The sequence below is a fragment of the Rana temporaria genome, chromosome 6 (assembly GCF_905171775.1).
Source record: "Rana temporaria chromosome 6, aRanTem1.1, whole genome shotgun sequence".
Taxonomy (NCBI): domain Eukaryota; kingdom Metazoa; phylum Chordata; class Amphibia; order Anura; family Ranidae; genus Rana; species Rana temporaria.
In genome coordinates this window covers 169,666,541-169,719,308 of record NC_053494.1, presented here as the reverse complement: position 1 = coordinate 169,719,308, position 52,768 = coordinate 169,666,541, and the positions used below count along the sequence as shown (strand labels likewise).

Genomic DNA, 52,768 nt, shown 5'->3' with positions numbered 1-52,768 from the left:
TGCGCCGACGTAACGACGGGAAAAACCTTCGTGGATCGCCGTAACTGCTAATTTGCATACCCGACGCTGGAATACGATGCAATCTCCACTCAGTGGCGGCCGAGGTACTGCATCCTAGGATCCGACTGTGTAAGTCAATTACACCTGTCGGATCCTAGGGCTATCTATGCGGAACTGATTTTATAAATCAGCCGCATAGATAGAACAACAGATACGACGGTGTATCAGGAGATACGCCGTCGTATCTGTTCTGTGAATCTGGCCCACAGTGGGTAACACTACCTGTGATTATAGTTGCCATAAAAAGTCCCCACTACAGTTCTCAGATCAGCAGATGACCTTGATCAAAAGCAGCTAAATTGGCTGATCAGAACTCCCCCCAGCACTGACACTCATCTCCACCCCACGCCAGCACTGCTACTGATCCCATTCCCCCCACCAAGGAGTAAGAGAAGGAATAAAGAGATGTACATGGAAGGGAGAGGAAAAGAGGGGGAAGAACAAAGAAAAAGATGGGGAAATAATAAGAGAAAGAACAAGAAAACCAGCTAGAGAGAGGGATGGGGGGGGGGGGGCAAGAAATTAGGATAGCGAGAGATAAAAAGGGAGAGAAAGGAGAACAAATAATCTTAAAACGTACCATAAGGGGATTTAATACTGTACGAGTGGAAGGGACTCAGGGAGCACTAAATGTCTGTGGATTAGGGGCGCCAATTACTTGTCTTGCTTTGGGTGCCGACAACCCACACTACGAAAATAATTTTACTGTTAGGGGTCCCCACAACTTGGGAAATTTTATTAAGGGGTCACGGCACTAGAAGGTTGAGAACCACTGCTCTAGCTGGATCCCGACAATGTTGTAGGGATCCATTCAGCTGCCTGAATGATAGTTGGCTCCACCTTTCAGCAGCAGAAAGCTGGAGCCAGTTCTCAGTCTTAGAGCTGGTGTGAGACAGCTGCATTTCAACACTGATGCTGCAGCATGAAGGTAAGCATGAAGATTTGTTTTTTTTCTTGTACATCACAGGACAGGCCGGTTATAATCATAGCTATTTGGGTTATATGCCACCTATAGGTGAATGGACACTGGCAGATAGATCAAACAGGAAGTCCTCCCCTATCAGTTTTTTGCCAGTGTCTGTAAGGTGGTGGTCACTGATGCGCTACATGTGCTCTTGGAGGTATGGAACGGTTCTACTGAGAATCATGGACTTCAAATCGGATCCATTCGAATAAGCTATCAACCAAAATGGATGGTAACCAAGCCTCATTGGAGAGGAGAGACGATTCCCCAAGGTTTGCCTGTAATGCAGCCCTATAGCGCTGGACCCTGCATAATGGAACCCTGTGCAGTGTTTGTTCTGACCAAGGTGTTTTCCTGCAGGGTGCTATACAGTTTCAGGGGAGTGGGCCCTAGCCTAAGGGGGACCCAGTCCCTGAAGGTCTTTTATGGCAGAGCCTGCCATGATGGGTGAAGGTTGCATACCTCCCAACTTTTTGAGATGGGAATGAGGGACACCTATCGGCAAAAGTATCCAGGCATAGGACACGCCCCCTTAAAGGAGCATTGTCCAAAAAAACAGGATTTGTTAAACCCACAAGTGCTTTTTTTTTTACCACTACTATTCCTTTATATTGACTTTTGGAATTTACAAATGCAGCAATTTAGAAAATCAGATGGAAGATTTAATGCTGGAAAAACACTTTTTGATAGAGAAAAAGTGCATTTTATATACAACAATATAGATCAGACCAAAATGAGGTACAAATGAGGAGGAATAAGGGACAGAGGAACATTTCTCTAACGTTCCTAACATGCTGTTGATTGACATGATGACCAAAAACGAGCTCCCCCCGTTGCATAAGCTGCGTCACGATTGCCGAAAGGAGCCGAACGGCGGTGCGCAGGCGCAGTATAGCGCCGACTCGCCGTTCGGCTCCTTTCGCCAATCGTGATGCAGCTTACGCGCCGGGGGGAGCTCGTTTTTGGTCATCACGTCAATCAACAGCATGTTAGGAACGCCCACTCCCGCGGGACTCGCAACCCGGGAAGCCACGGGTGAATTAGCTGTACCAAGGTATGTACAGCATAAAAAAAAACATAATAGGCATAATTGTATCGTAATGTGGGGGGCCAATGTAATAATAGAAAGTCGTTTTTAGGGTGAATCTCCCCTTTAAGTCTGCATTTTGACATTTCTCTTGGACATTCTTCCGGTGGCCACTGGGGGCAGTGTGCTGTTTGGGCCAGATCATGCTCTTCTCAGGAGTATTAGGCTGCGGGTTCTCCTCCAGCCACTAGAGGGCGCATGTCTGCTCAGTATTGCCTATTCTTTTATAGGCTAGGATGTTGAAGGGCAACCATTTTTGAAGAAATACCATGTGGGCTGAAGGTTCAGCAAAGCCACAGCATCCCATGGCAACTAAAGAAGTGTAAGTACTTAATATGGGAGAGCTGCATGACCAGACAAGTCATGATTTTATACTGCATAAAGGTATACTTATATACTGCCTAATCCTGGGGGGGGGCTTGTACCTTTGTACGGGTATCGGTGCACTTTAAAGGGGTTGTAAAGGAATTGTTGTTTATCCCCTAAATAGCTTCCTTTACCTTAGTGTAGTCCTCCTTCACTTACCTCATCCTTCCATTTTGCCTTTAAATTTCCTTATTTCTTCTGAGAAATCCTCACTTCCTGTTCTTCTGTCTGTAACTCCTCTTGAGGGGGAAGGGGGCGAGTAGGCAAGTCAGGACACTCTACTTTGCAGATAAAGAAAGGATCTGTGTGTTAGTGGGCGTTCTGACACTCCTGCTCGCCCCCTCAAGAGGCTTTCTCCACACCAGGAAGAAAGCCTTGCATTACGGTGTGTAGTTACAGACAGAAGAACAGGAAGTGAGGATTTAATCACATGAAGTGTATAGTTGTCTGAAGAAATCACCAAAGGCATCAACTTGGAAAAGTAAACGAAATGGGTACTCTTATCGAAAGGTGTGGACTCAACTGTTACTACTAACAGCAAGTCTGAAAGGCATAATGGTCTCAGCAGACCTGGATCTCTGCACGGACAGTCACTCCGGGCGGCGATGGCCGTATCAATCCGATGAGACGAATACCACCAGTACCAGGAACCAGACGGATGCGACTTCCAATGCAGGTCATGTAGGGAGCCCCAATGAATAGGCAGGACACGGATGGACACAAAAAATGAAAAAGAAAAAGAGAAAAAAAAAAAAAAAAAAAAAGAGTGCTCCAAATGGTGCAGGTCAAATTAAACCATGACAGGTTTTATTTGAAATTAAGTCATAAAAATCATGTGAATGTATAATAAAAGCAGTATGGGGTGCTGTAAAAGCAAACCGCACCCCATACTGCTTTAATTATACATTCACATGATTTTTCTTTAGAACGTCATTTTGTGACTCTACCCTTTGGGCTGGCCGCAGCTCCCGAGGGTTCACAAAGCTCCTAGCCCCGGAGCTGGACTTGCTGAAGACGCAGGGGGTGTCAAACTCAGTATACCTCAATCGTTGCTCAGGAAGCAGTAGGATTCAGATTTTTCTTCGATACATTTCTGCAGGAGGAAGTTGCATTTAGGTCGAAGCACGTTTCCTACGGACAGTCCTACTCCAGTTCTTTTGTAGAGGATAATTTTTTCAGTCTGGAATATGAAGATCCAAGCATTGGATTGCCGGAAGGCTCTGTTCCCGGGGTATTTCAGAGCTCAAATTGGGGGTTGATGGTTCGGAATCGGGAGGTGGTGAAATTTTTCTGCTCAGGGGTTTGGAAGATAACCACTGATGCCAGTTGGTTTGAAGGTGTCTACAGTTCAGTGGACTTGGTCTCCACAGGACAGAATACTGCCCATCAATATCTTGAAACCTTTGGCCAACACACCGTGTTCTGGATTATTGGATGAGCCTCTTACGTGGCATATATCAACTACCAGGGCAGCACCAGGAATCGTGTGGCTCAGGAAGGTGAACCACATTCTGTTTGGGGCAGAACGACAGGTTCCATCTCTGGACGCCAGTACATATTCCAGGTATAGAACAATGGCAGGGGGGTTTTCCAGTCATCAGCGACTAATGATGGGACCATGTGGTCCTTGCATCCCGAGACCTCTCCATGTTAGTACAGATAGGGGCCCCAACCAAACAAGGAATCTCCATAAAACCTAGGAAATACACATCCACAGCAGTTGCTCCATAAAAAACATGTTTTTAATTACAATAAAATATACTTCAGACTGTATACACATCATCTGCAAATATCTTTTTTCTGAGGTAACTTGTCCAGGCAGCCTTTGTTCCAAGACTTGTAGAGTTCAATTCATAACTTGGGATCTGGAAATCAATGAAGAATTCATTTAAAGGGGCGGTATATACATTATGTCTGGTGGACAGATTATGGGAATATACACAAATCAGTCATAATATCAGGACCATTTACAGGTAAAGTGAATAACATTGTTTGAGCAACTTTGACATGGGCCAAATTGTAATGGCTAGACCATGGGATTGGAGCAACTCCAGAACTGCAGCTCTTGCATTTGCAATTCTGTCACTTCACAATAGAATTTAGGAGCACAATCGATTTCTGGCAGGATCAAAAGGGTATTTTCTCTACTAGAAGTGTTTTGAAAAGAAAAAACATGGAGAAGTGTGCATGCATTACAGCACATGTGTCACCTGGCCCTACGGGCCATTTCATGTGGCCCTTGCACCCATCATGCAGCTGCGGTGCCCCCCCTCCCCACCTGCTTTTAGCAGTTGGCAGCAGAGGGGAGGACAGAACTCCTCTTCCAGTTATAAAAGTTATACTGCAGCCGGTTGGCTCCGCTGCGCGAACCGTGGTAGCTGTACGTTGGTCGCTTTAAGCGGGCTAGCAGGCGTGCGCCCGCTGCATGGGGGGTGCCGATGCTCGCGACCGGCGGTCGTGATGACCGCTGGGCCACGAGCATGAGAGGCAGAACAGGGATGTGTGTAAACACACACATCCCTGTTATGTGAACTGAGGAAAGGCAGATTATGACTTCCTAATAGAACCACGATCTGTAATTTCCTCTAGGTCAGTCCCATCCACCTACGGTTAGAACACACATTAGGGAACACAATTAACCCCTTGATCGACCCCTAGTGTTAACCCCTTCCCTGCCAGTGATATTTTTACAGTAATTAGTGCATTTTTATAGCACTGATCACTGTATAAAAGCCAATGGTCCCAAAAATGTGTCAAAAAGTGTCCGCCACAATGTCGCAGTCCAGATTAAAAAAATCGTAGATCGCCGCCATTACTAGTAAAAAAAAAATGCCATAAATCTATCACCTATTTTGTAGACGCTATAACTTTTGTGCAAACCAATCAATATACGCTTATTGCAATTTTTATTACCAAAAATATGTAGAAGAATACATATCGGCCAAAACTGAGAAAAAAAATCCTTTTTTTTTTTTTTTAAAAACATTTTTGGGATATTTATTATAGCAAAAATAAAAAAATATTGTTTTTTCCAAAATGTACGTTTTTTTTTTTGTTTGTTTAAAAAAAAAAAAAAAATCGCAGAGATGATCAAATACCACCAACATATAGCTCTATTTGTGGGAAAAAAAGGATGTCAATTTTGTTTGGACACAATTTTGTGTCAGTTAAATCGACGCAGTGCCAAATCGCAAAAAATGGCCCGGTCATTGGGCAGCCAATTCTTCTGGGGCTGAAGTGGTTACATGGACCAGATTGGCTCTAGTAAGTGGCGGAGACACCTGGAATGCGGCGGGAGAGCACCTCCCCTGTTGCCCATAAAAGTGATCTTGAATCTGCCACGGAGACCACTTTTATCTTAAAGCGGACTCTGCTCGCCGTGAATAAAAATACCGGTAATTAAACGTCAAAGTAGTGACGTATATACATGGCGGGCGGTCTGGAAGTGGCTAATAGATACAACCGCCCATTTAAGGGCAGCCATAATGTTGATGCTGCCTGTGATGAAATGGAGTTTGACACCCCTGTATTACAGAGATGTACTGCAGATTTTTTTATTTGGCTATAAAACAAGTGCTTTAGAAACAGGCGGGCAAAGGGCTCAGCTACAGATCGATCAAAAGTGAAATATAGACCCGTGTCTTGGGGGTCCCCCTAACACAATTTTTTTTTATATTAAATGCCTATTTGTAGTGTTTTTCCTTTTGTATAAATTACTTTGCATTCACTTGTAATGCACCTCTGAGCTTGATAAAATAAAAAAAACTCCAGGAGAGCGAGTTCCCTAGTACAGTCTCCTTTTCTTTTTGCACATAATGGCCATCTCCTCTTCCAAAGTTGTATAGTTACAGATAGTTACGCATCACATCTGAAACTCTATCACTTTAAGAAAAAAAATGTTTTGATCAGACTTTAGTAGTACAAAATGAGAACACACACATATTGAAATAACATTGTATTTCATTATAGTTAAAATATAAAACGGATTTATAGGACTTTATAATGTATTTATCTATAACCCTGCAGCACGGCATATATACACCATACACAATATAGGCCTAAGTATTTAACTAGTATAATGATCAGCTAACTTAAAGCGGAGGTTCACCCAAATAACATCTATATAAGACCAAATTCTTTATACTTCTAACATGTACAGTAGGCACTTTTTTTTTTTTTTAGGCTGTACATACATTATTATCGCTATTTTCAATCCGGCTTATCACTCCGGCGTTTCTATGCTGAGCCGCAATGTAATCTGGGAGTTCGCCCAAATGATTGATGTCCTTCAGAAAAAGTCCCCCCCAGCGGATAAGGCCCCCCCCCCCCCGTATTGCGTAGCCGCGTCACGAGAGTCACGGAGTTTCCGAAAGTAGCCAAACATGTCTAGCCGCGAGTTAGCTCTACACGGCGCCTGCGCACCGACTAGGAGCCATGTAGAGCTGACTACGCAGGCGCCGTATAGAGCCGACTCACAGCTCTACATGTTCGGCTACTTTCGGAAACTCCGTGACTCGCCTACGCAATACGGGGGGGGGGCCTTATCCGCCGGGGGGAACTTTTTCTGAAGGACATCAATCATCTGGGTAAACTCCCAGATTACATTGCACCTCAGCAGAGAAACGCCTACTCCCGTGGGAGTGAGTACCCGGAAGCCGGATTGAAAATAGCGATAAGGTATGTACAGCCTAAAAAGAAAAAAAAAAGTGCCTACTGTACATGTTAGAAGTATAAAGAATTTGGTCCTATATAGATGTTATTTGGGTGAACCTCCGCTTTAAGACCTTGTGATGGTGGATCCCCTCCAGTCATCACGTGTCTGTTAGTTCCTTTAGGACCATTTAATTTCTTAATGACTGGCTAATGGTGGTTTATTATCTATTTAGCACCCATCCATTTGGAAGGCTACATAATACTCAGTTTGTGGGGGGTCCATAAAGCATCTAATTTAATGGGGGGTAAGTTGGCTCTATAGCCTGTGTAAATATTTTGATGCAGTTATGACTGCCATCTAGTGGGCTTTACCAGTATTACAGGGCAACCATCCAAAACCATTATATGTGGCTGTATACAGAATCCGCATTATTGGGATGAATTGTATAATAGCCCACTTTCACAGGATGGTTATAAAAGAGTGATATATCCGCACTTTGGGTTATAACTTTATCTTTAAAAAATATTAAGAGGGATGAGTTTCGAATTGTAGCCATGTTTTAATAAATCCAACTATCTAGGGAAAACCGGCACCCTGTATCTGAAGATTTTGAGGAGGCCTATTTGGTTTGCTAAACTACCGTATTTTTTTTTCCGGCAGTGGCGGGGGGCGTTGGCAGCGGCGGCGGGGGGTGGGGCCTGATGTACATTTGGACCATAAGACTCAAAGACATTTTCCCCCAGATTTTTTGGGGGAAAAGGTGCTTTTTATGGTCCGAAAAATACAGTATTTATTCATCAATCCACTATTCATAAGTGTTGTAGCTAGATATCAGGCTTCCTCAAATATAGACATACAAGGAAGTTTATGTCATTATTTTATATCCATACTCATGAGGTCTGCTTACATGTTATATGTAATCTGTTCTAAATGGATTCTCGTATGATTTTTTATGTTTAGTAAATAGTTACCTGCCTACATCATCCTCACCCGGTCCTGAAGAAGCCAATTGAGAAGCACATTGACTTCAGGGGGGCCACCATCACAGGGCCATATGATAATTGACCATTATACTATCTAGATCCTTATATTGTGTATGGCAGGGGTGTCAGACCCCTGACACGGGGGCCACATTTGGCCCGCGACCTCCTGCTCTGGGATGGAATAGAATAGAATACTGTCATTAAAGGTCAGTTTATTACCAAAATCACGGTGTATATATGGACATATCTGTTCTGCAGTGGTTACTGGGCTACTTTTAAATTAATCCGCAGATGAAGAGCAGTGCACCTGCGCGTTAACTGCAAAGAGCCATAGACTTCTATTACCTGCGAGTTTGGTGAGCTTTCTGAAAATGCACCACACCTGCAGAATATAATAGAAGTCTATTGCAAAGTGCAGAAAAGCCAAAGGTAAACCACAGCGCATGAGTGTGAAAGCAGTCATGGGCCCTTTTACACGGTCAGTCCGACCCAACTGGACCCTCCATTCACCTCTAAGGAGTGGCAGACTTGTGTCCTACCTCCAATCCGATCCGGCTGTGTCTTCAGAGCGGACACGGATCTGCCATCTGCCCGCTCCGCTCATTGTGGCCCACGACAAGTTACCAAGTCGCTTAAGTGGCCCGCGTGCTTCAAAAGGTTGGGCACCCCTAGTGTATGGTATACTTTGTGCTGCGGGTAGTAGATACACATTATGACTCGGTTTTGGATTCTAACTATGATGGAATAAAATGATACTGTTTTAATATGTATGTGCTCTTATTCTGTACCAGTAAAGTCTGATTAAAAAAAATAATAATAATAATTATGTTAAAAGTGTATAATTACACTTTGTCCTACCCAGCTACTCTGCTCCTCCCCACATAACATAGTATTCAGCAGCCAGTAAGGCCCCTTTCACACTGGGAGCACGATGGCAGTATTGCGGCAGTATTCGGCCGCTAGTGGTGCGGTATTAACCCCAGCTAACGACCGAAAAAGGGTTAACTTAATACCGCAGTGTCTCATTGTTTTCAATGGGAAGGAGCGGTGGAGGAGCGGTAAACACCCTGCTCCTCTCACTGTTCCAAAGATGCTGCTGGCAGGAGATTTTTTGTCCTCCCGCCAGCGCATTGCCTCAGTGTGAAAGTCCTTTGGCTTTCACATTGAGACTGCAGGGCAGGAGTTTAAGTGGTATTTAGGCGCTATTTTTAGCGCTAAACCACCTGAAAAACTCCTCAGTGTGAAAGGGGCCTAAATGTGAGAAGGGAGCTACTAGAGTGTAATTAGAGAGTGACAGCTCTGAGTCTAGGGGGTACTATTGACATCAGATCCAAGATGGTGGCACCCAGCAGCAGTCTCAGAGCCACACAGGGGAGGCTTTTAAAGGTAATTAACATTCACAAAATATATTAAACGCATTTATAATCTAATAAAAGGATTGTTGTTGAAAGGAATGGCTGGGTGACAGAGTCTCTTTAAAGTGAACCTACAATTAAAAACAAAAAAAAACCTTCAGGTCTACAGCTTGCACATGCCCCCACAGAAAGTGGCTCTCTGGAGGCACCCGATGAGGAATAAGAGGAGCCAGGAGCACCACCAGGGGACCCCAGAAAACAAGGGTCTGGTCTGCTCTGTGCAAAACCCAGAAAAGGCAAGTATGACATGTTTGTTATTTATAAAAAAAAAATAAAAAAAATAAAACAGAACCTTTACAATCACTTTAAAAGGAACTCTTAAAAATGCCCATAATTATATTATTTCTACCTGAATGACATGGTATCCCAAGATCTCCAGATGTCTTTTCTTCATTGCAAATAGACCTTTTACATGGGGAGAATTCCTGAGCAATGCCCAAGAATAGATAAAATCTACAGCGACCCTACATTAATGAAAGAAAGGTTTAACAATAAGCCATCTAAACTTGTTCAGTATAAGATATTAAAGTGATAAAAAAAACAGGATGTTGTAGAGGCCACTGTCCAGGAGTGATCAGACATACCTACTTTAGATGTAAGCCCCATACACACTATACACATTTCTGCAGATTTTTTTTTCAGATTTACCAAAACCATATAGTATGGAGGTCAAACCTTTAGGCCGGAATCACACTAGTGCGGTGCGAATTTCAGCTCTCTTATCTCTGCAGAGAGATAAGAGAAGTGTTCAGCAGATTAGCAAAGGTTTAGATGCAAATTTGGAGACCTGGGAGAAGTTCCGGGTGAGAGGAGAGTGGGGGAGAAGTGTATTGAGCTGAATGAGAGAATTCCTGAAGAGAACTGAACACATCTGCGAATTCAGCTGCGTACCCATAGAAGATAATGGGCTTGAATTCGCACCTGAGCCACACCGCAAGACATAAAAAACGCACACGGTTTGGAGGCAATGCGCAGTGCGAATGCATCGCACATATGTGAACCAGCCTCATTGAAAACAATGTATTTTAAAATGTTCTGCGAATTGGATGCGGTTTAAGCCGCACTCAATTCGCATAGGTGTGAACCTGGCCTAAGAGTTTCCATTTGTTTGCAATCAGGCAGGCCCTTGCACTACATGGTTTTGGCAAATCCAAAGACAAAAATGGGGCCTTAGGCAACTATAGTCACCAGTCTCATTCTGTGCAGAGTAAAAAGTGTTTGCAACCCCTTTCAAACCCAATGAATCAAAATTGTGAAATTCAATTACTAATCTGTAAACAGCTCAACCCCTTAGCCATCACTGACCTCTGTGCACCTGCCGGTAAAGGCTTATTTTCCTGTAAGTGACTGACAGATTCACACATCGATGGTGAGTAAGATGACAGATCATCCTCTTGTACATATGCAATGGGGTTTCTCTCTTTATCTAGAATGTATTCAAAATCTGCAGAGCAAAAATACAATTAGAAATGTCATTATCAGTAGCACTAAAAGGAAACCTGCACCAAGAGAAATATCAAGGTATTCTATACAAATATCCCATACCTGGCTGTCTCTGGCCTCACTACGTCCTTTGTGTCTGACTCCATTTACATAAGCAGATCAGACGGTCAGAGAAAAGTCAGCAACAGAAGCCGACCCTATCACTTCATTACAGGTTTATTTTAAGCTGGCGATGCTTGTATCATCCAGTCTTCCAACCTGATTTGGATGTATTACCAATACTTATAGTGTCGTCAATATAAAAATTGAAAAACAGTATGACCACAATTCGAGGGGCGGACAAAATGAAAACAGCATTTAGGTCACAAATGAAAGCAGATGTGATCATTTTCCCTCCCCTCACATCAATATGTAGACAGAAAATAGTGTAATAATCAGATTACCAATTTTTAAACTTGCCTGAACACACTACATGGCCAAAAGTGTGTGCACACCTACCATATGAGAAAATTCGACATTCCATTGCAAACCCCTTGACATTACATCATTACATAGTAGGGGAGATTGAAAAAAGTCCAACCTATGTGTGTGATTATATGTCAGTATTACATTGTATATCCCTGTATGTTGTGGTCGTTCAGGTGCTTATCTTATAGTTTCTTGAAACCACTGAGACCACTGCCTGTGGAAGGGAATTCCACATCCTTGCCGCTCTTACAGTAAAAAGTAAATGGCCACGTGTCTTGTTAAATTCCCTTCCGCAAAAAAGTTTTATCCCTATTGTGGGGTCACCAGAACGGTATTTGTATATATGGCAGAAAGTGAGCTTCCTGAGCACAATCAGGTAGAAACGCGTTGAAGCGATACGCACGTCATCGTGAAATAACTACCGCCGATGCCATCTTTGGTTGGGAACCCGAGTCGCACTTGCCAGTAAGGAAGCGGTAAGGTGGGCCCCTGTTACCAACAACCAATGCTGTACACACCAGGTGTCAGGCACTAATACAAGTGAGTGTATTCCTTACCTTTTAGCTAATAAATTGTAAAAAACGTTTTTACACTACAGGTTTTCAACATCAAGGAAATCCAATACAAGAGATACTCTATTTAAAGGAGACATGCCCCACAAGCGCATCTGACCATACTAGTGATAGATGGTCATATACATCTGGTGAGTGCAAATCCATGTGGGGAACGGTATGCACTAGCAGAATCAAGAACCAAGTTTAACCTCTATACAGAGCACCTGCACTTGCACTTGCACTTGCACAATGGGTATACGTGAATGGGACTTTATATATTTTGAAATTTTTGTTCACATGTCTATTAGATATCAAGAACTTTATATGGCATGTATATTTGTTTATCACATGAAATGGTATCCATGACAAGCGCGGTAAACTACTGAATATTATGCAAGTTGTGTTAACACTGGTACACAATATAACTGTGGCTGTCATTTTTTTAGAGCATTAATTCCCAGAGCACAATTCACCCATATTTTGGGCGCTGAATCAAAAAATGTTTTCAATAATATGGAGTTGGCCTTCACTTTGCAGCTATAACATGTTGCCTTTACTCTTCTGGGAAGGCTTTCCACACGATTTTGGAGGGTCTCTGTGGGATCATCTGCCCATTCAGCCAAAAGATCATCTGTAAGGTCTGGACATGATGATCTGGCTTGGTGTTCCAATTCATCCCAAAGGTGTTCAAGGGGGTGGAGGTAGGTCAGGGGTCTGTGCAGGCCACTTAAGTTCCTCCACACCAAACTAGATCACAATAATGCTGGGAAAAAAAAAAAAAAGGACCTTCCCCAGACTGTTGTCACAAGACTGGAAGCATTCAAATTGTCTAAAATGTCTTTGTATAGTGTAGCATTAACTGCACACTTCAAGGGAAACACCTGAACACAATAATTTGGAGGGGTGTTCACATACTTTTGGCGTAGCTTGAAGCTTGTGGGCCCGATGCAAAAAGTTGACCTGGCCTATGCTTCAGTTATAAATGAGCACAGCGAGTGGTCGGTACTGATCGGACACTGTGTTCATTCCAAAAAGGAAGGGGGCAATAAATTACATATTTCACACCCCCTTCCTCTGCTCTCCCTCCTGAAACATCCCCTGCAGCAGCCAGCAAAGCTGCGGGCTGTGGAGGGGGGCACACAGGTTCCAGCGGCTGCAGGAGGAAATGGAGGGCATTGGTTTCTCTGTATGCCACCCCCAGCTCCCCTTCTATCCAGGTGTAGAACCAAACGTGACAGGGGAGCTGCACAGGCCCACTGGAGCATGGAGTCGGGTTACAATTGCTACCCGTGACCCCTATAGCTACGTCAGTACTTTTGGCTATACAGTATATCTGTATGCAGTTCTGTCTGATCTGCAGAGTCACAATCGGTTATCCAGGCAGTCAGATGTACTGGACATATCTCCATGCAACTATCCATGGAAGCAAAGCGCAAGGACCCAGTTTGTGAACTGATTTGCTCATTGGTCAGACAAAAGGAGTCACTGGCTCCCCATAATTCTACCACATATCCAATTTTATATATAGGTACCGTATTTATCGGCGTATACCGCGCACTTTTTTGCCCTGAAAATCAGGGCAAAATCATGGGTGCGCGGTATACGCCGATACCCGCGCCGAGTTTTGAATACTGCGCCGACATATACCGAGCGCAGTACACTCGGGTATAGTCGGGCAGTCTCGGCTCCTTCCGCGCTCACGTCCTGGACGTACAGGATGTGAGCGCGAGTGTTGCCGAGCCTGCCCGACAATACACGAGTGTACTGCGCTCTGTATATGTCGGCGCAGTATTCAAACTCGGCGCGGGAAACGAGCGGGGAGGACGCCGCAGAAGGACGCCGGACCCGACGAAGAGGACACCCGAAGCCCGCAGACGGACCCGACGAAGAGGACACCCGAAGCCGCAGAAGGATGCCGGACCCGACGAAGAGGACACCCGAAGCCGCAGACGGACGCCGGACCCGACGAGGCCACCGATGGACGCCGCGCAAGACACCAAAACTAAGTACAAAAAAAACTTTTTTCCCACAAGATTCGGGGCCACTTTAGGGGTGTGCGGTATACCGCGATAAATACGGTATGTATGATGTAATGATTATTGTAATGGTATCGATTATAAAGAAAATGAAATAAATCCCATTCCTGCAACTTACCTATAGTGTAAGAGTATGGTATCATCACAGACATTTTTGTATAATCTGGGCCCCCAAATATTTCTTTGAGTAGTTGATGAATCTGCTGATGGGGCACACCTTTCTCTGTAGGACGAGATTGCAGGTCAGTGTTAAAGGAGCTGAAATGTGGAAGCTGTGCCCAAAAAAATGCAGGCAGAAGACAAAAGTTACCAGTATGGAGGTCCAGTACAGCTTACAATCGCATACCAGAAAGTGCACTGCTATTTTTCAGGTGGAATCGCAGACAAAAAGGTAAATTTTCAGGGCACAAACAACATTTCCAGATGTTCCCTACAACAAAGCAAATCTTCACTTTTTGAGTTCAGTTATATTTAATGTATGTTCGATTTTTTTTTTAGGTTTCACAATGTAACTTTTATTATACTATATCTGTTGTATTTAGATGTCTCCCCACTTCTTGGCTCTGGTAGCTTATGTTCTTATTGTGGCCAAGAGCTCTTAAAAGCAACATTCAGCAATAAAGTGGAGTTCCACCCAAAAACAATTTTTTTTGGCAAAAAATCCTAAAAAAATAAAAAATAGAAAAATAAAATAAAACTTATACTCACTCAAAATACCTGTTGCTATGCGGAAGTCCGTAATCTGCCTCTTCCGTAGCCGCGGTCTATCATCTTCTTCTAGCGAATGGGGCGCGCTGCTTTCTTGGAACTGTGTGTGTTCCCAGAGAGCAGCCGCCCATTCACAAGTCGGCGATAGACTCGCGCATGTACAGTAGGAAACGGGAAGTGAAGCCGTAAGGCAGAAGACAAAAGGACTAAGTCTAAGTGAAGCCGTAAGGCTTCACTGCCTGTTTTCTTTAGTGTGAATGGTGGAACGGGACCTGCACCGATCGAGTGATCGCCATTGGGGGGGGGGGGGCATCAGCGCGGGCGAGTAGGACAGGTAAGTGTCCTTATTAAAAGTCAGCAGCTATACGGTTAGTAGCTGCTGACTTTAAAAAAAAAAAATTTGCGGTTGGAATCCCGCTTTAAGTTTATACTGTTTCTAATTTGGTAAAAAGACATATAATTAAAGTGAATATAAACCCGAAATAGAGAAATTAACCAATTTCTATATAAATCTTTAGTAAGCCATCTAAAACAATGTATGCAATATACACCAATCGATCATAACATTTTGACCACTGACAGGTACGATGAACAACATTAATTGTCTTACTACAATGGCATCTGAAAGTAGGTGGGATATCTTAGGCAGCAAGTGAACATCGAAGTTGATGTGTTGAAAGCAAAAAATAGGCGTAAGGGATTTGAGCGGGGGCCAAATTGTAATGCCTACACGAATGTGTCAGAGCAACTCCAAAACTGCAGCTCGTATGGGATGTTCCCATTGTGGATAAAAATGTATAATTTTGAAAAAAAAATAAAAATAGGATTTTTTGTACTCACCGTAAAATTATTTTCTCTGAGTCCATGGACGGACACAGCTCCTTAAATCTTGACAAGTGGGTTATGTTCCCTGTTTACAGGAGAGGACTAGGCAGAAACATGTTGGATAATTAAATGCATGTTACATTAACAGAGTTGAACAGCCCCGCCCAGGGGGCAGTCCCTCCAGACATAACAGGAAGCACCAATTGCCCTGGTCGAAAGTGCTGTGACAGGAAAGGGGGGCCGCCCCTTAAGAGCATAGGCCTGTATGACAGCCTGCCTGATCCACCGAGAAATGGTGGTCGACGAGACCGCCAGGCCCTTTTGTGGACCAGACACCGACACAAAAGAGAGTCAGAACTCCAAAACGGAGCCGTAGCAGGCTGGTACACCCGCAAAGCGCGTACCACACCTAAAGTATGAAAGGCAACCTCCGTAGGATGTGCCGGCCGAGGACAGAAGGATGGAAGAACAATTTCCTTATTCCGGCGAAAGGCCGAAACCACCTTCGGAAGAAGGGAAGGTCGCGGGCGCACCACCACTTTATGGAGGATGATCCTTATGGAGGATGAAGCATGGCGGCTTGCAAGACAAGACCGCCAACTCAGAAACCCCTCTAACAGTGGTAAAGGCCACTAAAGGGGCCACCTTCTGAGATAGATTTTCTCTTGACACTCTCTGATGTTTCCAAAAGGAAGGTTCCTGAAGAACCGAGAGCACCAGAGTCAAAACTCATGGAGGAAAAGATGGGCCAAGAGGGGAAAGTATATGAAAAACCCCCTACACACAAAAAGGGACCCACCAGGGAACGGGCCGCAAAAAGGCCACTGAAAGAACACAGCCAAGGCTGAAATCTGCCCCCAAATGGTGCGTTAAGCAATTTTTAGATCCACTCCAAGCTGTAAAAACAGCAGGACCCTGGACACCGAGTACATCCGTGGACGTCACTCCATCCCTTCGCACCAAGAGATGTAGGCCTGCCAGGTGCGATCCTCCGGAAGAAGACTACCGTGCCCTCAGGATTGTTGAGATGACCGAGTCGGACAGACCCCGATCACTTAAAGTCTGGCTTCTCTCACACAGATCTAGCCACGGCTCACGTCTTCTATGACTGCTAATTCTTACACGGATAATCAGTCTTGTTACTTGGCCAGATGTTGCATGGGGAAGGTGGGGGGAAGCTCAACAAAATTGGTTTCGCATAGGTAACCTTTGGTGATTCTAACTCCCACGGCAAAGATAGTGATGTGAAAAAATAGTAGCAGTGCACATAGTCCACATGATGATGCGTAGAGATTATCCATTGTAAAATAAAATTAACATTCCATATACCTGTGACAGCATATAAAAGACTGTAATCTTCCATTTCCAAGTAATAGGAAGATCTCAAAGTGCCCATAGCTTCCCTTTTAGAGTGACCCTAAAACAAAGTGGTCAAATATGCAACTACTGAGTTCAACTAAAAAGTCAGCACTTGGTGTCACCTCTCTTGGTCAATGAAGCCACCCCCTTAATATTTATGGGCAAACCGGAAGACAAGAGCATTATTACTTATTTTAAAGAGTCGCTGTAAACCCAAACAATACTTGAAGTTCAGTTTTAAATAAGGAAATGACATTTGCTTAAGGCTCCTCTGTGTAGTAACACAAAGGTGCTTTATAGACAGGAGATCAGGATCACATATTACATAAAAGCTGTATAGGGGACTCAGTCTTTCCCACTCACCTCTCTGCGGCAGTTGCTGACAATATTCCTCATGGAACCAGGGAACTCCATATTCTGGGTGCTCTATACAGACCGCACGATTCAGCTCCATAAGGAAGAGACGTAACTTCTTGTTTATTCTGCAATTTAAGGCTAAAATAGAACAGAGGAGTTATAAGATTATATACTGTATAGTTACTAAGATTAAATTGTATCAAAAATCATGCAATAGAATACAAATAAACAGTGCTCTTTTAAAATATATATATATATTTTTTTTCTTTTACTGTAAAAAAAATATATATTTTTTTAAATGTATGGCAAGCTTTACAATCTACACATTCCCACTGTTAATTGGTATGTGAATCGCGATTGTTAATGAGATACATCATAAGGAGGTCCTTACTGCATCTCTAAATCACTGAGAGGACAAATTTTTTTCCACCTGGTTTTATTGGAACAAGTTTTAGTTTCACACAAGAATACAGTGACCTTGCAACACAGCCTGAGAACATTTTGTGCCTCTTGAATGGAGAGCCAAAGCAGCCCCTGCCTCTTAGGCCCCGTACACACGGTCGGACCAAACCGATGAGACTGGCCCGTCGGTCCGTTTTCAGCGGTTCACCTCTGAAGTGGCCTGACGACCTGATATGTGTACACACCATCAGTCCAAAATCCGATCGGGTCAGAACGCGGTGACGTCAAACACACGACGTGCTGAATAAAACGAAGTTCAATGCTTCCAAGCATGCGTCGACTTGATTCTGAGCATGCGCGGGTTTTGAACCGATGCTTTTCTGTACTAACCATCGGTTTGGTCCGATGGGGCAGCGGTCCATCGGTTCGGTTTTGAAGCATGTTTTAACATTTTGGACCGAAGGAAACCAGACCGATAGCCTATACACGCGGTCGGTTTGGTCCGATGAAAATGAACTTCGGTTCATTCTCATCGGACCAAATCGACCGTGTGTACGGGGCCTTATACACGACGGATGATCCTAAGGTGATGGAGGAGTGCCCCCCTTTTTCCGACCCCCTCCCCTTCATCCAGTTTCTTTTTGACTATTTGGGCCTCCCCGTTCTCCAAGCCCCTTTACATTAGATTGCCATACAATTCTAAATAAATTTAGCAGATTGTAATGTGCTCAACCAGATTAAAGGGCATTCCTAAAAAAAACGTTTTATAGGTAAAGAAGCTCAAATATGGGGTTCTTAAAATGTATGTATGTATGTATGTATGTATGTATGTATGTATGTATGTATATATATATATATATACATACATACATACATATACACACACACACACACACACACACACACACACACACACACACACACAAATATAAAAATACATACTACTACTACTTTTTTTTATTGTTTTTATTTTTAAGAATACAAAAAAATACACACTCACCTAGGTGGATGCTGCATGTGGATCGCTCAGTTCTCAGTCTTCAATGAGCAGAGAGCTGGTGACTGTCAGTCACTGTCTCTCTGCTCTGCCCCTCCAGCACTCACTGTAGCACGGGGCTACCAGATAAAAGTCGGGATCTTTCCAGAGCCTGGAAATCGCTGTTTTTTTCATAAATCAGATTCTACTAAATCATTCCTTACTCACATTTGCAATATTTTATTAGTTCCCTCCTCATACAATGTATGAACACCGATCACTCTCTTCCCCTAGTCAGTCCCATCGCCCCTTCAGTTAAAGCACACATTAGGGAACACATTTAACCCCTTGATCACCCCTAGTGTTAACCCCTTCCCTGCCAGTGACATGTTTACAGTAATCGGTGCATTTTATAGCACTGATCGCTGTATAAATGTCAATGGTCCCAAAAATTTGTCAAAAGTGTCCGACATAATGTTGCAGTCCCGAAAAAATAAAATTTAAAATAAAATAAAAATCGCTGCCATTACTAGAAAAAAATAAATATTCCATAAAACTACCCCCTATTTTGTAGACGCTATAACTTTTGCGTAAACCAATCAATATACGCTTATTGCGATTTTTTTTACCAAAAATACATAGAAGAATATACATCGGCCTAAACTGAGAAAAAAATTTGTTTATATCGCAAAAAATAAAAACCGCAGAGGTGATCAAATACCACCAAAAGAAAGCTCTATTTGTGGGGGGAAAAAAGGATGTCAAATTGTTTGGGTACAACGTTGCACAACAGCGCAACTGTCAGTTAAAGCGACGCAGTGCCGTATCGCAAAAATGGCCCGGTCATTGGGCAGCCAAATCTTTTGGGGTTGAAGTGGTTAAATGAACATTTTCCAAGAATTGGAATTCCATACTTTTTGCCAGGGGTTGTAGGAGTGTTTTAAAATTGTTCTCGTTGACACCACTGATTGTGAAAAGGGATTTCCACATCCTTATTGTTCTAACAGTAAAGAACCTCCCTACGCAGTTTAAAGGGGTTGTAAAGGTAAAATATATTTTTCCCTAAATAGCTTCCTTTACCTTAGTGCAGTCCTCCTTCACTTACCTCATCCTTCAATTTTGCTTTTAAATGTCCTTATTTCTTCTGAGAAATCCTCACTTCCTGTTCTTCTGTCTGTAACTAAACACAGTAATGCAAGGCTTTCTCCCTGGTGTGGAGAAAGCCTCTTGAGGGGGGAGGGGGTGAGCAGGAGTGTCAGGACGCCCACTAACACACAGCTCCTTTCTCTATCTGCAAAGTAGATAGCCTCTTGAGGGGGCGAGCAGGAGGGTCAGGACGCTTTCTCCACACCAGGGAAAAAGCCTTGCATTACTGTGTGGAGTTACAGACAGAAGAACAGGAAGTGAGGATTTCTCAGAAGAAATAAGGACATTTAAAAGCAAAATCGAAGGATGAGGTAAGTGAAGGAGGACTGCACTAAGGCAAAGGAAGCTATTTAGGGAAAAAAATAAAATAAATAAAAATTACCTTTACAACCCCTTAAAGGTTAAACTACCTCTTGTATAACTTGAGTGGCCACAACCATAAAAGAAGTGAAAGCATTTCCTAAAACAAGCTGCTGAGCAGCAATTATCAAACATTTATTTGTATAATTCCAAAAGATGTGAGTATACAGACAGTACACCCTACCTAGCTGATAAAAACACTTGTAAATTATCATGGTATACTCGCAACAAAGAGTAACCTGCCCCATAACAGATACATAAAACTACATACATTCTTTTGTGTGATTTGGTAAATTATTATGTGCAAATTAAAATATACATGGTATAAGCTTGATCTGACTTTTTATAAGCTTAATATAGGACTTACCATCCAACTGAGAATCAAAACTGAGAAGGAAATCGTTGCTGAATATTGCTTTTATGAGCTCTTTTGGGAAGTACCCAGCCAATGCTAGAGCATAAGCTGTCAGCACCAAGGAGTGAGGAGACAAAGAGTCTGAATGCAAAGGATATAAAAAAGAAATAAAAATAATAATAATAATAATAATAATAATAATAATAATAATAATAATGTTAGTTCACTACGCATTTTCCTCATATGTAAAGCTATATTGCACAACTTGAAAGTTAACCATTTGTAGTTAGATTTGGCCTGATTGGTCAAAGGAAGCCTATGACTATTTTAAGAAACACAGGAGTCCATTCATGAAGTCACAAGATACGTGACAAAACACGTAGGTGGAGGGTGGCGACGTCACTTCCGGTATGCCACTGGAAGCCACCATATTGGTACATCCAGCCTCTGTATTACATGTGGTTTAAGGGTTCTTGAAACCCGTTTTTTTATGTGAGTGTTATTATATTGCCTGTCATCAAGTTATAAACCGGTTCCTGACCGACTCACGTCTTTTTACGGGGGCAGAATGGCACCCCTGCACGAAACCCTGTACCCATATGGGGTCCCCTTTAAGAGCCGCCAGAGGGCGCGCCCGTTACACGGAGGGGGCCCCGATGCGCGTGGCTGGCGATCGTCGCGGGCCACGTGCAATCGCGTGCACGAGAGCCAGCACGGGGATTTGTGAATCCATGTCCTGTCAGGGGAGAGGAGACATACCGTTTGTTCCTAGTAAGTAGGAACAACAATATGTCTCCTCCCCTAGTCAGTCCAATCCCCATACAGTTAGAACACACTGAGGGAACACACATTTAACCCCTTGATCGCCCCCTAGTGTTAACCCCTTCCTTACCATTGACATTTATATAGTAATCAGTGCATATTATAGCACTGATTCATTTTTACTGAATTTATATTTTACACTCGGTTAAATATTTTATATATCTTGCACATATATGTGTGTATTTGATGGTCAGCTGGGTGCTTACTGTTCACATGCTTACTTGTTATTTACAGATATTGGGATTATTTTTTTTTACATCTTATTTGTATATCACCCATCTCATTACCTGCTGATTAGAGGGGCTGGCGGGTGCTTATGTATTTTTATAATTGTATTGATTTATCTACTTATGCACTTGTGGATTTATAATAATTGGTATTTATCCTCCTAGGGGGTTTATTTACCACCCATTTTTATTTTTTAGTATGTTGGATAGACTGGGGAATGTTTGTTGTTTGTGGTTGATTATCTTTAGTTATTTAGCAGCTCAGCACTTTTTCTGTTTTTTGTTATTTGATGTATGCTATTGCCGTAGCATTGTCTGACTGCATCCTGCCAGGGAGATGCCAAAGGCAGACAGACCAGTGTTGGCAAATTGCCCAAAGCTCCAGGATGTTGACCAGCAACTTTTGCACCTCTGACTACTATGTTCCCTGAACTAAGAGGTGCTCATTGGAAGAATTTTCCAGTATCCAGAATCTGCATGGAACTCCACCATTCCAGAGCCAACCTGGCCTTCCGTGAGAGTCTGATGCACTGGCAGATCCAAAGACTCCTGACACGTGTCCCAATAAGAAAGGACATTTGTGTTGTAGAGCTTTGGAGTGAAATTTAAAGATGGTAAAGCTCCTTTCAAATGTTTTAAAAAGGGGAAGGATCCTGTAGCCCTGTCCTATAGTGACAACACTGCTTTTCCATAAATATCATTGGGTGGGTGAGTATTGTCACCCTAGAACAGAAGTGTGTTACTGGCAGGATCAACAGGTGAAAATTAAGGGGGCGGAAGCCAGAAAACAGGAAAACCTATGCAGTCATGTCATACCCCAGAAGGTAAAGGACAAGTTAACATTTTGAAAATGTAACATGTTCTGGTTTCTGCAGCCTCTCCCCCTTGACCCCGCCCCCCTCCCTGCGACAGCGGGTGGGGGTGATCCTCTCCCCCACTCACTGTCACAATTTGAAAACAGTGCAAATGTGCAGGGCTCCGCCCCCACACAGCTGCATCATTCATTCACAGTTTTCTGTAAATGAATGCCCACAAGTATGGCTGACGACTTGTAGTTCTCAATGAGTTCTGAGGGTACTGGTGAGTGCTCTCATAGTCCATTGATCCTCCTGCTCTCAGGTAACTGCCTGGTTGAACAAGGTATGAGCCAACAGCTATGCCGTTAGTCTGCTGGAGCCTGAGATTACACACACGATCTGTTGATTGTGGGTGCAATGCTCTGCAGGCTGCTTAGAAAAATAAATAGTTTTACCCGTCAATTTTTTTTTTTAATTTATAATTTTTCCTTTAAGGGTGAACTCATCCTGTACGATGCAATTTATCAAACTTTTGTTGCAGAGTTTGAGCCTAGGTTCACATTGGAGCGATTTGGCATGCATTTTCAAATCGCATGCCAAAACGGCGGCTATTGCCAGCGATGGCACCGTCCGAATTGCCGCACTGATTCCCAAAAGTAGTTCCTGTACTACTTTTGGCAACTTCGGGGGTGTAGTTGGGGGCGATTGGTATAAACATCTGTGCAGAAACCCACACAGATGTCTGTCAAATTGCCCCTGAAGTCGGACTTCATTGCCGGGTTGAAATTGTGCGAGTTCAGCTGAACTATTTCTGAATTTAGTATGAACCTACACTAAACATGATTTAAAGCATTCTTGGGGTAGATATACTAAGGACTGTAAACACAAATATTCAAAAAACTGAACATATACATATGTTAGAAGAGTATGAGGGATTAATGTGAGGCAATTATGACCCTACAATAGGTACCATCCCATATAAAACAATTACCGAATGAAAATGGGGTGGGACTTTACACGTACCTTGCTGGGTCTAATAAATACACATACCAAAAAAGCTTAAAAAAGTTGAATACAACTGGTTAAAACCAGTTACTGTCTATCCAGTCCATCTAGGATGTGCTGGTCCTGGCTGAAGAATCAAGAAAACTGGCCTACGCGTTTCGCAGGGAGTCCCGCTTCATAAGTCCCTTAAATTGGAGCACTGTGTAAGTTTTGTCAGCCGGGCCGGTGGAGGAGAAGCCTGGGGAGCCCATGGGGATTAACTCTGTGTCCCCCCCCCAAAGAGAAAACAGACTCCTTAAACCAGTGTTTCTCAACTCCAGTCCTCGAGGCGCACCAACAGGTCATGTTTTCAGGATTTCCCTCAGATGAAATGGCTGTGGTAATTACCAAGGCAGTGAAACTGATCAAATCACCTGTGCAAAATAATGGAAAGCCTGAAAACATGACCTGTTGGGGCGCCTTGAGGACTGGAGTTGAGAAACACTGCCTTAAACAATCAAAAGGGGCCAGAACTGGGACAAAGGAGTGTCCCAAGTTACAAGAGGCAAAATTGAGTGAATCAAGCCACATCTAAGCTTTTCCTCATCCTTGCAGCATAGATGGAGCCGTGGAAAAATCTATATAAATGGCTTACTGGGTGTGCATACTATCTCCCATCTGTGTCTTCAAATGAATGAACATATACATATTTTCGATCTATGGGGTTAGCATATCCTTAAAAGTGTGTGTTTAAATTTACAAAAAAACAAAACAAGAAAGGGTTTGGGACTTTAAATGAAGCATGCAATTGGGAATGAGTGACGAACTGTAAATTTGTAGAAAATTTTACAAAATATATTTTTCCAGTTTGTAATTATACATGCACATATGCAACCATTGTTCCCATTATATATGTTGGTGCTTCCCAGTGTTTGTTTTTTACTGTTCTCTCAATGCAAGTTTATTATGCTACTCACGCTAATTGAAAGCAAAACATAAAACTTTAAATAGTACTCACCCTTATTGTTACATACATGGCGTGCACAAGCATCAAAAAAATCTTTCCCTTGGGGAGGTTCATAATTCATATAAGAAAAAACACGTAAAATTGGGTACACAGCAGATGGATGTATCTGAAAGAGAAAATTCGAATTTTGGCAACATACTGTTGTAAAAATCAGGGCTGGTCGCACCCTCACACATTCTGAGCTTTTGTATTATTCAGTAAATCTTCCAAATCATTTTACCACTTTTCTTCTGAGGCAAAAGGTTTTGCACGTTTAAATTGCAACGTTTTTGCTAGAAACTTACTGGAAAACACTCCCAAACAATTATATACACACACACACACACACACAAACTGTAATTTATATATTATATATATATATATATATATATATATATATATATATATATATATATAAAAAAAAAAACTAAAATAGAGGCCCTGTAGAATAAAATGTTGGCGGTTGCACATTTTTATGCTTCACAATATTTTCCCAACTGTTTATCAAATCGGTCTGTTCAGAAATAAAATTAAAGTGACAGTAAAGGTTCAGTTTTTTTTTTTTCTAAATAACAAACATGTCATACTTACCTCCATTGTGCAGTTCGTTTTGCACAGAGTGGCCCCAATCCTCCTGTTCTGGGGTCCCACGGCAGCTCTTGCGGCTCCTCCCCTCAATAGATAACCCCCTTGGGAAGCGCTCTCCCATCCATAGTCACTGACTGTATGACTCGGCCCTGCCCCGTAGCGCTCGCATCATTGTTTTGATTGACAGCAGCGGGAGCCAATGGTTATGCTGCTATCAATCTATCGAACAAAGAGCCGAAAAGCCATGGAGAGAGCGACACGGGATTGCGCCCACGGAAATTCTGGGCTCAGGTAAGCAAAACGGGGGAGTTGGGGGGCCGGATACTGCAAGGTGTTTTTTCACCTTAATGCATAGGATGCATTAAGGTGAAAAAACATGAGGGTTTACAACCCCTTTAAGTATAGTGTACAATGTAAAAGATGGGGTTGCATTGACTAAAAAGGATGCCAAATTTGAAACCTTAGCAAAGCAAAGTAACGAGAAACTCAAAACAGTCCATAGGCGACACTTCAGCTCCTTTTACAGATCATCAGGTTATAGAGAACAAAGAGTGGTGATCCTAATATTACTGCTATTACTCGGATGTTCAAGGTAAATCCCAATATGTGTGGTGTAATCGCTATGTGAGCCTTTGCATTACAGGATGTGTGCAGGGTACAAGAAGGCTAGAACCCCTTTTAAATGTTTATTTTTGTTCCCGTCCTTTTGGAAATTTTCCCTCACTTCCTGTCTCGTAAAACTGTTGTCACAATAAAAAGATTTACGAAAGACAAATCCACTACAAGTGCAAAGTGCACTTGAAATTACACTGAAAGTGCACTTGGAAGTTCAGTCGCTGTAAATCTGAGGGGTAGATCTGAAATGAGGTGAAGCTCTGCTGATTTTATCATCCAATCATGTGCAAGCTAAAATGCTGTTTTATTTTCCTTGCATGTCCCCCTCGGATCTACAGCATCTGCACTTCCAAGTGTACTTCGCACTTGTAGTTTGCACTTGTAGTGCAAAGTGGATTTGAATTCAGTGAATAACCCCCATGGTCACAGTCAAATTGCTTTCCTTTTGCACTGCTACTTTTAGGGGGTGAACCTTTTGGCCAAGTCCGAGGCAATTATTGCCTTCCATGCCTAAGGGCCCGGCCAGTGCACATTGCGCCGCCACTTTTTTATTTACTATTTATTTTTCTCCCACCGTTGGTCACCGCTTTCACTTTTGTGTGCGTTTTTCACTGGATGAAGGGAAATCTGATTTCGGATCAGTCATTACCTGGCAGCCTGGGGAAGCAGCTAATTAAGAACAATGTTGATTATCTGCAGTGGAGAGCAGGGTATAAATTATGGTTGTAATAGACCCCTAATGTTCTCAGAAAGGCCCAGTGACCTACCCATCATTTACAGTTTACTTGTTGTGCTGTAAAGGCATTTAAAGTGGTGCATATTTAGAATTTTGTGTACCATCAATTTTTGCCCATTTTTCAGGCATGTGCAATTTTGAGGCTTGCTCTATTTGGTATCCATTTCCTCTACACTACCTCATCTATTATGTACAAAAAAAATGTAATTGTGTGCAATAAAATTCATTTTAGTGAATTGTTTCCTAAAATATAGATTTAGCAAAACAGTTGCACAAATATTGTGTGTACAAAAAAATAAATAAAAAATTGCAATTACTAGATTTTTAATAATCAATGGGCCAAATCCTCAAAAGGGATACGCAGGCGGAACTGCTGTTCAGCCTGCGTATCCCTGTGCCTATCTTTGGAACTGATCCTCAGAAGCAGTTTTCCAAAGATAGGCAGAAGATCCGACATCTGTAAGAGACTTACACTGTCGGATCTTAGGATGCAGTACCGCATCCGCCGCTGGGGGCATTTCGTGTCGAAATGCCGCTTTGCGTATGCAAATGAGGACTTACGGAGATCCACAAAGCTTTTCAGCTTTGTGTTTTCTGCGTAAGTTTACGTTTGCATACGTAAAATTAGTTCTGCTTTTACAAAGTGTAAACTAGTAACACCTTGTAAAAACAAACCTTTTTTTCGATCGCCGCGATTTTTTTTAAATTTTGATTTTTTTTTCCCGGCGCGTAACTTTTTTTTTACCCGACGCAACTTTATTGTCCCGTCGCAATCCACAAAGCCCGACGTAACGTAATTTTGCGCGCTGCCCGTTGGGAAAATGACGTCACGAGCATGCGCAGTACGGCCGGCGCGGGAGCGCGCTTCATTTAAATTGTCATCGCCCCCTGCAGAAGAGGACCGCCTTGCGCCGGAGACATTTAAGTTACACGGTCTGAAATTTCTAGGTAAGTGCTTTGTGGATCGGGCACTTAGGTAGAAATTTTAAGTCAGTGTAACTTAAATGGGAAAAGTTAAGTTAGGTTATTAGTTATCTGTGGGTTTTAACCAATTTTTTATATATGATGAAAAAAAAATGATAAATCTTCATAACTAACATACGTTCATACATACACTCTCTATTACCACCTGGGATTTCCAAGTTTTTGCCTACCATACAGTATAACTTGGGGCATTAAATGTTCTTTGTTGCGACCAACAGCTGATGTTTCCTCTTGTATGATAAATCCTTGTTTCCACAGAGTGGAATGGTTTGGGTCAGTACAGTTTAAAAGGGTTAGAATGGTCCGGGCTATTCAGGTGAGCGTTTCCACTGCAAGTCGGACCTATTATCTGGACTGAACGGCGACGTGGTGTTTTTTTTGCTTTCCTTTGATGTGAGCATTGACGTTTTTTCTGTCCGCCAATCAGTGGAATGTATTATGCGACGCCAGTAGCTCCACCCTAGCCTAACATTTTCTATGGCCCCACATCTGAAGCAGGACCCTGAATGGTGTGGTATGGTTCGGTTGTATGGGCCGCTTTCATAATGGAAACACTCAAAATAGCGTACTGTACCGAACCAATCCGCTCAGTGGAAACGAGGCATAATATACCCTTTATTGCATCCCTTTGTAGGGATCTTTTTCTTCATGTTATGCTTGATGTAACCATCACACTTATCTGTTGAATTTACTTTTTCTACTAATAAAATGTATTTTACAAAATTATTTTAACATATGGGCAGCACATCACTTAGTGGTTAGAACCTCTGCCTTGCAACACCTCCTCCATTTGAAACCCAATTAGAGCACTACCTGCATGGCATTTGCATGTTCTCCCTTTGCTTGAATTGGTTTCCTCCAGGTACTCTGATTTCTGTTCACGCTGCAAAGTTAATTGGCCCCTGTCTAAAATGACCCCAACCTGTTTATGTATAAATATGAGATAGTGACCTAAAGCCCAGTACACGTGGTTCAAAAATCAGCCGGTTCAAGAGGAATCGGCCTACTTTCTGTCTGTATGCACACAGCTGTCTGTTCTTCAGAAGCCGGTCTAATGGCCAGCTGCTGTCAAACAGACATGCTGGAAAACCAGCGTTCGATCAGCCCTTGCAGCCAATGTCTGCGAGCACTGATCAGTGTGTTCTGGGAGTCATATGGTTAGAATACAAAAAACGAGAATCGCTGCATCAACATCACTTGTGTTGATGCAAAGATCTGTCAGGTGTGTGTACCAAGCAGGGCTGTGGAGTCGGAGTCGGGGGAAATTTTGGGTACCTGGAGTCGGCAAACAATGCACCGACTCCGACTCCTACTAAATTTAGATTGGAATTAAAAAAAAAAAAAAAAACAAGTTTAAATGTCCCAATTCACAAAAAGTTATAATTAATGACTTCTCTACTGTAAGAATAAAGACCAATGCATGCAGTGCCTCACGTAACCGCAAAACGAACACATTAAGTGACCGTGAAGAAGCATGCTTTTCATGTGCTTCACTATATGGCACGCAACACACAATTAGGAGCTGCAATACTTATACTTTCCATATTGTTGTGTTCTGCTTTTACAGGGAACGCATGTTAGAGAACCAGTAAGTGTCCAAATAAAAAAATTCCAACAGGAGTTTTATAAAGCACTAAAAGAAGTTGAAAAGTATGATCGCTCATCAAAACTTACTGTTGAAGAAGCCATCCTTGTTTATCCAGAGATCGTTAGTGATGTGGCCAGAATAGTTACTGCAATGCCACCCACCCAAGTCAGTGTCGAAAGATTATTTTCAGCCCTAAAAATAATAAAGTCTGACTTAAGAGACTCTATGAAAGAGGATCTGGCAGAGGCAATTCTCTTCCTTAGAACTCTACATTGAATTGATTTGCATTTGCTAAGCCTAGAACTACATTTCAAGATTAATATAAACCATTTCTATGTTTTGCAGATTTTGTTTTTGGTTCATTATAGATAAGCTTTGTTTTTGTTCTAAAACAACCAAATAAAGTGGTTTGTATTTTTGAACTGGTAAAGATCCTGTTCCTGATGTTTATGCCTGCTGCTACTATCCAGCCACTTGATTGTTTTCATTGTGTTTGTCTTTTGCTTAAACTGTGCAATACAGTAGACTGTTGGCTTCCCAGCCAGTAGTCCTGTGGTAGGTTGCGTTTCTTTCACTCAAGGAATGTATAAAATACATTTGCATATTAATACAGAGGAGTCGGAGTCGGGGAGTCGGAGTCGGAAGTTCATAAAACTGAGGAGTCGGAGTCGGAACATTTATCTACCGACTCCACAGCCCTGGTACCAAGCTTTAGATTGTAAGCTCCTTGAGGACAGGGACTGATGGGAAAGTATAATATGTAAAAATTCTGCATAAAATTGTCAAGGCTATATAAACACTAGTAATGATTAAATATTATATGCCATCATTACCTCTTTGAGATTATCCATAGTTACTTCTGCAATTTTGTCCAAAAGAAGAGGACACTGAGTGTTTATTCGAAGGACTAAAACAGAAAATGGGATAACGTTCTTCAGGCTAAGCTGATGTATGAAACGTTGGCAGGTATGTAATGTGGCTTCTACAAGTGCCGTTTCCATTTGGTTGACAATCTCTTTCTTATGTATTTCAAGTATAAGAGAATCCAAAGACACTGCCTCACTCACTCTCTTCAGTCTATAGCTGTGCAGATCATTAAGAAGTTTCATTCGATTTTTTCTAGGAGGCGTACGAGTTGACTGCAACAGCCGGGTGACAACAAACATCACCTGGCTTAAGTCATAGAAGTTGCACTGAGCAATGATATCATCAAGTTTAGAAAGAACAACATCATCAATCTTGTTAGGGCTCAACAAAGACATGGCTTTGATGGTCTGGGCAACATCAGATGGAACATAACTTGACAACATATGCCTGAAATAAGAAATAAAATAGGTTTCAGATGGGTCTAAAGTAAATCAATTCTGAAATAGCTTATCCATATACCGACTCTCTCTTTGATATTCATATACAGTGGCAAGAAAAAGAATGTGAACCCCTTGGAATCAACTGGTTTTCTGCAGTAATTTGCCATAAAATGTGACCTGATCCTCATCTAAATCACAATAGACAAACACAGCGGGCCTGATCCACAAAAACCCGGCGGAACGTAATTTTTCCTATTTAAGTTACACCGCCGCAAAATCTCTACCTACGTGCCCGATCCACAAAGCACTTACCTAGAAAAGAGTTCCTAATTTAATGGGGCGAGTTTTTAAAAAAAAAATATGACAGCGACGCGGGATAGAAGGGCCTACTTTTACAAGGTGTAAACAGTTTAGGCCTTGTAAAAGCAGCCCTAATTTTGCGACAGCAAACTAATACTTACGGAGAAAAAACGAAGCGTAAAAGCTTCGTGGATCTCCGTAAGTGCCAATTTGCATACCCGAAGCGGCATTTCGACGAGAAATGCCCCCAGCAGCGGCTGCGGTACCGCATCCTAAGATCCGACAGTGTAAGTCCATTACACATGTCGGATCTTCTGCCTATCTATGAGAAACTGATTCTGTGGATCAGTTCCATAGATAGAAACAGGGATACGACGGCGTATCAGTAGATACGCCGGTGTATCCCTTTTGAGGATCAGGCCCAGCGTGCTTAAAAGGATGAGTTCACCTTTGGAACATGTTACATGTTTCACCAATTTTTAGGGTGAAACATGTAATATGTTCCAGCATCTGCAACCTCTCCCCCCCTCCCTGGGGCAGTGGGCAAGGGATCTTCTCCCACACACGCTGTCACAATTTGAAAATAGCGTGGCCATGCACAGCTCAGTTTACAGCACCAGAGAAGACGGCGAGCAAGTAGATAGGGGCATTTTATTGCACAAGAAAGAATGCATATCTCTTAAAAGCCTGCCTGCTCGCTGTTTCTAACAATTAAACTTTAGTTCCATTAAAGCAGTGTTTCCCAACTCCAGTCCTCAAGGCACACCAACAGGTCATGTTTTCAGGATTTCCCTCAGATGAAACGGCTGTGGTAATTACTAAGGCAGTGAAACTGATTAAATCACCTGTGCAAAATAATGGAAAGCCTGAAAACATGACCTGTTGGTGTGCCTTGAGGACTGCAGTTGGGAAACACTGCATTAAAGGGTAAAAAGCAATGCACAACCTGTTCTGCCCAATGGCCCTTCCCCGCCACAGTCCCTAAAGACTCACCTGACTCCTCTCAAGCTCCAGCACAGCCCAAGCTGCAGCACAACTTCCTGATTCACAGGAGACACTAAGGCAGCGTGAGCCATAGGCTTTTCTGCTGTCGGTTAAATATGAAGCAGGGGCAGGGCTTACTGGTGCTATGTGTGTCTATGGACTCGGAAGCATGCGCGTTCACGGGTCACTCCTAAATACCCAGCTTGCCAAGGAGGCAATTGGAGATGGAAGAATCTAACAGTGCTGGCGGGAGACTTTAAGAAGAGGAGGTAAGGGACATTTCTGTGTCGTAACATTGCACAGAGCAGGCAAGTATTACCTCTTTTTATTTTATCCAAATAAAAAAAACAGCCTTTAGTATCATTTTAAGTGCATTCAACCTGAAGAGAAAATATATATATATTTATTTGATTTTGTCCCATTCTTACAACAGCTGGTCAATGAGCACAGAAAGAATGTAACATACGTGTTTTGTTGGATGAATAGCTATGATTTGTTATTTTTATAGAAATAAACTTCCATACACTTCTGCAGTAAAAATCATTGTAGAAGTTAGTGTCCTAAACATGGACTAGAAAGAGCATTTATTAGCACATTTAAATAAAAATATTCTTGCCTTTTTAAAATTATTTGAAGTTCTGTACGTAGACTGTCATCCTTTAAGCCCAGTAATACCACAGCCTCTGCGATGCTGCATAGCTGTCCCAGCGAGTAAGCCATCAAATGCTTCTGTACCTGTGAACAGATTCTAATACAAAAAAAAATAAAAAATCATATTTCCTACCGCACTGAAACCAGTGAGACACAGCGGTGTGCTACAGTATAGTATCCAGTATGACTGCAATATTTATATATATATATATATATTAAAGATGGATATCTCGGTAACGGCAGCAGCTGCTGCCACAACTGAGGTATCCATCTTTACAGTGGGCGGCCGTGTAAAGCCGCTGCTACCGACGGCTCCAGTAAGCGGCGGAGGGCACGGAAGAGCGGGGGGAGGGGGGGGCCCTCTCCCGCCACCGATAACGGCGATCTCGCCCTAGCCCTAGACTTACTCTGTAGCTCAAAAAAATGCAACCTATAGAATTTTTTAAACGTCGCCTATCGAGATTTTTATGGGTAAAAGTTTGACGCCATGCCACGAGCGGGTGCAATTTTTAAGCGTGACATGGGTATCATTTTACTCGGCGTAACATTATCTTTCACAAAATATAAAAAAATTGGGCCAAATTTATTGTTGTCTTATTTTTTAATTAAAAACAGTGATTTTTTTCCAAAAAAAAAGTGCGCTTGTAAGACCGCTGCGCAAATACAGTGTGACAAAAAGTATTGCAATGACCGCCATTTTATTCTCTAGGGTGTTAGAAAAAAATATATATAATTTTTGGGAGTTTTAAGTAATTTTCTAGCAAAAAAAAATGTTTTAGTCTTGTAAATGCCGAATCTGAAAAACACCTTCGGTCTGGAAGTGGTTAAAGAGCAACATAAAACTAGTGCGATATTTGACACCGTTTTGATGCACTAACCCACCAATATCTGGTTCGATGATGTAGTAGCAATTCTCAATTAATTGATGTATAACACGTACAACGGCACTATAAAGGGGAAGTTCCATGCGGAGGACGCCACCCTTGGGGCTGCTTTAGCTGATTCCGCGTTAGTAAAAGACGATTCGCGCTTTTCTGTCTGTTACAGCGTGATGAATGTGCTTACCCCATTACGAACGGTAGTTTTACCAGAACGAGCGCTCCAGTCTCATAACTTGCTTCTGAGCATGCGCAGGTTTTTAACGTCGTTTTAGTCCACACACGATCATTTTTTACAACCCGAAAAACGACATAGTTTAAAACGTCGTTAAAAAATGCAGCATGTTCAAATTTTTTTTTTGTCGTTTTTCAGAAGTCGAAAAATGATGTGAAGCCCACACACGATCATTTTAAATGACATTTTTTAAAAACAAAGTTTTTTCATGCCAAAAAATGATCGTGTGTACGCGGCATAAGAATAATGTAAACACTAAACAAAAAAAGAGAAAAATTGTTTGAATACAGAAAAAATTACTTTTGGATGAGCTCAGTGTTTGTACACTCCATGTCTTCCATTGTCTTCAGAACATCGTGCAGATTATTGGGAGACATCTTATCTGCAAAGTTTGAGAGCTTCTTTTTAAGACTGTGAAATATAAATAATGGTAAAAATAAATAAATAACGCAAGAATCTTTATTTTTTAAAACTGGATTTTTAACTTGTAAAACCTTTTCCTTGGAGTACATCACAGGACACAAAGTATCTTCATTTGGCATGTAATTTTTTTGGGGCGGGGGGAGGGAAGGCTTTGGTAGGATTGGGACTTCCTGTCCCACTTCCTACTTCCACCCAGGGACCGCCTAGGCTACTTTTCCTCTCGTCTTAGGCGGCCCCTCCCTTTAGGCGATCTCCTGGGACACGTGACAGGTCCCAGGAGATCGCATGTCAATTCATAGAGCGCAGCGCGACTTACGCATGCGCAGTGAGTGCCCGGCCGTGAAGCCGAAAGCTGTCATGACCGGGTGCCCACACTATAAATGGAGGCGCCAGCCGGAGGGGGGGGGGGGGGGGGAGCGGAGCTCCGGGCGGTCGCGTCGCTGGACCTTGAAGCAGGTAAGTGTCTGTTTATTAAAAGTCAGCAGCTACACTTTTTGTTTAATAAACAGTAAAAGGCTGAAACTCCGCTTTAAGGATGGTATACTGGACACTGAGAAGGAAAATTCACCATCCCTGGAAGCCTCCATGGAGATCCAACTGAAATTTCGAGCAAAATGGAAAACCTAGCCCTCCTGGCCCAATAAAGGAGCTATAAAAATCGGAGAGGTCCTTTCCTCCTGAAATTTCCTGAGCAATACTAGAAAAAGAGAGAACGGGGGCAAGTGTAGTAAAAGCAGGAACACCCAGGTCTGAGCCAACGTGTCCACTGCCAGTGCTCCATCTTGCCTACCCATAAGAGAAAAAGGCTGGCACCTTTGTATTTTCTTGTCTCTCATTGAGTAATTGAAGAATCTGCTGATTTTGAAGCCACTTGGCTTAACTCAACTGGCGTCTGCTGAGATAATCCACAAACTGATTTAACTCCCCTTCAGATGAACTGCTGACAGGAATGCCAGATCCTTCTCCAACCACCCAAGAACCTCCTCTGCCAGGAGCCAAAGAGTCCAGGTCCTAGTGCCCCCTTATATGTTGAGGTAGGTTACGACTGTTGTATTGCCTAACAGGACCTGCACGCAATGCTGTATCCTGGCCTAGGCCAACAAGGCCCAGGCCTAGGGCAGCACTTTGCAGGGGGGCAGCACGGACAGTGTCCTCGCCGGCTTGCACTACACTGTTAGACAAATTAGTTTAGCACCCCCATAAATCGGCCGCACTGCTTCCAGTATGTGGGCGGTTGGCATTCTGCAACTGTGGGGGGGGGGGGGGGGGGCTTGCTTCTAATTTTTTACCATCCCTGTCCCATTGCAGAGATTTCCCTTCACTTCCTGTCCCATAGCCAAACAGGAAGTGAGAGGAAAGCTATGCAAATTAAGGGAATCCACCCCCCCCCCCCCGCAGGCCATCAGAACTAGTGTCCCCACTTGAAAATTTCAGGGTGGGTCTTAAACCACAAGGGGTGTGGCCTTGACAGGAAGGGGTGGGTCATATTTAAATTAGGTGGTGCACGAGTTTAGTCAGGCCTAGGGCAGCACAAACCCTAAATACACCCCTGCCTGCACGTGCTGACCCATCAGTTCGCAATGGAAAGACCTGAGTGCTAGGCCTATCTCCTTCAGCTCCCTCTTGATTACCTCACTGACTGCGTAACCAGGTTCTTTTGTCCAGTGATGCTCTACATGTGCCCCCCAAGCACTTGCATCCATCGTCATACACTTTGTGACCAAAAATGTCTATTACATGCCCTCTGATTGGAAGCCTTTCTCCAACACCAAAGAGCCCTTTTGACAATGTCAATGTACCAAGTTCCACAGTGCGCTCATAGAGACAGCATCCACAGAGAGCCCAGAGGCGATTCAGTTTGCATGTGTTGCGCTATATACGTTTTTTCACTCACTCACTCACTCACAGAGCAAGACTTCCTGTCTTTTTTTGCCAGTAACCAATCACCTGAAGGTGGCAGCATAACCTTATCGTAGGAGGGATAAAGATATCCTGTGTCCTGGGATGTACTATAAAGAAATTAGAATATTTTTGTTAATGCCGATAATAGAATTCTACTTAAACCTAGTGTAAAACCATATGCAAGTATATGTAGAACCCAAACTTTTTCGTTTTCATTTTGGATAGAGTAGGGGATGATTTAAAACCTCAGCCAGGTTATTTTTTGCAGAAAAGTAACATTTTCTCTTCATTTCCATTGCCAGAGACCCAACAGAAAATAAACAATTTCCCAAGGTGAGTAGAAGTCCATTCTGCAGAGGTGTCTCCATTAGATTTCCCCTTAATTCTGCTCTGGAGAAACCTCTAATATTCTGGATTTCCTTTCACTTTCTGTCCAGTGACAATGGCTGCCAGTACAAATAGAGGGGATGAATCTCCACAACGGGGACACAGACACTATTAAAAACACGACAGAAGGTCTACCTCTTCTCTACTCTATTCAAAACTGAAAAAAATTAAATGTTGCCCAGAGCTACACTTTGATGCATACCTAAACCCAAAAACGATAATGTAATATATTGCAGCTTACAAGTCAGTTAGATGTGGATAGCTTTCCTTTAACCCCTTGGCGCCAACATAACACGAACTGGGCTTTTTTCTGTGGGGCCACATATTTGTGTATCTCCCTTTGTGCTGGGAGTGCTCTGCACAGGGGGGTCTCACAAAGAACCGCTGGGCTCTGTTATAACAATTGGGACCCGGAACTTCCGATTCTGGGTCACCTAATCGCTGCGATAGCCGCCGATTGGCTATCACAATGTTTTCTCTCTCTGTGAATGGAAGAGAGAGATGCATTGCATCGCTCTCTGTTATTGCAGAGAGAGAAAAAAATAAAAATAAAATAATAAGAATTAAAAAAAAAAATACGTAGCTCAAGGTCAGAGTCAAAGGTCAAGGGAAGGGTCAGTATTTTTTGGACAGGATTTTTATTTATTTTTTACTTTTTAAATATAACAGCCGCTGGAAATAATCGCATGTACAATACAGAAGGCCGATTGTATAACTTGGGTACATTCAGCCTACCCATACAAAGTTCGAATTTTGGCCAGTTCAACAGGAACCGGCTGAGCTTTGAACCATCGAAGGCCAGCTTAAAAAGGGAACAAATAAGAGAACAAGTTTATTATCAGGGTTTACATACACTTTAAACCTAAAGTGACAAAGCTAAGACCAGCCATAGAAGGGGTGAAATTCTATCCAGTAACCACGGGTTGTGGGAAATAAATTTGCTCAATTCCCCCATCAACACAGTCAATGTTGACAGGGAAATCCCTCCTGCCTTCCCCACATAGTTTAAATCTTGGCCGGTTCAGCAAGGACAGCCTATGGTCAGTTTAAGAACAGCTGTAGCGTAAGCTCTTAGACACCTACTGCTGCATAAACTTTCATCTCAGACTTCCCAATTTATTTAAAAGTTAGGCTCACTTCTGCCCCCAACTGTGACTCTCCCCAGGTCTCCTAATCAGCAACTTAAACTGGTCATACACTAATTAAAGAAGCTAAAGCTGGGTACACAGGGATCCAAAGTCGGTCCCACAGTCGCCATCCAAATTTAAATCTGTGTGTAGTCCTCACAGTTTTAACATAACCTAAAGTTATGCCTAGTGCACATGGGCTGAATGTCGGGAGATATCGGCCAGGTCAATAAAAAATGTCCGTCATTTGGCCTGTCTGCATGTCAGCTGATCCGACAAAATCCGGCTTCTGTTGAGGAGCATGCTGGAAAACTAGCAGCCGACTGGCTCCCGGCCAGTGCTCTGAGCTAATGGCTGACAGCGCTGATCAGAGTGTTCTGGTGGTGGTGGGGGGGGGAGCATCCCCCTTTCAGAACAAAACAGCTCAGCCCGCTGGGTTGAATGCAAACCATTAGTGTGTACTAGGCTTTAGATTGAGGGCCGTTTGACAGAAACCAATCGATCTGTGGTCTGCAGCCAATGGCTGCAATGCTGATCAGTGTATTCTGACAGAGGAGTTCCCACTGTCAGACTACAATAGCATAGCGGGGGAGATTCCTGCAGCCACATAAGCAAGATTTTGCTTTTCACGTTAAAACCGCTGGTGTACCAAGGGTAATAGTTTATGGTCAGCTTTAGGCATTGCCTGTTATTGTTAGGTCACCTACCTTTGTCTTATCTTCAAAGAAACAATGGGTCCTAGGGCAACAAAGAGATCAGCAAAATTGCCTGGATGATCACAGCACTTTACCTCTTCCATCAGTCTAGCCTTCGCTGTAACAATGAACTCACAGTTGGTGAATTTCAGGGATTGATACACTCTCATAATGTTGCATATGGTCTGCGAGTCTATGGCACTAGCATTCTTCTGGAAAAATTTGTCACATTTCTTCATCAAGGATAACTTAGATTTGTCCTTACTGAGAACTTCCATAAGTTGGATAGGATTCTCTAAATGAGAAGCATCCAGTTTCTCCAAACTGGACTCTGCCTTTCTAAACAGCCGCTCTTGAAGACGGGGTGAGCTTACAGCATACAAGTTGCAAACAAAACTGGAGAGCGCCCTATGGAATAAAGAAAAAAATATATATAGCAGTATTGATGCAACTGCATTGTAACATAAAGGATGCACACTTTATATAGAATCTGTCACAGCTAACTGCATTAATAGAAGCTTACAACTACATACTGTATACCAAGGTTCTGGGGTCTAATTGTTTAAAGTAAACCTGTCACAAATAGGGGCAATTAAAAGTGCCTGACAAAAAACAAAACAACACTATAACCCAAAGCTACCTTTAATAAAAAAAACACATTGCAAAAAAATAACAGATATACAATCAGCTGTACAAAAAAAAAAAATTCCCTAAAAAGGTAAAGTGTAGCACTGCCCCCTTCTCAAACGTTTCTTCTAGTTATCAAATGACTGTTGCAGGACACAGGAATATTTATATATATATATATATATATATATATATATATATATGTATATATATATATATATATATATATATATATATATATATATATATATATATATATATATATATATACATACACACATACATACATACATACATACATACATACATATACATATATACACACACACACACACAGTGTGGCCTATGTGCTGTACTTTACTGGTAAGTCAAAAGGCCCGTTTTCTGTTCATAATCCTGTACGATTAAGTACAGTACAGGGAATGGGCTGGATATTAATAGACCCTGGGATGCCCCAAGCAATGAATTAGAAGTGTAAGCAGCAACAATGCAACAAACAGAACCGTGCCAATGGGCCAACCACCCAACTCAGAATGCCACTAAATGAACCACGTGGCTGAAAGCTGCCAGCCTTACACAGCCAATAAACAGATGCTTGATGTTGGAAAGTGAATGAAACCCCCACCAATCTGGTGAAGTAGGCATGTAATGGTACTGGAGGTGCCATATGCACAGAGCAGCTCTTATCCTCCTCTTCTCGGGTGCCCCAACAGTGCTTATGGCTTCTCTTCCTCTGAGTGCCCTTATACAAGCAGCTTTCTATGGGGGCACTCAGGCAGGCTCGATCCCAAGCTACACTCGGTGCGTCGATTGACACACACAATGCGGCTCAGCTGTACCCTCACTCTCTCCTCACAGGCTGTGATTGACAAAAGCAAGAGCCAATGGCTTCCACTGCTGCCTCCATGGCCAGTGACGAGAGAGAGAGCTGCTGCTCTCAGGCATATCAGGCACAGTTTGAGATCGGGCTCAGGATCTGGGGAGGAGCTGCATACAGAAGATTTTTTTACCTTGGGGTAGAGAAAAACGTTCTGCCTTTAAAACCACTTTAAAGTGATACTAAACACACATTGTTTAATTTACATTATCCCTTTTTTTCTGTATATGAATGATGGCACTAATTATTTTAACAAAAAAAAAAAAGTACCTTTTTCCTAATTGATATACAGCTGTCACTAGGAGCTTCTAGTCCTCGATGCTGGTTACATGATAAAAAAAAAAAAAAATCCTTGAAAAGACTTTGTTCTTGAAGTCGAGCCTTTCCCAATGGCGCCGATCTGCGATGTTCGGCTCTGCTTTTTTTTTTTAAGTGTATTTTGTGCGTGTACTCGAGAGAGGAGCCGGACTGCAGGAGTTGGGAGTAGGCAGGCCTCCCCCAGAGGCAATTTGCCACCTTTCTCCATGCCCCGGGTGGCAATGGCGGGTGTGTGAGGGGGTCCTCCCACACAGCCCGCCCTACCTGCTCCGCTTTGAAGCCCAACGGGGCAGAGGGACTCCCTATAAGGGAGTGAGAGGATTAGCCCGCTCAACCTGCCCCGTTAGACCTTCGCCTCTCTTTTTAGTGCATGTTAACCCAATTTCGAGTGCGTGTAAGTGTGGTGGTTTTTGTGGGAGGGGGGTGGGCGTACTAAGCGCAGGCTTACCTCGCATAGCACACCCACCGGGAGCCAGGCTGAGACCACCAAACTCAATTCACATGTAGCCGAGACCGGGATCCGAACCCCTAACTGCAGAGGTGAATGGCTTGTCAGCGCAGTGCCAATCGCGTTGAGCCACCACAGCTCCCACCACGATTTTTAAAAATACAGGAAAGAAAAGAAAGAAAGAAAAGAATCATATACTTGGGAAAAATCATAAAGTTTAGTTAGGGACCACTTTTAATTACAGGTGCCTTGATGCAGCAGTGTGGCTCCCACATGTTTGCATATACACACACGATTTTATATTTCAACTCTGTATTTATCTTTCCGTCGAACATATATCTGCATTTTCACCATTACTTAATACTCACACAGGATCTTCTACATCATCCAGACACAAGTCTACAATGCTGGCTATCTGGCCCATGAGTGGGCTTCTGGTCATATGTTGCCTTCTCAAGCAAGCAGCAAATGTTGACAATGAGAGAGGGTCAAGCCTGCGTTACAAGAATGAGAAATATATTAGAAAACTCTTGTAGATACTTGCCGGCCTCTGTTCTTTTACAAACACTTCCTATCGAATGCTGGAATATGTTCATCTACACAGGAGTCCAATGGAATTTTCTGTAGGGATGATAAGATCAGCAGCGCAGTAGGTCTATATTAAAAATGAAACTACATATCCAATGATCATTCAGTGCTGTCATTATGCTGCTGGACAATAAATTACTAAGTAAAATGTTTATTATAAATGAGAAAGGTCTTTACACCACCTTGTGTGCCATTCTTATCTAACTCTGCTCTCACGCCTGGCACTGCAGAGGTCATCAATCAGGGTAGCAAACCATCTTGTTCTGTATCCTACACCAGTGTTTCTTCAACCTTTTTTCAGTCAAGGCGCCCTTTAACCCCTTTTGCCGCCAGGCCTTGTGCTCCATTTTTAAACTCAGGTGGCCATTTTTCCATCGCTTTTTTATTTTCTCCTTACAGCTTTCAGAGTTTGTTAAAGACCCCCACAAACAATATATTTCCTGGAAGCACATGGCCAGTAGAATACAAATAAGGTGCTGCTGATTTTTAGGGCACAATAATATTTGCGCACGTTTATCAAAACAATAATTTTCATTAAAAAATACACTAAAATCATTATTAGCAGATAAAATCACAGCACATTTTACAAAATTCCTTTAAAATTAAATATTACAAAATATAAAGTCTTAATCTGTATTGAGTCAAACAAAAAAAAAAAAAATATTTGTAATTTTGAAATTACGCCTTTTTACAAAATGGTGAAAACTGAACGTAAAAATGTAACTAACCAAATTTTTCTAAATGTTGGCTGGCAATGATACCTCTGCTGCACTCAAATGCCACCAGTGCAGTAAGCCCTGCAAGAGTTCTCCTCTGCTGAACTACAGAACATCCAATCATGTACAAGCAAAAATGCTGTTTATTTTCCTTGTCCTTCACAAATCTACACTGACTGCACTTTCAAGTGCGCTTGCAGTACAAAGTGGATTTTCCTTTACTAAATCAACTCCAGTATATTTGTGAATGAGCTTTGAGTATGTTTATTTTACCAAGCTTCATCATGGGGCATATTTAGGAGATTTTAGAGATCCAATACTACATTTTCTTTATTTACACTTTATTATTACTTTGTTTTAGTTTTGTAACCCCTGCCCTTTAAAGCTGAATTTCAAGAATTCAGACACTTTGTAAAAAATGCAGGCACACTAATAGCTAGATTCAGATAGCTTTACGCCGGCGTATCAGTAGATACGCCGTCGTAACTCTGAATCTACGCCGTCCTAAATTTAAGCGTATTCTGGAAACCAGATACGCTTAAATTAGGCTAAGATACGAGCGGCGTAAGTCTCCTACGCCGTCGTATCTTAGGGTGCATATTTACACTGGCCGCTAGGTGGCGCTTCCGTTGAGTTCGGCGTAGAATATGTAAATGACTAGATACGCCGATTCAGATACGTACGTGCGCCCGGCGCATTTTTTTTACGTCGTTTACGTACAGCTTTTTCCGGCGTAAAGTTAGTCGAACAAATAGCTGGCCTAGTCAATGTTAAATATGGCCGTCGTTCCCACGTCAAAATTTTAAATTTTTATGTCGTTTGCGTAAGTCGTCCGTGAATGGGGCTGGACGTAACTTACGTTCACGATGAAAACCAATACGTCCTTGCGGCGTACTTTGGAGCAATGCACACTGGGATATGTCCACGGACGGCGCATGCCCTGTTCGTAAAAAACGTCAATCACGTCGGGTCACAAGTAATTTACATAAAACACGCCCCCTCATTTGAATTAGGCGCGCTTACGCCGGCCCATTCACGCTACGCCACCGTAACTTAGGAGGCAAGTGCTTTGTGAATACAGCACTTGCCTCTCTGACTTACGGCGGCGTAGCGTAAATACGATACGCTACGCCGCCTCAAAGATGCACACATCTACCTGAATATGTGTTAAGTTCAGGAGGTGGCTTGCACCTCTTGCACCTATCTCTATTATTTACATCTGACAGGTTTATGGCTCTGGAGAAAAGAAGGAGAGCAGCGCCATCTAAGTGCAGCATTGATAAAACATTTTAATCAAAAGGTAAAACTCACAAGATGATTGTGATAACGGTGCATAGGTAATGTACTGGGATCATGCACTCCTGGGGAGGACGGGCTGCTGGAAAAAAGGATGAGGTGACCACTTGTTCCGTCTGCGCTGGTGGCTCCCAACCCTTCCAAGGACTCGGGTACTCTCGGCGCGAGCTGCAGATGTCAACCCGGAAGTGACGTCTGCAGCTCGGGTCGAGAGTACCCGAGTCCTTGGAAGGGTTGGGAGCCACCAGCGCAGACGGAACAAGTCGTCACCTCATCCTTTTAACCAGCAGCCCGTCCTCCCCAGGAGTGCATGATCCCAGTACATTACCTATGCGTCGTTATCACAATCATCTTGTGAGTTTTACCTTTTTCCTTTGGAATAAAATGTTTTATCAATGCTGCACTTAGATGGCACTGCTCTCCTTCATTTCTCCATTTCCACAGAGTCCCTTCTAGCTCTTACCAGAGCCTGCAGCTGTCTAATAATCAGCACTCCACCCCCAGAGACCATCAACTTTTATGAATTTTCATTTCATCTTATGAACTTTCATTCCATGAATTTCCCATGCTATTGACACAGTCAGCCCATGCTCTTTCCATCCAGCTATCAGTGCGCACATGAGTGTGTTTTTTCAGGTTTCTGGCTTTGCAGAGGATACACTCGTGTGAGAAGAGAGAAGCACACAAACAGTTAAGCCCGTCCCTCCCCTCTGTTGCCTATTCACAGAAGCCTTTGTATTTTGTGAAAGAGCTAACATAAAACAAAAGCTTCTGTGATTGGGCAGGAGATGAGGAGGGGTGGGCATAGCCCCTGCAGTGACCAGAAAATCCAGCTTTGGTTTTCGGGAACTACAGCAACAGTGGTCTTCCAGGAGTTCCAAAACTAGAACTAACTATAAGCTCTAAGAGTCATGCACCTAGTTTGACTTAAAGGGGTTGTAAAGGTAAAGGTACAATTTTTTTCTCCTAAATAGCTTCCTTTACCTTAGTGCAGTCCTCCTTCACTTACCTCACCCTTCCATTTTGCTTTTAAATGTCCTTATTTCTTCTGAGAAATTCTCACTTCCTGTTCTTCTGTCTGCAACTCCACACAGCAACGCAAGGCTTTATCCCTGGTGTGGAGTGTCGTGCTTGCCCCCTCCCTTGGACAACAGGAGAGTCAGGGCGCCCACTAACACACAGCTCCTTTATCTGCAACGTAGAGAGCGTCCTGACTCTCCTGTAGTCCAAGGGAGGGGGCGAGCACGACACTCCACACCAGGAAGAAAGCCTTGCATTACTGTGTGGAGTTACAGACAGAAGAACAGGAAGTGAGGATTTCTCAGAAGAAATAAGGACATTCAAAAGCAAAATGGAAGGATGAGGTAAGTGAAGGAGGACTGCACTAAGGTAAAGGAAGCTATTTAGGGAATTTTTTTTTTTTACCTTTACAACCCCTTTAATTCCTATTTTGGTGACACATGCAAAATGTAGCATTCTCTATAACTTCCTAACCCCATGACCCCCCTTGACTTTCTACCCCCATTTCAGCCTCCCTCAATCCAAAGCAAAAACAGTTTGAACTTAGATTCACTTTTCCATGTGTTTCAGCGTTAGGCAATCATATTCATGGTTTCCTGTGATTGGAATACCAAAGTCCATGACAGGTTCAACCTATGAGCATCCTCCTACAACCCCAAATTGGTTGGCCTTTATAGCGCAGCTACAGCCAAAACTTAACATTTTAAATAGACTTGGAAAAGTCTTTTTTATTGCTGCTCAAACCTAAAAAGAAAAAAAAGTTTTGCTTGGAGTAGAGCTTTCAATGTATTCTGCATGTTCCCGAGATAAAGACAGAGAGAGAGAGGGAGATAGAAACTCACCTTTCTAACCTTCTCCAGCCTTCGGTTACCAGCCGTTGCACTAAAGAACTGTGAGCATCCACTTGTAAACTTCAAAAACATAACGAAAAGTGATATTAAAATCAGAATGAGTAACAAAATAATTTGGGAAGGAATACTAGTTTTACTAACCTGTCAACTGTATTTAAAACAGCCACAAGTTCACTATCCTCCATGAGATCAATATTATGTTCTACTACAGTACAAAGTGATATAAATTCTGGGTGTTTTCCGATGTGGTCAACACTGCTCAACTCATCGGACTTCACTTTATGAAACTGCCAGAGTAAATTCATTGCACAGGTCACATGCTCCAAGGTAAGTACAGGTCGATGTATCCCAACCAGCTGAAAGATGTGGTACTTGTTGGTAGATCTTTTTATCTGATCCAGCAAGGTGTCAGTCCTTACACTGCGAGTGCAAAGCCACCGCAATGAGTGATGGAGAGCGGAATTCCAGCGCAACATATCTGGGCTTAAATGGAGGCTCTAAGAAAACAGCTCTTGTTTTACTGCAGGTTCCAATCCCAATGATCGTTATCATGCCAATTTATTCCAAACTGTAAAAAGAAAGAAAGGCTTATTTAGAAAATAGTTTTAAGCTGAAGTCGAGGTATGACCTTTACTGCATATTTACATGCAGCCTAGATCAACGTAATTATGCATATTCCATACCGAGGGGCCACTGGGGAATCGGACAATCACTGCAGTGGTCAGTGATACTTCATAGCAATAGCCGATATCTTCTGCGTCCTTAGAATAAATAATACAAGGAATTGATTGGATAAGGTGGAGACCATGACGTCACCACCCCTCCTCTCCACCTTTTCCAATCAGAGAACTCATTGGCCCAGATTCAGAGAGCAATTGCGTCTGCGTAACCATTACGCAGCGCAATTGCTTAGTTTCGCCGGCGTAACGAGTGTTCTGTATTCAGAAAGCTTGTTACGCCGACTGCAGCCTAAGATATGAATGGCATAAGGCTTCTTATGCCATCGTATCGTAGGCTGCATTCTTACGATGGCCGCTAGGGGGCGTTCCCGTAGTGGTCAGCGTATAGTATGCAAATTGCATACTAACGCTGATTCACAACGTTACGCGAGCCCTGCGTACGCAGTTTACGTCGTTTCATTCCGTCGGGTTTCGCGTAAGGCTGCTCCTGCTAATAGCAGGGGCAGCCAATGTTACGTATACCCGTCGTTCCCGCGTCGCGAGGTTTAAATTTTACGTCGTTTGCGTAAGTGAATCGTGAATGGCGCTGGACGCTATTCACGTTCACTTTGAAGCAAATGACGTCCTTGCGACGTCATTTTCCGCAATGCACGTCGGGAAAGTTTCCCGAACGTGAACGCGCCTAATTTAAATGATTCCCGCCCCCTACGGGATCATTTACATTAGGCGCCCTTACGCCGGGCATTTTTGAGGAGCGCCCACGCAAATTACGTGGCTACTGCTTCATGAATGAAGCGTAGCGCAGATAATTTGCGTAGGCGCAGGGTAAAAAGGGTACACTGCGCCTCCCTAAGGAGCGCGCAGCTGTACCTGAATCTACCCCATTATATTCAATGAAAAAATTCAAGGCGTTCTATGAAGGGTGGCAGTACCAAGCAAACGACTGCTTGTGATCAGTGTGCCTAGGGAAAGCTGCTCGGCACAGACCCGGAAGATCATAGCAATCATTGTAGTAATGCCTGCTAGCACAGTGATTGTCAGCTTCCACAGCGACCATTAGGTATGAAATATGCATAATTACCATTGGTCCAGGATCATACCTTGAGTCCAGTTTTAAAGTATAAATTCAGCTTTTCACAAAAAAACTAAAAAGCGAATTAACACCCTACACCAGCAGTTGCCAACCTTTCGGACTTAACGGACCACTAAACTCACAATTTTGAATCCCACGGACCACCAACGTGAATTTTACATGCCATATAGACACATTGCTCTGGCTCTCTGCCCCATCCCTCCACCCCCGCCTTACACAGACTCATCATTGGATCTTACCTCCTTACCCAGCCACATGCTCAAGCTCCATCCCAAAGTCTGTGATCAGCTCTGTCTTTGGAAGTCCCCTCCTTCTCCAACTCCCACGCCCTACACTATTCCCGGCGTCTCCCTCTGTAGTTCTGACTCCTGTGAACTCAGAGGAGCCATCGGGTATCAATGCATGCAGACAGTGTTGACTGTCAGCGCGCATTGAGAGGAACACCATTCCACCTGCCGCAATGTTGATTTGCGGCAGAACCCCTGGGGACCGCCAACATTTTCTCCAGAGGTTAAAAAAAAAAAAGACACAAGCCCAACCTGTGTGCGTTTTAATTACATAAATGTTTTGTCAGTAACATGCCCAAGCTCCTTCTCAAACGGCAAAAAGACTGTGAACTTTGCAAAGTGCAGTTGCTCCAGAGCTTAGTAAATGATTTGAAGCTCTGCTGACTTTCATCACCCAATCATGTGCAAGCAAAAATGCTTTTTTTTTTCCTTGCACATGATTGGGTTTTCTTTACAAAGTGAAGCCTTACCTCATTTACTAAGCTCTGGAGCATCTATCTTTAGTAAATCAACCCCAGTGTTTGGAGCTGCAGAGCCATACAGCAGGAGGGAGGTGTGATGTGCATTTTATCGCATCACACACCTTTTTTTTTTACTGAAATTTATTTAGCCACTTGCTACCTGCCGCAGGGTTTGACAAATTTGCTTGGAATCTAGAAGCCAGCTAAAAAAGTTAGGAGCCAGAAAACGCGCCCCGTCCCGACGAGCTTGGGCGCAGGAGCAAACACATACGTGAGCAGCGCCCGCATATGTAAACGGTTTTCAAACCACACATGTGAGGTATCACCGCGATTGGTAGAGCGAGAGCAATAATTCTAGCTCTAGACCTCCTCTGTAAATCAAAACATGCAACCTGTAGATTTTTTTAAACGTCGCCTATGAAGATTTTAAAGGGTTAAAGTTTGTCGGCATTCCACGAGTGGACGCAATTTTAAAGCGTGACATGTTGGGTATGAATTTACTCGGTGTAACATTATCTTTCATAATATTAAAAAAAAAAATGGGGATAACTTTACGGTTTTATTTTTTAATTAAAAAAAGTTTATTTTTTTCCCCAAAAAGTGCGCTTGTAAGACCGCTGCGCAAATACGGCGTGACAGAAAGTATTGCAACGATCGCCATTTTATTCTCTAGGGTGTTGGGATAAAAAATATATATAATGTTTGGGGGTTCTAATTGGAGGGAAGAAGATGGCAGTGAAAATAGTGAAAAATAACATTAGAATTGCTGTTTAACTTGTAATGCTTAACTTGTAATACCAACGGCCACCACCAGCTGGCGCCAGCTTACACATCTGGTGGTAATAACTTGTAATACCAACGGCTCACCACCAGATGGAGCCAGCTCACAAAAAAATAAAAAACAATTTATTTTTTGCCCCCCCTTCCAAGCCAAGTCGCCAGGACCCCATTTCTAGTCGCCATGGCGACCTGGCGCCCGGGATTTGTTGAGCCCTGACCTGCCATATAGTAAAATGATGGCAGTGGGGTGGCACTCTTGTTCTGGGACAACGTCATATGACAGTGCCCTAGAACCTCTGCTCTCACGTGACACGGCTCGACAGAGCTGACGAGGCTCTTTATCTATGTGATCGGCTGTGTCCAATCACAGCCGGTCACACGTAAATGAGGACGTGCTGTTTATTGACTCTCCTTCGCTCACACTGACAGAGTGTGTGGCGAGGAGAGCCGATCAGTGGCCTCTCCTCACAGGGAAGACCTATACAGGTAATCAGGTCATCAGTGCCCCGATTACAGTACAGCCCCAGGAGTACCAATCAGTGTCCATTAGTGCCGCCTACCAGCGCCATCTGTCAGTGCCACCTACCAGCGCCCATCAGTGTTGCCAACTGCCAGTAAATTTTTTGAAAGTTAGTAAAAAATCTGTGAGTCTTTTACAACTGCCAGTAAATATTAGGGGCTGATAATTTCATGTTGTGTTGACTGTTTAAAGCAGAGTTCCGCCCAAAAATGGAACTTCCACTTTAAGGGAAGGTGACCCCCTGACCTGCCACATTTGGCATGTTATTTTTTTTGGAGGGGGAGCAGAAACCCTCTTTTTAGAGGGTTTCAGCTCCCATTTCCTCCTGGGGTAACCGCGTCGCTGGAAGGAAGTTAACCTCTCCCCCCTCCGGCAATCATCTGGGACACCTCAATGGCAGTGCGTACCTGGCTGTGAAGCCACAGCCGGGCGTCCACAGTAGTGATGCCGGCGCTGTCCAGAGGAGGGGGAGAGGAACAGGGCTTTGTACTCCTGCATCGTTGGACCCTGGGACAGGTAAGCGTCCGATTATTAAATGTCAGCAGCAGCAGTATTTGTAGCTGCTGACTTTTATTTTATTTATTTTTAAGTCAGAACTTCGCTCTAAGTCTAAATCAAGCAAATTACCGTATTTATCGGCGTATACCGCACACTTTTTTGCCCTGAAAATCAGGGCAAAATCGTGGGTGCGCGGTATACGCCGATACCCGCTTTCCCGCGCCGAGTTAGAAATCGAGCGCAGTACACTCGTGTATTGTCGGGCAGTCTCGGGTCCTCTCGCGCTCACGTCCTGGACGTACAGGATGTCAGCGCGAGAGTTGCCGAGCCTGCCCGACGATACACGAGTGTACTGCGCCGGACCCGACGAAGAGGACACCCGAAGCCGCAGATGGACGCCGGACCCGACGAGGCCGCCGCGCAAGACACCAAAACTGTAAGTACAAAAAAACTTTTTTCCACAGGAATTCGGGGCAACTTTAGGGGTGCGCGCTATACGCGGGAGCGCGCTATACCCCGATAAATACGGTACTTTTTTATTAGGTATTGTCAGTGTTTCCACATAATGTTTATGCTGTTCAAATATTCACTGTGTTAGTTTTCTAAAGGAATTCTGTAATTTCTCCATGTTTTGTCAGTAAAAAAAATGCTGCGGGAGTACCCATAAGTGCCGCCTCATCAGCGCACATCGGAGAAGGAAAAAAAAAAAAACACTTATTTACAAAATTTACTGACAGAAACAAAGAAAAGTACCACCAAAATAAAGTTCTATTTGTGTGAAAAAAGAAAATCATTTGGGTACAGTGTAGCATGACTGCGCAATTGTCACAGAGCGACAGCGGCTGAAAGCTGAGAATTTGCCTGGGCAGCAGTGTTGCCAACCTACCAGACTGAAATTTACTGACACAACACCCAAAAATTTACTAGCACAGCTAAGTTTTTCCTGGCAGTTCCAAAATTACAGTTTTAAGTGCAAATTCCAGTATTTAGCCTACAAACAAGTAGAATATGCAATTAGCAATGTGATTCAAGGTAGATATTAAGGCAAATAGCATTTTTTTTTCCCCGATATAGTAAGTAGTTTAGGGACAGGACTCAGGAGTAAGGATGAGCTCCAGCGTGTTCGCATGGTACACATGCAGAGCCCGCCAGGAAGTCTCCATGGCGCTTCTCTAATCACAGCCAGGGAGACATTGTCCCGATGCTCGGCTGCAGAGATCGGGAAATGTCTCCCTGGCTGTGATTAGCGCAGCGCCGTGGAGACTTCCTGGCGGGCTCTGCACGTGTACCATGCGAACACGCTGGAGCTCATCCTTACTCAGGAGGGCAAGAAATTGGAATGGGTGATGTACTCATGAAATTGCCTCTAACAGTGATACTGACAGCAGCACAGATGGTGATGACTCCTCACCTACACGGCATGTCCCCTTCTGAGTCACAGTGACATTCTCTCTCCATGTCAGGTGGTCCCTTCAGTCCAAACAGGACTAACAGTCCCACCCCTGGCTTGCCTTACTCCCGTCCTGCAGAACCGCACATGAGGCTCCGGCCGCTCCGCTCCCTTGTACCATGACATCACACGACACGCTCAGACAGACACCGCCTCCACTGCCAGAACACACTTGAGCAGGCACTTAGATGGTCTCAGCCGCCTCCGGACCCGAGCTGCCTATGCACAGTTCCGAGCCGAGTGTCACAGCCATATTTTTTTACTGGCAACGTTTTTCTCTTACCGGTAGGAGAAAGGTCCCCTTTTTTTACTAGCTGCCAGTAAAAATATTGGCGGTTGGCAACGCTGCTGGGAAGGAAGGGGGGTAAAAGTACCCAGCAGGCAAGTGGTTAAAGTGTAACTTCATTCCTGTCACTGCACAGCAGCACGGTGACGCGCCGGGCCACCCAGAGTGGTGCGATGTCATGCAAACACGTTGCATAATATTGCACAGCTCTGAAATGCTGTGAAGCCCTGCGTTCTGGTCTGAATGTAACACATAGAGAACGATTGTTTTTCTTTTCTGTGCCACTGCAGTTACCTATGAGGAAAAAAAAACGAAGGTAACTTCATATAGTATGAATGGACCCTTGTGTGCACAGCACTTTAAATCGCTCAGGTATGAATGGGGGCTCAGTGGAGGGTTTTCAAAACAACAGTAAAATCAAAGTGCAATTAAACGTGTACCACTAAATAAATAAATAGATAGATAGATAGATAGATAGAAATCCCTGTGTACATGCATTTCTGAAACAGAGAACAGTCTGCGACACACACATGGCTGCTTGTCGCACATATGACGTCATTATGGAAGCCCTGCATTGAGCACATACAAGGTCACCGTCTAGCCTAAGTACTCAGCAGCTAGCCTGCAGATGCACGTTACCGGTAGAGCGGGTGTCCGCCTTTTTCCACTCACACTCGGTTAGAAAGTCCCTGAGAGTTCACAGGAGAAGCCATGCTTGTCACGTGACTGGCTGTGCGGTGACATTGCACCACGTGACCTCCAGCTGTTCTATACGTAGTGAGTCCAGGTTCTATGATGTACTGCGGTCAAACCAGCCGCGGTTTCAAGATGCACGGTCTAGTCAGCCAGCCGCCCTTATACAGGCATGTGTGCCTATTACGATAATGACAGAACACACATCGCACATGGAAAGCCCGCCCGATGCCGATCTTACTGCTACACCGGTCGGCACAACGATCCCCTTCTCTGATCAATCTCTACAGCGGCTGTCACAGCAGAGCAGAGTGAAGCCGCCTCCCCCTCCTGCATTCACAGCACTGTGAAGACATAAAGGGGGAGGGGGAGGCGGCTTCACTCTGCTCTGCTGTGACAGCCGCTGTAGAGATTGATCAGAGAAGGGGATCGTTGTGCCTCTGCAAAGCCACCACCCCGGGGCGGGCGGGGTCTCCATGTGCGATGTGTGTTGTGTCATTACCGTACTTATCGTAATAGGCGCACGCGCTTGTATAAGGGCGGCTGGCTAGACCGTGCATTTTGAAACCGCCGGCTGGTTTGACCGCAGTAATGATGTTGGCGGTGCAGGGTGTAAAGCAATGGCAGTCATTCTTATTCCCTTGTATAATGAAGAATGTCAGAGGCGGAGTGTGTACAGGAAGCACCCTTATCTATAGGGAAGCAGAGCAGAGGACCATGTAGTTGGCCTCTCTTCTTAGTGAGGTGCAGCCAGTAAAGTGGTTGTATACTCTGCTTTTTCACTTGTACCTACAGACAGGCATGGGTGTGCCTCCTGCGTTAGGCTCCATTCACACCTTGGCGACAAAACGCCGGACACTCGTGCCGCTGGAGGGGAGAATTCCCATTGCTGTCTATGAGATGGTTCACATCTCATAGACGCCGTACGCCTGCCGCCTGAAAACAAGTCCCGGACCCTTTTTTTCAGGCGGCATTGGCGTTAGGCCATAGAAAGCAATGGGAATGATTTGTTAAAAAAAAAAAGTTACACGAATCGCGGCAAAATACGCCGCGTATGCGGCGTTACTTGTCGCGGAGGTGTGAATGCAGACTTAGGGTGTGCACCCCAGAGCTCAAACAAATATGCCAGTGTTCTATCGATTTGTGCCTTCCGTCGAAAAGTGTGCAGAATGGAAGGGCACTCCAGCTGAGTTGCCGTTCAGCTGAAGTGACGTCACCATAGCGAAGGCGCACATCATCGTAGGATTTTTTTTTTGACGGGCAATACCGTTTCACGGGCACAATTGAAAGCTATGCAAAGAGCGGAGGGACACTGTAGATGTCACATTGTGCCTCGCTGTAAACCCGCAGCGCAACATCGAGGCACAATATGACAAATACAGTGCCCCTTTGTTTTCATAGTATTAAGTTGTGCCCGAGAAATGGTATCTCCCGTCGAAAAAAAGTCTTCTAGGATGTGCGCACGCGCTATGGGACGTCACTTCACCTGATCAGCAACTCAGCTGGAGTGCCCTTCTGTTCTGCG

General features: G+C 43.5%; 1 protein-coding gene across 3 annotated transcripts; it reads right to left on the bottom strand.

Moving 5' to 3' along the window:
• Nucleotides 1–4,200: 4,200 nt before the first annotated feature.
• Nucleotides 4,201–51,439, bottom strand: LOC120944039 (FAST kinase domain-containing protein 1, mitochondrial-like). Of its 3 annotated transcripts, none has more exons than XM_040357803.1 (15): nt 51,190–51,438; nt 44,637–45,063; nt 44,487–44,555; nt 40,393–40,518; nt 37,767–38,162; nt 33,521–33,631; nt 32,073–32,204; nt 29,699–30,179; nt 24,367–24,481; nt 20,531–20,659; nt 17,286–17,417; nt 14,149–14,253; nt 10,835–10,973; nt 9,879–9,993; nt 4,201–4,342 (listed from the first exon to the last, which is right to left on the bottom strand). In XM_040357803.1, the coding sequence occupies exons 2-15, from the start codon at nt 44,969–44,971 to the stop codon at nt 4,241–4,243; spliced, it is 2,487 nt and encodes an 828-aa protein (XP_040213737.1). In that variant the 5' UTR covers nt 44,972–45,063; nt 51,190–51,438; the 3' UTR covers nt 4,201–4,240. The 3 variants fall into 3 exon arrangements, with proteins under 3 accessions (XP_040213737.1, XP_040213736.1, XP_040213738.1); XM_040357802.1 differs by having other exon boundaries at nt 51,223–51,438; XM_040357804.1 differs by lacking the exons at nt 4,201–4,342; nt 9,879–9,993; nt 10,835–10,973 and having other exon boundaries at nt 14,218–14,302; nt 51,223–51,439.
• Nucleotides 51,440–52,768: the final 1,329 nt, after the last annotated feature.

Excerpts from the sequence above, each read along its gene's own strand:
- LOC120944039 (XM_040357803.1), bottom strand. The coding sequence starts at position 44,971 with ATGTTGCGCTGGAATTCCGCTCTCCATCACTCATTGCGGTGGCTTTGC. Across the intron at positions 32,205-33,520 it reads AACACTGAGCTCATCCAAAA|AATCTGTTCACAGGTACAGA; the intron begins GTAATTTTTTCT and ends TTTTTGTATTAG. Across the intron at positions 30,180-32,072 it reads CTTCAAATAATTTTAAAAAG|GCATATGTTGTCAAGTTATG; the intron begins GCAAGAATATTT and ends TTCTTATTTCAG.